The sequence below is a fragment of the Delphinapterus leucas genome, chromosome 1 (genome assembly GCF_059928025.1).
Source record: "Delphinapterus leucas isolate spDelLeu-1000000601 "Yukka" chromosome 1, BTC_Dleu_Yukka2, whole genome shotgun sequence".
NCBI lineage: Eukaryota > Metazoa > Chordata > Mammalia > Artiodactyla > Monodontidae > Delphinapterus > Delphinapterus leucas.
Window position 1 is genome coordinate 163,436,673 of NC_143129.1, and position 72,089 is coordinate 163,508,761.

The 72,089-nt window shown below is 46.5% G+C and overlaps 1 protein-coding gene across 1 annotated transcript; it reads left to right on the forward strand.

The window, feature by feature from the left end:
* Positions 1-5,482: 5,482 nt before the first annotated feature.
* On the forward strand, positions 5,483-59,766 carry LOC149750792 (CUB and sushi domain-containing protein 2-like; the record flags this gene model as incomplete). The annotated part of the gene is made up of 2 exons (XM_089913866.1): positions 5,483-5,766; positions 58,428-59,766. Coding segments are annotated over 2 exons (444 nt in total), but the record flags the coding sequence as incomplete, so codon positions are not given.
* Positions 59,767-72,089: the final 12,323 nt, after the last annotated feature.

A 72,089-nucleotide genomic window follows, 5' to 3' on the forward strand; every position in this document is an offset into this window, starting at 1 on the left:
CCTTCCTGCCTCCTACTCTGTCACCTTTCTTGTCCCTGTACACGGAAAGTGTTCCCAGGGTCTCTGTTTAGAGCCCCCCTGATTTCTTTCTCCGCAGCAAAGGCTGTTCATACCCAGGTTCTGAATCAGAGACTGCAGAGACCCACACAACAGATGGGGTGCTGGGGATGGTGGTGAATGTTGGTATCAGTGGTTGACCAGGACACGAATGAGGGTGGTCCTCAAGGTGTGACCCCTGTTGGGTCTATACTCCGGGATCATTCTGTGCAGCCCTGTAGCACAGTATTGCCATGTGGAAGTATTTGCTTATGTCTGGGTCTATGATCCAGGCCCCAAGGCCCATCACAGGGTCTAACCTAGAGGAATGAATGAATGAGTGAGTGAATGACATAGTGCAATGACATCACCAGACAGATTTCAGAGACATGAGGTGAGTAGATCTGGTGCCAGTGCCAGTGGGGTGAAGTTCAGGAACATGAACCAGGGGGCTCCTTTAAAAGTTGTGGAGATAGGAGCTTTATTTCATTACTACTGTAGTTGAATATTTTTTCTGGGTTCTGAGCCATTTATGTCTTCCTTTAGGAACTAACTTATTCAAGACCCTGTCCAGCTTTTTAATTATAGTGCTTGTTGTTTTCCTACTGGTTACTAATAGCTCTTTCTGTATTAACTGTTTTATTGAGACTTTTCTACCTAACCATTTTGTGTGCCTTTTGATTTTGTTTCTATTTTTGACCTACACATACTTTCTGTATAAACTATCAGTCTTGTAGTATCTTCCACAGCTTTTTTTTTTTTTTTTGCGGTACGCAGGCCTCTCACTGTTGTGGCCTCTCCCGTTGCGGAGCACAGGCTCTGGAAGCGCAGGCTCAGCGGCCATGGCTCACGGGCCCAGCCGCTCCGCGGCATGTGGGATCTTCCCGGACCGGGGTACGAACCCGTGTCCCCCGCATCGGCAGGCGGACTCTCAACCACTGCGCCACCAGGGAAGCCCTCTCCCACAGCTTTTACATTCAGAAAATCACAGTCAGATAATTATTTGTGTATATGTTCTTCTATTTTTTGACTTTTTAAAAAAACTTAGTTTAGTATATGGTGTGAATTGACAAGATAACTTAATTCTTTTCTCACACAGTTAATTAGTTGACCTTGCAAAATGTTTTTCTTTTCTCACTGATTTTTAATGCTTATATATATTTTAATTTTTACGTCTGTTTAAAGCTATTGCTGTAATACTGTGTCATGTTCTGCCTGTCCACCCTTGGGCCACCTCCACACTATTTTCAAAGCATCATTCGGTGATTCTGTTTAGTATCTTGTAGAATGAGAATACTACAGTTTCTACCTTTTCAAAAAATATCCATTGTCTGCGACTGTCTATTTCTTCCAGTTAAACTTAGGCACGCTTTTACTAAATTTAAAACAGGTTATTGGGCTTTTGATCAGAATTGCACTAAGCTTATAAATTAACTTTTCAAAAGGTTAATATTCCAAATTAACCTTTCAGAAGTTAGTCTTCCACTCAAGATTACATATGTCTCTCCAATTACTCAAATATTTTATCCTTCTCTAAATGTTATTTTTATACAGTGACTGCCTGTTTCTTATTAAGTTTCTTTCCACTTATTATACGCATTTTGTAGTTATCATAAATAAGACCTTTTTTCTTTATATTTTTATCTGTCACTTGCATATGGAAAATGTCATTGATTTTGTGTTTGGCTACTTTACTGAAATTTATTAGTTCTAATAGCATCCTAATTGATTCTCCTGGGTTTTCTGGGTATATTACTATATCATTTGCAAGCCATAATTCTGCTTGCTCCTTTCTCCTTTCTTTTTCTTGCATCACATGGATTAGCTCTTCCAATAAAGCATGAAATCTCAGAGGTGATAGTAGCATTTCTATCTCATTCCTGATCTTAATCAGGCATTTCACCGTAAGTAGGATGTAAGTTATTGTTTTAAAATGGATGCTCTATCATGCTAAGGAAATATTCTTTCTCCTACTTCCAAATGCTTATTTTAATCAGGGTTACATGTCTAATTTTATTAAATGCCCATTTAGCATTTATTCATAAGACCTTAGCTTTTTTTTCCTCTTTAAATGGGATACTTTGTGTTATCCCTCTTTTCTGTTAAAAGAGATTTTTCAATATTAAAGTCATTTTAGAGATTAACTGTCCTTGTCAGTTAATCCCTAAAGTGGGCTTTAAAAAAATTAGTGTTGAGTCAGTTTATCAGCATCATAGTTAAGGTGGATCTGAAGTGGACTGCTTACTTTTGAATCCCATCTCTGAGTAACGGGGTGGCTTGGACCCCTTCCTCAATTTCTCTTTGCCTTAGTTCTTCATCTGTAAAATGGAGGTGATACGAATAGTATCCACCTTCTAGGGCTGTTGTGAGGATTAAGCAAATTAATATATGTGAAGTTCTCAGAGGAGTGTCTAGCCAAACACTCACTGAATACAAGCACTATATTAAATTAATGAGAACTTACCATGTGTCTGGTACTGAGCTTGGGCTATGGATTCAAAGACGGGAAAACTCAAGTATGGTCTTTCTTCTCATGGAGCTTACAGCCTGGCAAGAAAACAGATACTCATGAATTAATCACATGGAAGCATGGACATTTGCTTCTGTGATAAGTGCTACCAAGGAGAGGTGATGTATCATGAGAGCATATAACAGGGGGTTTGAACTAGTCAAGGAGAGACAGTTGACTAGACATCTGGAAGAGAGAACAGCACACCCAAAGGCCCTGTGGCTGTGCAGTGAGGGTGTGGCCAGTACAAAGGACTGAGAAGGGCGGGGTGTTTTTTTCTGACAGATATACATCTGTGACACATATCATCGTGTAAATTTAAGACATACAGCATGATGGTTTGATTTATGTACATTGTGAAATGATTACCACAATAGGCTCAGCTAACAACCATTATCTCATATAAAAACAATAAAAAGAAAAGAAGAAAGGAACCAATGTTCTCTTTGTGATGAGAACTCTTAGGAGCTACTCTCCGAACAACTTACCTGGATATCACACAGCAGTGTTAGCGATAGTCGTCATGTTGTGTGTTACATCACTAGTACTTATTTATTTTACAAGTGGAATTTTGTACCTTTTGACCACCTTCCTCCAATTCCCCTTCCCCACCCCCCGCCTCTGATAACTACAAGTCTGATCTGTTTTTCTATGAGTTTGTTTTTTTTGGTTTTTTTTGTTTGTTTGTTCAGGTTCCACATATAAGTGATATCATACAGTTATTTATCTTTTTTTCTCTGACTTATTTCACTTAGCATAATGCCTTCGAGGTCCATTCGTGGTGTTGCAAATGGTAAGATTTCCTTTTTTTTTTTATGGCTGAATAATATTTGTGTGTGTGTGTGTATGTATCTCACAACTAATTTATCCATTCATCTATCGATGCACACTTAGGTTGTTTCCATGTCTTGTTTATTGTAAGTAATGCTTCTATGAATGTGGAGGTGCAGATATCTTTTCGAGTTAGTGTTTTTGTTACATTTGAGTGTATTCCCAGAAGTGGAATGGCTGGATCATGTGATAGTTCTATTCTTAGTTTTTTGAGGAGCCTCCATACTGTTTTCAGCGGTGGCTGCACCAATTTACGATCCCACCAGCAGTGCACAAGAGCTCCATTTTCTCTACATCCCTGCCAGCATTTGTTATCTCTTGTCTTTTTGATGATGGCCATTCTAACAGGCATGAGGTTATATCTCATTGTGTTTTTAATTGGCATTTCCGTAATGACTAGCGATGTTGAGCATCTTTTCATGTACCTGTTGGCCTTTTATATATGTTCTTTGGAAAAATGTCTGTTCAAGTCCTTTAGAAGGGTGGGGTTTGGCTGGAAAGCTAGTGGACACAAGGGTAAGAGGTCACTAAGGGCCAAACCATACAGAGACCCTCATAGGTCTACAAGTGATTTTTCCTTACTGAAGAGCAATGATGAGCTATGGGAGGTTTGATGTCGGTGGAGGAAAGGGGAGGTCACCTGATCAGATTTCTGTTTTGAAAAGACACCCCCAGCTGTAGTGTTGGCAAGGACCAGCGTAAACGCAGTTGACCAGTTAGGAGGTAGTTTTTATGGCAGTCTGGGGGAGAGATGCTGTGGGGTCAAGGGAAGTAGAGACAGAGACAGGGTGATCGGTTGTCCATGGGGTTGTGAAGGAGAGGAAGGTGTCAGGAAAGGGTAGGTGGAGGACATCACGAGCCTGAACATCCCGAAGGAGGTGTCAGGTCTGGAGCTCAGAGAGAGGTCTGGCCTGGACTGTGAAGTTGTGAGTCATCCGTGCACAAGGGGAGGTCCTCTAGACCAGACGGAGAGGAGGAGAGGCCCCAACACTGAGCCTGGAGAGGAGCCAGAGAAAGAGCCATGGGAGGAAGGATGGAGCGTGAGCGGTATGGGAGGAAGCCGGGGACCAGGCTGCTCAAAGCATCATTGCATCTGCAGGGCACCAGGTAAACAAGCAGGCTCTCTGGCCCCTCCCAGGTGCTGTACATCAGAATCTAAAGGTCAGCCAGGTCCCCAGGTGCTGCTCATGTGCAGTGTAGTCTGAGATGCCCTGGCCTGGGAGGGGTGATTCCAGAAGGGAGGCAACAGTGTTAGAGGCAGCTGAGAGGTCTGTTAAAATGAGGACTGAACAGTATCCACTGGACCCATCGGTGACCTTAGACCTGTTTGGGTGGATTGACAGGACCAGGAGGCAGAACTGACGGGCTGGGGGTAAGGAAATAGAGACAGAAAGGACAGACAGGTTGTGTTTTCTAACACTTTGGCTGAGAAGGGGAAAAGAGAGACGAGGCTGGAGGGAGAAGAGAAGTGGAATGGGGAGTTGGTTTTTTAAGGAGAGTCTTGAACACATTTAAAATGGGAAAGTTCCAGTGGAGAGGAAATGATTGAACACTTGGAACGTATATAAGAGAGAAACGTATATAAGGTTCTTGAAGATTAGGCAAGGATGGGATCCAAAGGGCACATAGAAGGGATATGTTTAGATTGCAGGAGGGCTAGTTGATCTGCAACAGGAAGGAAGACCGTGTGGGGCAGGCTAGACAGATTTGGAATTGGGAAGACAACGGAATCCCCACTGATGGCATTTATTCTCTATGGAGATGGGAAGAGGGGGCTGGGGCTGAGAAGAGGAGGCTGGAGGGTCAGGAGGCCGTGGAAAATGGAGAAAATTTGAAATCATCAGTCTGGCATTTAATGTTGTAAAGAGGAAGTTCCACCTGGTCTGCTCGCCTTTTAGTTCAAACTCTGAGCATTGTTTCCTACCTCAAGCGTTGTTCTAAGGCTTGAGTACAACGATGCCCATTTTATCATCTGGACAGCTCACGGCACAAGCAAGCTGGCACTCAGTGTATCAGTCACCCACCTTCCTTCCCTCTGCACTGAGCATGGGCTGGTCCAGAGGAAACACTTGGAAGAGGGGGTTCATGAGCCTCTAACACACTGCTCCCATCTCTCTGGGAGATTCTCAGAGTTCTTCTGGCCGTACTGAACAGCCCCCTTTCTCTCTCCCAGGCCAGAACTGCACGTTCCAACTGCAGGGTCCCAATGGCACCGTTGAGAGCCCAGGGTTCCCGTATGGCTACCCCAATTACGCCAACTGCACGTGGACCATCACAGTGGAGGACCAGCATCGGATCCAGCTTGTGTTCCAGTCCTTCGCCCTGGAGGAGGACTTTGACGTCCTGTCGGTGTTTGATGGGCCACCCCAGCCAGAGAACCTGCGAACCAGGTATCACCCCCTCCTCCCCGTGGCCAACAGCTGGGCCTGAGCCAAGCTTGCTGAGAGGAAGAACCAGGCAGGGTGAATTGTCATCAAGAAAGACCTCTGTTTTTATGAGGTCTGCCCTGAACTCCTCTGCTTTCTTTACGTTTCCCAATTCCTTTCTCCTGCTTAGAAGTTCCCAGCAGACAGGAGGTTTTGTAGGACAATTGGGAAGACTAGATAAAAAACACACGGAGCAATTCAAGTCTTTCTATTACAACTGATTTCGCATGCATATGTGTGTATGTGTGCACACCTGTTGGTGTATATTCTTTGCACACACAGAAATATATCCCTTGGACCCAGCAGATATGAACTGAAGGCTAGTAGCAACTATGTCTTACATCCCCGACTTGAAAACCATCAATACTTTGTTGGATTTTGCCTTGCATTTGCGTGGCTTTGGCTGTGGGTACAGAATTGAGAATTTAGGGAAGTTTCTACTTTTTAAACCGCAGCGCACTCGATAGAAGAGGGAACAATGGAGAGGACAAGATTGCTTTCCCGTGCTTCTGAGCTACCTCCCAAGGGGAGAGTTCACATCAAGGAGGGAGACAGGGAGGAAGGCTCCCACCTCTGCAGGAAGAGCAGACTTTGGGGGGGCAAAGATCAAGGCCCCAGGGTCATAGCTGTCCAGGTTTTGTTGACCTGGTGGCCTGCCGTGCCTCCATTGCAAGACTTGTCCTGGTCCTGCAAGATAACGCTTTGAGCTCCCAGGGAGACAAAGGGTTCATGGCTTACCAGCCAAGCCCTGGGGACCCCGGGGTCCTCAAGGCTTTGTTTAAGATGCTCTTGGATCAGAGTCACAGACAACATTCCCAGGACTGAGCCAGCCCTCTTGTTGCTTGCTCCCTGCCCTCTCAGGGCAGTGCAGAGGTGAGCTGCCATGTCTGCAGCTGGGATGGGCATCTGGGGCTCCCCTGACTAGTGGTTCCTCTTAGACAAGACCAGGCTTGTCCATCTGCCCTTGACATTGCACAGGGATTGGCACACAGTAGGTGTTCAGTGAAACTTGGGTGGAGGGACTGGAGTGCTCTTCACTTACTCATCCCACAAATATTTCATGAGCACCTAGTATGTTCCAGACACTGGCCTGGGTGCTGGGGACGCAGCAGTGAGCAAAACAAAGCTGCTGTCTTCAGGGACGTGACATGCTCATTGGGAAGGGGGCAGGCCTGGACTTGAATATGTGAGTTTAGAGTTCAAGGACATCGGGGCTAGAGATGTGAAGCTGGGAGACTAGGACTGGTTAGTGCTTAAAACCAGGAGGCTGGACGAGGCCACCATCAGATGTCGAGCTCCAGTGACCCCATCGGTGGGGCACCGGCGCAGACCCTTGAGGGATGTTGAAAGACAGAAAGTCAGATCAGGCCAGTGGGGCGGTTAGTCGGGGTGCAGATGACTGGAGGCCTATTCTGCGTCCTGAAGTTCTTCCAGCTCTTTTTTCTCTTTAGGCAGGGTCCACGCACGTGTGGTCAAAGCTCTATCTTCTGCCATTTGAGTTCTCTGGTTCTGAGAGTGCGGTGTGGAAGACCCCCGGAGGTGGGATGGCTCCGGCCGGGAAGGGTGGGAGTTCTGGGACCTAAGGAGGTGGTCCTGGCAGGGGGTCCCTGGATGTATTCCCAGCCAGGGCACAGCCCACTCTGGCCAACCAGCCGTGTTTGAGGAGAAGGCTCCTGGGTTTTGCACCTCCACAAGGTCATCCCTGCTCGGGCTCCTCGTGCCCGTCATCTGCCTGATGTGCCCATTTTGGTTCATTTCAGAATTATATAGTTTTCCCATACAGCATTTCTACCTCCACGCTATCTGGGATCACGTCCGCTTTCATGTATCTGCTCCCGCGCATTTGCATTTTCTTTCTTTTTACTTACTTAGTCTTGCCAGAAGCTTGCCTATTTTATTGGTCTTTTAAGAGTCCCAACTCTAGGGCTATCAGTTTTATCCCTTTCCTATTACCTGACTTGTTGACTTCTGCTTTTATCTTTATTCATTCTTCCCTCCCACTTACCTTGGGCGGGTGGTGTTCTTTTGCTGTTTTCATGAACTGAATTAGTTTCATTACCTCTTGTTGGATGTTAAAATCATTGAGGCATTTTCCCCTAAGTGCAGCCTTGACCATATTGCATACATTTTGATGATAGCCGTTATTTTTAGAATAAATAATTCTAACTGCAGTTTTGTTCCTTCCTTGACTCTAGGGTTTTTTCCCTCAAAATTTCCAAGTAGTATTTTTTTATACGTAAGAAGTTATTATCTAGTTGTACAGCATTATGTTCAGATTCTGATTTCTATTTTGGGGAAGTTGTTGCCTTTTTTTCTCAGTATGAGATCATTTTTGGTGAACGTTCTGAGTATTTGAAAAGAACATGTATTCTGTGGTGGAAGGGTGAACAAATTCATGTTATTAGTATTGTTTAATTTTTCTCATTTCTTATTTATTGTCTAAGTGATTTTTGTCAAGGATAAGCAACTTATTGTTTTCACTATTATTTTTATCATTTTCTCCCTTTATTTCTAAGTTTTTACTTTACATATGTTGATGTTATTTCTTCAGCATGTCAGTATTTGTAAACATCAGATCTTCAGAGTGAATTATAATTCTTCCAATGTAAAAGTTATATTTATCCCCCTTTTTTGCCTTAAATTCTACTTTGATACTAGTTTTACCACTTTTATTATCTTTTAGGTTTGCGTTTATCACCCATCTTTGCTAATTTCTCTATTTTTAATGTTTCTATGTCATTGTTTTCTATGTCTCTTTTAGAGTTTTGTTTTTAAATATTTCATGAGAGTTTTTACTCTTTAACAGAAAGCTTTAATTCACTCACAATTTTTGGTGATAACTGATGTATTTGTTCCTGTATAATATTTAATACGTTCTGTTTTTAAGCTTCCTTACTATGATTTCCGTTTCTCCATCTTTAAGCACAAGTGTTCTTTACCTCGTCTCTGATTTTTATTCTGCTAGTGGTTAAAGTTACTTCTTGAGAACACATTTTAAGCTATATTTCTCTGTCAGCATCCTGTCTAGTGAACCTTTTTCTTAGTCAGGTCTCACCAGCACTGCATCTTTGTAGAAATTCCTTAGTGTTTGTAGCATGTAGGTGTCTGTCTCTTTTTCCTAGTTTCCCACATGGATATATATAGTCTCTCTTTTTATATACCTCAGACTATTTCCATGACAACTTGGGAGGTCAGGTTGAAGGAGAGTATAACATGTTGCCTTGGCTCTCCGTCTTGAACTGGAAATCTCTCTTAAGATTTTTGTTCTTTTTTGATTTGCTGTCATGAATAGAATTATTTTTCATTATATTTTATTTTTGGATGATTCACTGCTAATATGTAGAAATACAATTGATATTTGTATATTGATTCTTGTATCCCATGACCTGGCTGAGCTTCTTATTAATAGTTGATAGTTTTTTAAAAATATCTGGGAATAAAAAAAGTTTTTGTTCTTTTTCAATCTTTTTTTTTTTTTTTGCGGTATGCGGGCCTCTCACTGTTGCGGCCTCTCCCGTTGCGGAGCACAGGCTCTGGATGCACAGGCTCAGTGGCCATGGCTCACGGGCCCAGCCGCTCTGCGGCCTGTGGGATCTTCCCAGACCGGGGCATGAACCCGTGTCCCCTGCATCGGCAGGCGGACTCTCAGCCACTGTGCCACCAGGGAAGCCCCTGTTTCAATCTTGATGCCATTTATTTATTTATGCTTAATTGCAGCAGATAGAATATTGACTATACTCAATATTCAATATAATATTGAATAGAAATGGTGAGGGTGGACATCCTTACCTTGTTCTTAATCTTAAAATACTCAGTCTTTCACCATTAAGTGTGATGTTGGCTGTAGGTGTTTGGTAGATGTCCTTCTAATGAAGTTGTTTAAGCAGAGAATTTTGGCGTGGTCTGGCTGCAGCGTGGAAAATGCGTTAAGGTAGGGGCCAGACTGGTGTCTGCCAGGCCAGGCTAGAGACGGAGGTAACCTGAGCTAGAATAATGAAGAGAGAAGATGGCGTGGGTTTGTATGATGTTATGGGACAGTGCGGTACTTGGAATTAAGGGTGGGTTTATAGGGATTGTAGAGTGCGAGTCTGAAAAAAGGAAGGGGGTGGAGGATGACCCCACACTGTCTGGCTTGGAAGCAGAGAACAAGCTAGGTCAGCCTGACGTGAATTCCAGTCTCCAGGAAAATGTGTTCTCGAGGCATCCCAGGGTATTTTGTGCACTGATGTTTCTCGTCATTTGTCTAGCAGAACAGGTAGGTCACCTCCTCTCACAGTGTTTTCCCGTGAGACAGGAGGGTACGGTGGTGACAGGCCAAGATTTATACCCAGCTGGCTTCTACATTTATTTGCGCCGTGACCTCCGCAAAGTTTGGCTTCTCTGAGACTCATTTATTAAATGGAGGTGATACTGACCCACCTCACAGGGTTGTGTATATGAGCCACCTCCTAGGATCCCCTGCTGCTCCATAAACATTATTTGCATCTTTCCTGGCCTTCTGCTCTTAGGAATTCAGACTGCTCTGGAGCGCTTTTATGCCTGTCTTGACGCTTCCTCTGTGGCCTGCCCATTAGACTTTTTAGATCTGGGAGATGCAGATGTGGAGGACGGACATCCGAGAAGAGACTGGGCTCAGGGGAAGTCATTCGTTGTGGGTGGCATTGCTCATCCCACGGTAGCCCAGCAGTGGGGCCGGACTGACAAGAAGCCTGCAGTGGGGTTCTCTCTGCATCACTTGGGGCTTTCGTCTCAGACTTGACAGGTGTAAGTTTTGTGATTCTGCTCTTTGAGCATTTTAATGCATTTCTCTTTTCTCCCTTTACCTTCAGTCCTTTTCAATTTATTTATGGATGCATTCCAACAAAAGGCTGGAGTCACCTCCCCACCCCAGTCCTCAGCCGTCTTTACACTCATCTTTCTCCAGCTGCTAGCTCATGGGTGGTGCTGTGAGCAGCAAGCTTCCCTCCTAGTTACATTCTAAGCTCCTTGAAGCTGGGAGTCAAGCCTTCTACCACGTTTGGCTGTGCCTGAGCCATGCAGTGAAATATACATCTTGCACCTGCAAGACATGAGTTCCAGCACCTCGCTAGCTGCTTGGCGTAGACAGGTCACTTTGACTCTTATCCTCAGTATCTTCATCCATGAAGTGGATGTATCAGTATCTACCCCATAGGTTGGTTGGTAAGGATTACATTAAATAGTGTGTGTAAACTGCTCTGAACTGTAATGAGATATAAACAAAAGAAATACTTGTATGTTGGTAGAAAGAAAATTAGAAAACACAGTTAAGCAAAAAGACACACACACACCCACACCCACACACACACACACACACAACCAACACATTTATATGACATGAGGTAGAACAGTGGTTTTCAACTGAAGGTGATTTTGACCCCAAGGGGACATTTGGCAATGTCTGGAGACATTTTTGGTTGTCACAACTGGAGAGGGGCCCTGGCATCTAGTGGATCAAGGCCAGGGATGCTGCTAAGTGTCCTGCCATGCACAAGACAGCTGCAACAAATGCCAATGATGCTGAGGCTGAGAAATCCCGAGGCAGGTGATTAAGGAGGAGTGAAGGCCTTTAGCGTCAGACATACCTGTGTGCTAATCCTATTTCTGTGTCAGTGACCTTGGACAAGTGAGTCAACCCATCTGAGCTTCAGTTCCCTCCTCTGCAAAATGGGGAGCTCTCAGTGATGCTAGGTACTGACAGCTGCATCTGGCATCCTTAAAGAAGAGGTACCAGTAGGCACACTGCATACAGCTTGTTCTATATGCAGATGCCATTCATCTCCCAACAACTCCCTTTCTCCACCAGGAGTTCACAGCCACTTTCTCGAGAGCATCTCGCATTTCATCTAGAGCTATTCATAAGCAACAACATCCCAGGGTGCCAGAAGGCAGCGTCTGGCTGCTTGAAATTAAATTTACAAATAGAAGCTGATCAGGTTCTTCCCATAGTGGATCCGGGTGGGAAATGGGAGTAGGAGCTGGTCCTGAAGGCTGGGGAGCCTGTAGGAGTTTGGAAATTAGGCAGAAAAGAACAAAGAGCCTCCCAGATAATGCAGTGTCAGCCCTGCCTGGATGAATTACTGAAACAATCCCCACATCTCTGCTTTTGCACAATTAGGTGGCCTTTCCGTGCTGGCAAACATACTATTGCATTGCACTTTAATGTGGGATGAAGTTTTCTAATGGAACATGAGCAAACATAAGCTATGGCAATGCTGCTAATAAGCGCCATCACTGTGTATTGGAGGGTTTATAGGGCACTGGTGATAACTGCACCAGTTAAGCACAGCTAAGCATCCCTTAATTGAGACATTTGGGCTCAAGTTATGGGAAACACTGCAACTGGTTCCCTCCATTGCTGGCAACACACATTCTGTCATCAGCCTAAGGTGGAATGCAGTTTTAGTCATTTGGGGCTGGTTGCAGATTTCACTCAACTGGCATTAGACACCTGTTTGGAAGCTGTAAAAAATCTACAAATTTGTCAGATTTACTGTCTTCTTTTTTTTTACATCTTTATTGGAGTATAATTGCTTTACAATGGTGTGTTAGTTTCTGCTTTATAACAAAGTGAATCAGTTATACATATACATATGTTCCCATATCTCTTCCCTCTTGCGTCTCCCTCCCTCCCACCCTCCCTATCCCACCCCTCCAGGCGGTCGCAAAGCACCTAGCTGATCTCCCTGTGCTATGCAGCTGCTTCCCACTAGCTATCTACCTTGTTTGGTAGTGTATATATGTCCATGCCTCTCTCTCGTTTTGTCACAGCTTACCCTTCCCCCTCCCCATATCCTCAAGTCCATTCTCTAGTAGGTCTGTGTCCTTATTCCTGTCTTACCCCCAGGTTCTTCATGACATTTATTTTTCTTAAATTCCATATATATGTGTTAGCATACGGTATTTGTCTTTCTCTTTCTGACTTACTTCACTCTGTATGACAGACTCTAGGTCTATCCACCTCATTACAAATAGCTCAATTTTGTTTCTTTTCATGGCTGAGTAATATTCCATTGTATATATGTGCCACATCTTCTTTATCCATTCATCCGATGATGGACACTTAGGTTGTTTCCATCTCCAGGCTATTGTAAATAGAGCTGCAATGAACATTTTGCTACGTGACTCTTTTTGAATTATGGTTTTCTCAGGGTATATGCCCAGTAGTGGGATTGCTGGGTCATATGGTAGCTCTCTTTGTAGATTTTTAAGGAACTTCCATACTGTTCTCCACAGTGGCTGTATCAATATACATTCCCACCAACGGTGCAAGAGTGTTCCCTTTTCTCCACACCCTCTCCAGCATTTATTGTTTCTAGATTTTTTTTTTTTCTCTACGCGGGCCTCTCACTGTTGTGGCCTCTCTCGTTGCGGAGCACAGGCTCCAGACGCGCAGGCTCAGCAGCCATGGCTCACGGGCCCAGCCGCTCCGCGGCATGCAGGATCCCCCCAGACTGGGGCACAAACCTGTGTCCCCTGCATCGGCAGGCGGACCCTCAACCACTGCGCCACCAGGGAAGCCCTAGATTTTTTGATGATGGCCATTCTGACTGGTGTGAGATGATATCTCATTGTAGTTTTGATTTGCATTTCACTAATGATTAATGAAGTTGAGCATTCCTTCATGTGTTTGTTGGCAGTCTGTATATCTTCTTTGGAGAAATGTCAGTTGAGGTCTTCTGCCCATTTTTGGATTGGGTTGTTTGTTTTTTTGTTATTGAGCTGCATGAGCTGCTTGTAAATTTTGGAAATTAATCCTTTGTCAGTTGCTTCATTTGCAAATATTTTCTCCCATTCTGAGGGCTGTCTTTTGGTCTTGTTTATGGTTTCCTTTGATGTGCAAAAGCTTTGAAGTTTCATTAGGTCCCATTTGTTTATTTTTGTTTTTATTTCCATTTCTCTAGGAGGTGGGTCAAAAAGGATCTTGCTGTGATTTATGTCATAGAGTGTTCTGCGTATGTTTTCCTCTAAGAGTTTGATAGTTTCTGGCCTTACATTTAGGTGTTTAATCCATTTTGAGCTTTTTTTTGTGTATGGTGTTAGGGAGTGATCTAATCTCATACTTTTTCATGTACCTGTCCAGTTTTCCCAGCACCACTTATTGAAGAGACTGTCCTTTCTCCACTGTACATTCCTGTCTCCTTTATCAAAGATAAGGTGACCATATGTGGGTTTATCTCTGGGCTTTCTATCCTGTTCCATTGATCTATCTTTCTGTTTTTGTGCCAGTACCATACTGTCTTGATTACTATAGCTTTGTAGTATAGTCTGAAGTCAGGGAGCCTGATTCCTCCAGCTCCGTTTTTCATTCTCAAGATTGCTTTGGATATTCGGGGTCTTTTGTGTTTCCATACAAATTGTGAAATTTTTTGTTCTAGTTCTGTGAAAAATGCCAGTGGTAGTTTGATAGGGATTGCATTGAATCTGTAGATTGCTTTGGGTAGTAGAGTCATTTTCACAATGTTGATTCTTCCAATCCAAGAACATGGTATATCTCTCCATCTATTTGTATCATCTTTAATTTCTTCCACCAGTGACTTATAATTTTCTGCATACAGGTCTTTTGTCTCCTTAGGTAGATTTATTCCCAGATATTTTATTCTTTTTGTTGCAGTGATAAATGGGAGTGTTTTCTTGATTTCACTTTCAGATTTTTTATTATTAGTGTATAGGAATGCCAGAGATTTCTGTGCATTAATTTTGTATCCTGCTACTTTACCAAATTCATTGATTAGCTCTTGTAGTTTTCTGGTAGCATCTTTAGGATTCTCTATGTATAGTATCATGTCATCTGCAAACAGTGACAGCTTTACTTCTTCTTTTCTGATTTGGATTCCTTTTATTTCCTTTTCTTCTCTGATTGCTGTGGCTAAAACTTCCAAAACTACATTGAATAAGAGTGGTGAGAGTGGGCAACCTTGTCTTGTTCCTGATCTTAGTGGAAATGCTTTCAGTTTTTCACCATTGAGGACGATGTTGGCTGTGGGTTTGTCATATATGGCCTTTATTATGTTGAGGAAAGTTCCCTCTATGCCTACTTTCTGCAGGGTTTTTATCATAAACGGGTGTTGAATTTTGTTGAAAGCTTTCTCTGCATCTATTGAGATGATCATATGGTTTTTCTCCTTCAATTTGTTAATATGGTTTATCACATTGATTGATTTGCATATATTGAAGAATCCTTGCATTCCTGTGATAAACCCCACTTGATCATGGTGTATGATCCTTTTAATGTGCTGTTGGATTCTGTTTGCTAGTATTTTGTTGAGGATTTTTGCATCTATGTTCATCAGTGATATTGGCCTGTAGTTTTCTTTCTTTGTGACAGCCTTGTCTGGTTTTGGTATCAAGGTGATGGTTGCTTCGTAGAATGAGTTTGGGAGTGTTCCTCCCTCTGCTATATTTTGGAAGAGTTTGAGAAGGATAATTGTTAGCTCTTCTCTAAATGTTTGAAAGAATTCGCCTGTGAAGCCATCTGGTCCTGGGCTTTTGTTTGTTGGAAGACTTTTAATCACAGTTTCAATTTCAGTGCTTGTGATTGGTCTGTTCATATTTTCTATTTCTTCCTGATTCAGTCTTGGCAGGTTGTGCATTACTAAGAAGTTGTCCATTTCTTCCAGGTTGTCCATTTTATTGGCATAGAGTTGCTTGTAGTAATCTCTCATGATCTTTTGTATTTCTGCAGTGTCAGTTGTTACTTCTCCTTTTTCATTTCTAATTCTATTGATTTGAGTCTTCTCCCTTTTTTTCTTGATGAGTCTGCCTAATGGTTTATCAATTTTGTTTATCTTCTCAAAGAACCAGCTTTTAGTTTTATTGATCTTTGCTATCGTTTCCTTCATTTCTTTTTCATTTATTTCTGTTCTGATTTTTTATGATTTCTTTCCTTCTGCTAACTTTGGGGTTTTTTTTGTTCTTCTCTCTCTAATTGCTTTAGGTGCAAGGTTAGGTTGTTTATTCGAGATGTTTCCTGTTTCTTAAGGTAGGATCGTATTGCTATAAACTTCCCTCTTAGAACTGCTTTTGCTGCATCCCATAGATTTTGGGTCATTATGTCTCCATTGTCATTTGTTTCTATGTATTTTTTATTTCCTTTTTGATTTCTTCAGTGATCACTTCATTATTAAGCAGTGTATTGTTTAGCCTCCATGTGTTTGTATATTTTACAGATCTTTTCCTGTAATTGATATCTAGTCGCATGGCGTTGTGGTTGGAAAAGATACTTGAAACAATTTCAGTTTTCTTAAATTTACCAAGGCTTGACTTTTGACCCAAGATATGATCTATCCTGGAGAATGTTCCATGAGCACTTGTGAAAAATGTGTATTCTGTTCTTTTTGGATGGAACGTCCTATAAATATCAATTAAGTCCATCTTGTTTAATGAGTCATTTAAAGCTTGTGTTTCCTTATTTATTTTCATTTTGGATGATCTGTCCATGGGTGAAAGTGGGGTGTTAAAGTCCCCTACTATGAATGTGTTACTGTCGATTTCCCCTTTTATGGCTGTTAGTATTTGCCTTATGTATTGAGGTGCTCCTATGTTGGGTGCATAAATATTTACAATTGTTATATCTTCTTCTTGGATCGATCCCTTGATCATTATGTAGTGTCCTTCTTTGTCTCTTCTAATAGTCTTTATTTTAAAGTCTATTTTGTCTGATATGAGAATTGCAACTCCAGCTTTCTTTTGGTTTCCATTTGCATGAAATATCTTTTTCCATCCCCTTACTTTCAGTCTGTATGTGTCTCTAGGTCTGAAGTGGGTCTCTTGTAGACAGCATATATAAGGGTCTTGTTTTTGTATCCATTCAGCCAATCTGTGTCTTTTGGTGGGAGCATTTAGTCCATTTAAATTTAAGGGAATTATCAATATGTATGTTCCTATTTCCATTTTCTTAATTGTTTTGGGTTCATTATTGTAGGTCTTTTCCTTCTCTTGTGCTTCTTGCCTAGAGAAGTTCCTTTAGCAGTTGTTGTAGAGCTGGTTTGGTGGTGCTGAACTGTCTCAGCTTTTTCTTGTCTGTAAAGGCTTTAATTTCTCCATCAAATCTGAATGAGATCCTTGCTGGGTAGAGTAATCTTGGTTGCAGGTTTTTCTCCTTCATCACTTTAAATATGTCCTGCCAGTCCCTTCTGGCTTGCAGAGTTTCTGCTGAAAGATCAGCTGTTAACCTTATGGGGATTCCCTTGTGTGTTATTTGTTGTTTTTCCCTTGCTGCTTTTAATATGTTTTCTTTGTATTTAATTCTTGACAGTTTGATTAATATGTGTCTTGGCGCATTTCTCCTTGGATTTTTCCTGTATGGGACTCTCTGTGCTTCCTGAACTTGATTCACTATTTCCTTTCCCATATTAGGGAAGTTTTCAACTATAATCTCTTCAAATATCTTCTCAGTCCCTTTCTTCTCTTCTCCTTCTGGAACCCCTATAATTCGAATGTTGGTGCGTTTAATGTTGTCCCAGCGGTCTGTGAGACTGTCCTGAGTTCTTTTCATTCTTTTTTCTTTATTCTGCTCTGCAGTAGTTATTGCCACTATTTTATCCTCCAGGTCACTTATCCGTTCTTCTGCCTCAGTTATTCTGCTACTGATCCCATCTAGAGTATTTTTCATTTCATTTATTGTGTTGTTCATCATTGCTTGTTTCATCTTTAGTTCTTCTAGGTCCTTGTTAAATGTTTCTTGCATTTTCTCTATTCTGTTTCCAAGATTTTGGATCATCTTTACTATCATTATTCTGAATTCTTTTTCAGGTAGACTGCCTATTTCCTCTTCATTTGTTAGGTCTGGTGGGTTTTTATCTTGCTCCTTCATCTGCCGTGTGTTTTTCTGTCTTCTCATTTTGCTTATCTTACTGTGTTTGGGGTCTCCTTTTTGCAGGCTGCAGGCCCTTAGTTCCCGTTGTTTTTGGTGTCTGTCCTCAGTCGCTAAGGCTGGTTCAGTGGGTTGTGTAGGCTTCCTGGTGGAGGGGACTAGTGCCTGTGTTCTGGTGGATGAGGCTGGATCTTGTCTTTCTGGTGGGAAGGTCCACGTCTGGTGGTGTGTTTTGGGGTGTCTGTGGACTTATTATGATTTTAGGCAGCCTCTCTTCTAATGGGTGGGGCTGTGTTCCTGTCTTGCTAGTTGTTTGGCATAGGGTGTCCAGCACTGTAGCTTGCTGGTGGTTGAGTGAAGCTGGGTGCTGGTGTTGAGATGGAGATCTCTGGGAGATTTTCGCCATTTGATATTTTGTGGATCTGGGAGGTCTCTTGTGGACCAGTGTCCTGAAGTTGGCTCTCCCACCTCAGAGGCACAGCACTGACTCCTGGTTGCAGCACCAAGAGCCTTTCATCCACACGGCTGCTGGTCTTGGACGGTCTCCTGGGGAGGCAGCGGCTGCAGCTGTGCCTCACCTCAGGGTGGGGCGAGGGGGAACACAGACGCTGGCGGCAGCCGTATTGGGGAATATTCAGCTGCGCCAACACTGCTGGTGGCTGATATCTTGGCCCTTTAGCACCCAAACCTGACCCCACCCAACAGCCTCCAGGCGCAGGTGCTGGCCCGAGACGCCTCAGGCCGAACAACCAACTGGGTGGGGACACAGCACCACCCATCAGCAGATAGGCTGCCTAAAGACTCTACTGTCTTCTTAGGACTATGTGTTGCAGCAGAGGCCCCTAAAGGACCTGCTTGTTGGATTCCTTAAAAAGTGTGCCTTACACATCAATAGGATTGTCCTTGGAGGATCCTCTCCCCAGAGCACCTTGAGAATGTGCTGTTGTGGTCAGGAGGTGGCTGGAGGGACTGATGGGGATGAGGGAGCATTCCTGTTTAGGATTGAAACAGAGGCAGGATAGTGGAAAGGAAAAAGAGGTGATGACACCAAGCACCTCTTGTGGGCCAGCCACCATACTAGACATATTCATTCATTCATTAATTCATTCATTCACTCATTGTCATGTATTCAACGTTTATTGAATGCCTAGTGTTGGGGATGCAGCAGTTAACAAGACAGCCTCTGTTTTCAAGGAACTTACAGTCTTTTTAGGGAAACATAAATAAGCAGGTGAAGGTAGTCCAGGAGGCATGACTGAGGAACCTGACGTATTCTTGGGGAGATATTTGTAGATGTGGATCTATGGGCCTGGGATGCTGTCCCTCCACCTGCCCCTTTGCTTAGTTACCGCTCCCTCATTTTTCATATGTCAACTCACTTGCACTTTCTCACCCGGGGAAACCTCTGAGACACCCCTACTTCTCAACCTGGTCACACCCTCCTGTGATACCCCTGAGATTACTGTGCATCTGTCCTTCGTGGCTGTACGTGTGCGTGTGTGTGATTGTTGGATTTCTACCCATCTCCCTCACAAGACTGTAGGCTCCTTGACTGTCTTATTCTCCACTGCATCTCCAGGGCCTGGCCCATAGGAGGCGCTCAACAAAATATTTATGGAATGAATGAATGCTCTCTGGAGGAAGGGATCCCTGATAGGGCGTGGAAGGAGGGGCTGGGAGAGTGTTTCAAGGCAGGAGAATAGTGTGTGCGCAGGTCAGGGCAAAAGGGAGAGAAAGGCGAGGTGCAGAGGGCTCACTGGGGGTGGAGTGCTGTGGGGAGATGGGGGCGTCTGGGCCAGATCACCAGGGGCCCTGTATGCCATGCTGGGGAGCTCGCACGTATCTTAAGGGAAGTGGGGACACACCAAAAGGTCCTAAACAGGCATTAACACGTGTTATGTAATAATTCAACAACAGCCCCGTGAGATGGGTAGGATTAATTTTCTTTGCAGAGGTTCAGTAAGCGGCTGAGGTCTCTTAGATACTAAGTGACTCGTGGAGGAGAAGACCATGGGTCTCCTAGAGCCAGAAACCAGGCTTCCTTCTCCACTCCAAAATGCCTTCGGAATGCTTGGGACTCATTTGCATCCACTCCATTTCCCTTTAAAAAAATTCATGCCATTTTCCTTTTCAAGCTGTTTCTTTAAAACGGTAAAAGTAATGGGAACTCTGTATTTTTTTAAAAAGTCAAGCAGTGCAGCAATGTATAGAGTGAAAAAACACAAGTGCCTCCTTCCCAGGCCCTTGTTCCAATCCCGCTCCCTGGAGGTAACCACTGTTAACGGTTTGGTGTGCGTCCAATTTCTTCCTAAATAAAGATTCATTAAACTGCCCATGAGGCTTATTGGGACATCCATCAGCCCTTTAAAAATTGTTCTGATGAATTAAGTGTAAACTAATTAGAAACATGGATTCAATTACCCTCGAAACACACAAGGGTTTAATAATTAATAGGAAGAGGGCTTGAGGCCAAAGGCATTATGGATTTTATTAAAACCCTAACATCTGAAAAGTAAATACGTTTGATTCATCCTAAATGCAGGCAAATTTGCCATCTGGAGGCAAACCTGTTGGTAGGAGCTTCATATGTAATCGGGAAATTTATCTCTGATTAATAAGGAGTCAGCTGAAGTGTGCAGAGGCCAAGGCCTGCGGATGTAGCTGGACGGGGCTGCAGGGACAGGGCAGCAGCCTGTCTTTCTGGGTTGCCGTAGTCGGCTTTGTTCATGACCTTTCCCCAGGCAAGCTTTGGGAGACCTGCGTAGGTCCCCAGTGAGATCACTGACCCCTACTGTGGGCCCAGAGCATCTGGGGACAATACTGGGCCCAGAAACACTGTGGGACATTTGGGGGAACCATTCTGTTTATCCCCTGAACGATGAGTTCTGATGACTTAAATGGACATAGAGGAGGGTCAGGGGGTTGGAATAAATATTTACCTGTTGTGTGCCAAGAGTTTGATGTCCCACATCTCATTCAGTCTTCACAGTTTTCCCAGACATAAGAATTATCACCTCCATCTTTATCGTGAGAAAATACTGAGTCTCCAAGAGGCTGCGCGCTTTGGGCGAGCTGTATTCAAACGCCCATTTTCACACAGGTCGGCCCAACCACACTAGGTCTGAAGGGGGCTGCAGAAGGGAGGGAGCAGGGTCTGCCCAGCTTGGGGCTCGGGAAGCCAACTGCGGTGACCTGCGGGTGGCCATGTGCTCCATCATCTAATGCCAAAGGGTGGGTTTGGGCAGGCGTGGTGGGGCAGGGGTTGGCAGCCGGTGATATACAAAGCCAGGTGGGCAGCAGTGTCGGGGTCCTGAGCAATCTCTCCCTTCACAGTAGGACCCTGTGGTTCAAGGTCAAAGTGAAATTTTGTGGCAAAGCCTCACATTGCTCATTCGCCAAGTCTGCCATGTAATAGCGGCCAACATGTAAGGCCCCACGGAGCCTGAGTCTTGCGCCAAAAGGCTGTGTTGCCTACATCCCTCCCCATGATCGGTCCTGCCCACCGTGTCACCCGGTGTTGTCAAAGATGCGACATTACCCCAGAATGGAGTTGGCTTCCCCTTGGCTCTCATCTGCCCCTTTCTTGCAGGTGGTGGCCGACAGGTGTGTTGCCGAGATAGGAGTGTATCCCCTTCTTTATCCTCAACTCAATCCCTGAACCTTTGGAGCAGCAGAAATCAAGGTGCAAGGGACCCTGGTAACCCAGGGATGTTGTCCTCAGCGTAGAGGCAGGTTTGGAACCTGTAATTTTAGCATTTACTCCATTTGTCAGCAGAAATGGTACCCAAATAAACACCTCCCAAGCACTGAGCTCCTCGTTCCCTTAGAGTTTAAGTAAGTATAAAAGAAAACCAATCCTCAGCTTTTAAGTGAACAGAGAGCCAAGTTACTGCTTCCTTGGGTGGGTCTGAGCTCCACCAGATGTGGTGCCAGGAAACAGGACTGGGGCATGGAGACCTGGGTTCTGGCCCAGTGTGGCCACTGGTGTACTTGTGACTGTCACCAAGTCCCATCCCTTCTCAGGGCCAGCTGAATTTTCCTGATTTATAAATTGAGGACTTACATCTAGGAGAACTCCAAAGCTTCTTCCGGCTCTGAAATTGTGTGATTAAGTGTTGCTGGAGGTGTATGTAGAAGGGCTATAAAATACTCCTGATCTTCTTGGACTATTTCTGCCATATTCAGGAACCTCTCTTGGCTTTTTCAACAGTTTCCCCATTTGTCTTTGGCATAAGGGTTTACCTCCCAGTGGCATGTTGAGCAGTGTGTCAGAGAAGGCTAACTGTCCACCATCATTCCTGCTTCTCTTCCGCAGGGCAGCGTTGTCTGTGGGAAGCAGCTGCCCAGCCTGGGTTAATATTTCTCAGCCTCCTTTGCATCGAGGTGGAGCTGTGTGACTTAGTGGTCAGTATAAAGTGAATGAAGTAATGTGCACCCCTCCCAGGCATGGCCCAGAAAAGCTCCCTTGCAACCTGCTCCATCTCTTTCCCTGGAAACAGGAGATATAAGAAGCCTGGATGCCTGGTTGGCCATATGAAGCAGAAGCCACCCCCTCCCCTGACTGCTGCAGATTGCCTGGATTTTACATAAGTGAGACCTGAACTTGTATACACACTTGGACCTCTGAGAGTCCAGGGTTTGTCTATCACTGTAGCTAGTGCTTCCTTGGTAATATTGCAAACTCCGAGTCTTGGCATTTAGGACCTAGATGTAGGTGAGGATTCCAGATAGCAGAGTCCATTAGCTTTCCAGACTTGGCGCTTGTTTTTATTTGCTTTTGGGGAGGTGAAGCTCCTGGACAGTCTGGCCCTGGTGCCTAAAAATTAGGCCGTTGACCCATAAAGTACAATATTTTTTAAAGCAACGTTTTTTGTGTGTGTGTGTGTGCTCCTGACTTTTGGTGGATTCTTCTTGGCAACGAAATGTGGTTCTGGTTGTAATCCTTCTCTGTCTCACATCTCCTGCTGCCCCGGCTGAGCACACACGTGGGGTGGTGGTTAAGAGAGGGGCTTTGGAGCCAGCCTGCCTCTGCTTCTTGCTTGCCGTGTGATGCTGAGGAAGTCACTTGTCTCTGAGTCTCAGTTCCTCTGTCAACAAACTTGGGATTAGAGTCGTACCTACCCTGTAGGGAAGTCGTGAAGATTCGCCTACCCTACAAGGCATCAAGTGTGTAGAAGGTGTTGGACACACAGTAAGCACCGGGTAAATGTTAGTCATCTTGTCATTGCTTCCTCTCCAAAGCTCATCCCTTCCAACTCCCTCCGCTGCCACCACTGTGGTCCAGGCTACCATCATCTTTTGCCTTGATTATCACAGCAGCCTCCTTCTTGGTTTCCCTGCTCTTGCCTTTGTCACCTTCAGTCTGTCCTTCATACCAGAGCAAGAGGGATCTGCTCTTTTTTCGTTTTTTTAAAGAATAATCTTTTAAAATAAATAGAACTAGAGGGCTTCCCTGGTGGCGCAGTGGTTGAGAGTCCGCCTGCCGATGCAGGGGATGCGGGTTCGTGCCCCGGTCCGGGAAGATCCCACATGCTGCGGAGTGGCTGGGCCCGTGAGCCATGGCCGCTGAGCCTGCGTGTCCGGAGCCTGTGCTCCGCAACGGGAGAGGCCACAACAGTGAGAGGCCCGCGTACCGAAAAATAAATAAATAAATAGAACTAGTTTGATATTTATAGAAAAGTTATGAAGATGTGACAGAGAATTCCTATATAATACCCCTCACCGAGATTCCCCTATTCTTAACATCTTACATTTGTATGGTTACTTTTGTCACAATTAATGAATGAATATTGATTTATTATTATTAACTGAAGTCCATATTTTATTCAGATTTCCTCATTAGTTAGTTATTAGTTTTTACCTAACATTCTTGTTCTCTTCTAGGATCGCATCCAGGAAACCACATAACGTTTAGTCCTTCTGCCTCCTTAGGCTCTTTTGGCTGTGACAGTTTTGCAGGCTTCCCTTGTTTTGGATGATTGACAGTTTTGAGGAGTACTGGTCAGGTGTTGTGTTGAATGTCCTTCAGTTGGGATTTGTCTGATGTTCTTCTCATGATTAGACTGGAGTCATGTGTTTTTGAAGGAAGGTCACATGTTCGTCACATCGTCTCAAGGTTACATACCATCAACATGACTTGTCTCTGCTGATGTTGGCTTTGAGCACCTGATTGAGTTCATGTATGTCAGGCTTCTCCACTGTAAAGTTACTGCCCACTCCACACTGTCCACTTTGGAAGGAAGTCCCTATGTGTAGCTCACACCTACAGAATAGAGAGTCATGCTTCATCCTGAGGGCAGAGTAGCTACATAAATTATTTGGAATTCTTCTGTAGGAGAGATCTGTTTTCCTCGGCTTATTAATTTATTTATATCAGTGGATTCATGGATATTTATTTTATACTTTGGGTTAAAATTCAATACTAGTTTGTTTATTTTGTTGCTCAGTTGGCCACTGGGGACTCTTAGTTGGCTTCTCCTGTTTCCTTTGACAGTTCCCCGTCACTGTGAACTTTTGTCATTGATGTTATTGTTGTGACTGTTATTGTTTCACCAGAGCTCTTTGGAGAAGTGAGCTTTGCATCCTTTAATTGGGAAATGGTGTTAGAAACCAAGATCTGGCCCTGGGTGTGCTCATTACTATTGAGGTATCATTGCTTCTAGGCCCTCTCAGCTGACAGAGCAAGGAAATATGTGTATGTATACTAACTCATGTGTATACACATATCTATAAATATTTGTATGTGTATCTGTGTTCAGCTAAACACGAGTTCATTCTGAAGTCTCCGACTCTAATCCAGTACCGCATGGATCATTCTAGCCTCCTCCCCGTACTTAGCTGGAAACTCCCACTCCAACAGTGAGACACCTGGCTCCCACCATCTGCCATCCATTGACTGAATTGTTCAATCCCAGGATGTAGAGTGGTATCAGGATTGTTAACCCGTACCCCTTGGAAAATAACTTTTCAACTAGAGTACAGTGATCATGTGCAGTTGTTTTTGCCTTTAGCCTTACAGTTTCCACTCATCCGGAAAGTTACTTAGATAAGCACTATGAAGAAAATACACATCAGGGAAAGAATGAAGGGCAAGGGGTGAGATTTCAATAGGATGGCCAAGGAAACTGTCACTAAGGAGGTGACTTTGGAGTAAAAAACCTGAAACAAGGTGAGTTTGGTGTCTCCACCTATCTTCAGCTGGCTTTATGACACCTGTTGTGTGGGGTTGTGTGCCTTACATGTGTTTCCTTTCTCAGGGCCCAGCAGGCTTTATTATGGAGATTTAAGGGAGTGGAAACATAGATTCATTGGTAGCTTCAGATGACATGATAGACACCCAGGCACACATTGTGGTATCTGTCTCCCAGAGCTGCACTAACTCAGGCTCCCAGGGTAATGTAATGAAGGCAGTGGAGACAGTGTAGACTGGTCTGGCTGGTGATGTCATAGCACTTCACATTGCCCTTGAGCATCATGGAGGATGGCAGGGCAGTGTCTTCAATCGCACCCAAAGGTTTATATCAGCAGGCTCCTCTGCGCCTTGGAAGGTCTTCCCTGTCCCCTCCTGATTTGGTCTTCCCCATGACCATGGCCACTCATCCCTTGAGCAGTGGTGGTCTTATCAAGCAGCCTTATCAAGGAAGGAAGTGTATACCTTTGGCTCCGCCTCTCCAATTTGATTATTTCATCCCAAAGGGCTCTCAATGAGTGATCTGGGGGCTTTGTGATCCCCTGGCCAATCGGCAGAGGCACATTCAACTCCTCTCTTCTTCAAAGTCCTGCAGCCACACATCACAGACAAGGTGGATCTTAGGCTTATGTAACCCCTACACAGCAAAGGGGAAAGGAGTACATCCCTGTCCACAGATAAATGCAGAAAGCCAGAAGGCTGTCAAGGCCCTTAGTAGGTAGAGGAATGAAGACCAGAGGAGTTCTTGCAAACCAAGGCAGCTTTGGAATCATCCACCTTCGAGTGCCTAGTATTGCTTCTCCCAACGCTGGTTGTTTAAACTTCCCAGACACACTGTGTTATTTACTTCTCTCAACAATCACCGAAGTGTCTTTTTTGGCCCCATTTTGCGGAGGAGAAAGCTGAGGTTCCAAATGGCAAATAAGTGCCATGTTAACAAGAAGTGGCCGAGTTCTCAGCTTTTTATCCCTGCTCTTTGTGGGTGTCCTCCAGCCATCTAGACCGCGATGCAATGGGGAATGGGAGAAAGGCAGCCTGAACACAGAGCCATCCATCCTCAAGGGCCTCGATGGAAGAGAGGGAAACCACCAGAGGTGTGATTCCTCTTCCACAGCTCCCTGCCCCCCCACCGATATTAGAATTTACCTGCACTGGGGTAAAAAGGACAGAAGAATGGAATGACTGTCTTCTCTCTGCTGTGCTTCTCTCTCCAGCATAAGCTAGGTGAAGACCTCGACATGACGAATTATTTGTAGAACCCCAAAGGAGCGGGTTCCTTCTATTTTGGAGTATGTAGAAGTGTAAAGATTTTCTTTAATTAGATAGTGCCAGATAGATTTAATTAAAGCTTCAAACCTGCAATTTTCTTTGTTTGATTGATCAGTTGGTGCTGATTGCCTGGAGTAATTATGAAGGGGGAAGTGGAGTTTTCAGTCTGGTGGCAATAAGAAGCAGACTGAGTCGACCCCTGGATACTTGGTTGTCAGAGTGGATTCTGAAAAGATTTAAATTGCACAAATGTCTGCTAGCCAGTTGGATAAAAAATAAGGTCTCTAAATTACATTTTTGTCTAAATCGTGCTCCTGGCTGATGTGCTCCTGTAGAAAAGTTCCCTTTCCCCTCCTTTCTCCAAATGTAATCACGCCCCTGAGATCAGGCAATATTCTGTTATTTTTGTCTTTCTTTTGTCAAATAATTGAAGCACATATTTGGGAGTGGCTCATAATGGCCTTTTGAGATTGCGGGAGCCCAAGGAGGGTCGGGAGAGAAAGACAGTCTCTCATAATCTCAGTGTGAATTTAGGGAACTCAGAAGGGGTTTTGAAGTCAGACAGTCCCTGGGTTTGAATCTAGCCTGTGACCTTGGGTAAGTACCTTTTCTTTCTCCTCATCTGCCAAACGGGAGAGTTGTTGAGAAGAACAGGTGAGCTGACGCATGCGTATCTAGGCCCTGGCCTGTAATGGGCTGTCACTGAATGTCAGACCCTTCCCCTTCCTGTGCTCTGTTGCCTCTTTGAAGTACCACCACGGAAGCTCCGTGAGCTCAGGAGACCAGAGCCGTCTTGCTCACCATTGCAAAATAGCCCCTGGTGCATTGTTTGTATATGGAGGGTGTCAACAAATATCTGTCCAGTGGACAAATGAATGAATGAATACGCTGTGTATTTAAGTCCCCCCCCCAAACAGATGACACCAGTACAGGGTAGAAGCGGGGGCACCATTCATGAAACCCTGAGGAGACTTGGTCCCCATTGGACACAGTATGAAGAGTGAGGTGGGAGCTGCATTTGGAGAGCATCAGTGAGAGAAACTGTTCTCTTTTCTTCTGAACTGGCCAAACCAGGCTGGGAGACCGAGTTTACTTCTCCTTTACACACTGGGAGGGGATGCTAAGGATGATTATCACGATTGTTGCAGCATAAAAAGAAGTTGGAGTTCAAAAAGCGAAGCACGCTCTAGACTTGCTTGTGCATTATATGTATCACTGTGTAAGAACATATACACAGGTGAAAACGATTGGAGGGAAACACAACAGCATGCTAATAATATAGGTATTAGGATGCTTGATTATAGATTATTTTGTAATCTTATTTAATTTTTTTGTAACATAGTGGTGTTATTTTTATAGTAAGAATGCATTTTCAATTAATACAAAGTTCAATGTAGAAGAAAAGGAAACAATTCTATTACTCTCCATGCATACCCACAGAGGGATAGTGACAAACCAAACTAGGTCCGAAGGAGGATGATCAAAGATGAAGAGGGATATCATTTATATTGCAAGATGGAAGCTGAAGGACTCCAAGGTGTTTACTTGGAGGAAGAAGCTCTTAGGGAAATGACGGCTCTTGTCAAAGGCCTGGGGAAAGGAATCAAAAGCTGACACCAGATGGTGGCACTCAGGCTGTGACATGCAAGGGACGGGGGGAGCAAACTTCAGGTCACTTGGAACGCTGGTATCTATCTAGAAGTGGGGTTCCCTGCCTCAAGGGGCACTGAACTTCCAGCTTCTGCAAGAATCAGTGCAGAAGCTGAGGCTTCTAGGGCTGCCTCTCTCTGGGCCACAGATGCCTCACCTGTACAGTGGGGGCCATTGCTCTGTAGATCAGTGATGCTCCACCTGGGGACATGCCTCTCCCCAACCCAGACCCTTAGAGTGGGGGCAATGGTGTTGCATCTAATATTCTAGAGAGGAGACGGAGGGGAGGTATACATGCAGTTTAAAAAGCATCTTCAATAACCATTCCTTTGATTTGCTTGTATTCACTTTATTTTGAAATTTTAAAGCACATTAAAGAAGGAAGTGATCATTTTATGTGGATCACAAGGGGCCCCAAGGTTCTCAAAGACTGACACACAGTGGTTTAGATGGGTGCTTCACAAACTTGAATGTGCATGCAAGTCGCCTGGGGTTTGGGGGAAAGTGCCTGTTCAGTTTCTGCAGGTCTGGGGGGCGGAGAAGGGCAAGATTCTGCATCTCCCAGTGAGGATCCTGGTGATGCCAATGCTCCTGGCTCATGGCCTGTTCAAGAGTGTCTCTGAGCCCTTCCCAGCAGCTCCTGGGGCCCTGGCTCCCTGAAGCGGCAGAATATTGGTTGCTTACATACGAGTCTTTGGCCCATCCCTTACAGAGTCTGTTAAATGGAGAGGAACCGAAAAAGAATGAAGACCCAGGCATGAATGAATCCAGGCAGGACGTAAGAACTGTGTTTCAGCAGCAGTAGAATGAGGCATTCATCGCTCAGATTTACATCTTCCGCACATGTTTACGTCTGTGCCGATGGCTGCTGAGTGTTTGCAAATAATGCTCTGTTGTCTTAATCCTGCCTTTATGGCTAAGGATGTGTGTTTCATTCTGATCCAGTGTAGAATTTGAGTAAACATATATTTCTCAATATTCTCCCCTCTGATGGCAGGCTTGTTTCCGGAGCCCGTCCCCTCACGCCAGCCTTCCCTGGCTGCCCACCATGCGCCCAGTGGGGGTGAGCTTTGCTTATGCTCCAAAGTGCCTTCGTTGCTGGCAGACGGAGCCAGCATGACTTTCTCCGTGAATCTCCATGGGCTTGATGGGCCTGCCAGTACCACTGATCACTGGTCCCTCAGAGCGGAGTCGTTTCACTCTGCTTCCAGGAATTTGTGATGTCTGTAACGTGATCATTCCGTATCATTATCCACGGCCCCATGCCTGCTCAGCTGCAGGTGGTGCTGTTCCCCACACCCCAACCCGTCCTGCCCCAACCTGACTGTGGAGAGACCCCATCCTTACCAGGGGGTGACTCAGGGCTGAGCATCCTGGGCCCAGGATCTGGGGACCCAGACACTCTGGTACCTGCTCTGCTGCGGTGCACCAGGCCCCCTGGCTCGTCCATGCCTGCTGGGCCCCAGCCTGCCTGAGCCCTGGCTCCCTAGGCCGGGGCCGGACTCCACTTGACTCTCACTAGCCCACTTGTCCCAGTAGCTGGACTCTGCTCCGGACTCCTGACTCCACATCAGACAGGGTCCCCAGGGCGCTGCCAGCCCCCAGGTCTCGAGCCTCCAGCCTCACGGCGCTTCCCCCTCTACCAGGCTGGTTGCTGAACCCCAAGCTTTGATTCTCCCCCACCCCCTGCCATCCTCTGTCCCTACCCTCTACTGATTTAGGGCGTATTTTATGATGCCAACAAGAAGGGAATGCGGAGGGAGAGGCAATTCCAAGGCAGAGAGTGGGAAGCAGGAGGGAACAAGCAAGGAAGTGAGTAGGAAAATCAAAAGCAGGCTTTGGGACAGTGGTTCCTGATAGTAAAAAATAACAGTAAAATTATATCTGTATAATTCTGTATAAAACACACACAGATCATGGACATAATGTGCCTGGCATTCTTCTAAGCCTGACAAGCAGCATGTCATTTCGTGCTCTCAACAGCCCCGTGAGGGAGGTATTATTATTATCCCTGTATTATGGATGGAGATTGGAGTGGGGAGTAGTGGAGTAGGTCAGTAAGCGACAGAGCTAGGATTTGGACCCAGGTGGTCAGACTTCAGAGCTCATAGTCTTAACCACTATGCAATATTGTCCCAAGTTCCTACTTTGGCAGGGTGGGGGTCATGGACCCCTCTGAACTCCTGGTGATAGCAATGGATTCTCCTCTCCCTCCAGGTACATACACACTCATTTAACAATGTGCATTTAATTTAATGGATGGACACATAAACCCCTTGGGGCCCACCTTTGAGCCCCAGGCTCAGAACTCCTGCTTTAGAGGCTGTGCACATGAATGTCAATAATAATAACAGAAATTGATACTTTGTGAGCATTTACTATGTTTTGGGCACAGTGCTTAAGGCTTTCTGGGAATTATCTGCTTTATTCTCCATAATAATTCCAGGAAGAATTTTCACCCCTATTATGCAGTAAAGAAAACTGAGATAGAGAGGCTGAGTCACCATCCCAAGCTCCAGCAGCTGGTAAGCCCCAGAGATGGACTTAAACTCAAGTCTGCTGACTCCAAAGCCAGTGCCCTGTACGCCCTGCAGCCGCCCTGCAGAGGGCTGGGCAGTGCCCTTGTACCCAGGCTGACCTAGACCCGCAGGAGAGAAATGGAGATTTGGGGGGATGGTTTCTAACAGGTGCTTCTTGGAGATTTTGACCCCAGCACAGACCTGCTGGGTTCTGTGCACATCCCGCAGAGTGCCCCCATCTTTGAGCGCAGGAAGACGGTGGGAGAAAAAGAAGGAAAGAGTTGGGGGACCCCAAGGCAGAACTGGGCACGGGAGAGAGGAGGGAAGTTTGTTTCAGGAAATCGAGAAGACACTCTCAGAGGAAGGAAATCAGGAGGGAGGAGAGAGGGAGGTCATGGCAAAGGGGAGGGTTTCGGGGAACGTCGTCTTGCAGAGCAGGGCTGGGGAATTGGTTTCTACAGCCAATTTTTTTGCCTTGCTTTTCCACTGGCTGTCAGTTGTGGAGTCAGAGAAGGGTCTTAAAAACCAGCAGAAGCAAGGGTGGGACTGGGGGCCGTCAAGCAGGACAGGCCGCAAGTTCAAAAGCAGAGATTTAGAGGTTGCCCTTGGCTGTCCTCCTGTGCCCACTGCCCCACGCTCTGGGATGGGTCCTGATTCTCTGTTCTCATGCTCATGGTCATGCCACCACCGTCCCTCCCTCTGCCCCCTCCTCCACCTTCCCTGTGCTCTGTGTCCCCTGTCTTCCGCATGGCTAGCTCAGGCCAGCTCAAACATATATCCTGAAACATGGCCCCAGCAGGACTTCCTGGCTTAGACATTTTAAAGCACCCACATTAAGGTGACGGTGTCAGATGTACAGGCCACCCTTTTGTCACCAGGCATGTGTGCCACAGACACCCTTGGTAGATGCCAGTGACACGTATTACTTGTTAATAAAAATAGCTGAAGGGTTTAGGGTGTATTTTTAGGCTGGGTCCAAATGTCGCTGGCTAAAAATGCCACTGCAGAACCTCGGAGGGCCTGGTGGGTGCTTTCTGGGTCAAGTCCTGAGCTACGGCCAACTCCTGGGTCCCGGTGAGGTCAAAGGGCATGCTAGAAGGTGCTCTGGTTGATTTCAGATTCATCAAGGTCAGGAGTCGAGGGTCCTAAGAGGTCCATCTGTCCTGCTTGAGTCCACACTGGAAGGGAGGCCAGCAAATTCTCCAGAAGGGGGTTTTGTCTGATCCTGGCCCCTGCTGTGGGGATCCTACACCCAGATATGGAGAGGCTTAGAGCAAGTCCCCTCACCCAGCTGAGCCAACAATCTCCTACTGGGAAAATGGGGGTAATACTTGGGCTGTGCATATGCATGGCAATCATAGTAACAGGTTATAAGGCCTCCAGGAGGTCTGTGGGAACCAGAGCCGGAGTGTGTGTTCCTGTGTGGGTGATGGGGACGCTCTATGGCTATGGTGAGTTATGGTGCCCAGGGATCAGTTTCACTCACCTGAGTTACACCCCAGGCTGCCCTTCACTGAGCACTTGCTGGGTGCCAGGCGCCGCTGTAAGCGCTCTGCTTGTATTAACTCTACATCTTATAATAACCCTAGGAAGCAGGTGTCCCCATTTTATAGACGAGGAAGCTGGGGCACAGGGACATTAAGTGACTCATAAATGCTGGTGCCGGGAGTTGAACTCAGGCGGCCCCTGAGCCCCACTCTTAACAGTGAGGTGGCACAGAATGTGTGAGTGGTGGCCCTCTGTGCCCGGGAGAGCCCAGGGCCTTGTCTTCCTCTGTGAGAGCCTTGATGTGTGTCTGGATAACCCAAGGATGGGGCAGAGACGGAGGCCGCCTTGCTGCCAGGGTGAGAAGGTGCACAAGAAAGGGCCTTCACGGAGCCTTTCTCCACGGGGTCACCACTGATGTTTGGGGCTGGGTAACTCTTCATTGCGGGGGGTTGTCCTCCACGTGTTAGGGTATTTAGCAGCATCCCTCTCCTGCTAGGAGCACCCCTCCCCCATTAGAGAAGCCAAAAAATGTCTTCAGACATTGCCAGATGTCCCTGGAGGGGACAAAATTGCCCCTGGCTGAGGCCCACTGCTCTAGGGGTCAGAGAAAGTGAGCTCTCTCTCTGTCCCAAGGTCTCTTCCATACCTGTAGGTTATGGTCTCTCGTGCAATTAGCTGCCTGCCGTCGTGGCCAAAAGCCGCTTTTCGGGCCTCTGGGGATGCAGGTGGGTGGGGCCTCTGTGCATCTCAGCTTCGAGGCGGAAGCCGGGGACACGAAGGTGAGGCCTGGCTGAGATGCGGGCCGGACAGTGACTGCTTCCCAAGCCTTCCTGGCCTTCTTTTTCTGTCCCCTTAGCCAGATGCATGGCACTTCTGTTACTCCATTTCTGCAAAGAATCAATTGAAAAGATAAAAAATATGGCATCTGGAGAGTTTAAAATTAGCTTCTTACAAAATACAGAGTGGAAGAGAGAGGAACAAAATAGAAACAGGGAGCCTGTGACTTGCACAAGTCCTACATTCGTTGCCTGGGAGCTGAACAGCGTGTCTTCCCATGAGAAGGAGTTCTGGGGCACCCAGGGGTGGGGTCCGTCCACCGGGGAGCAGGGGACAGGAGCCCCCCATCAGAGCTCCCTCCAGGCCTCCCCATTCTCCGCCTCCCAGCCCTTCTCCTTCCCTTCCTTTGATACATAGGCTTTCATTATATAAATAAATTCTAATTATAGAAAACTTGGAAAATGCAGACTATTATGAAGGAGAATTTTTTAAAAGTCAGCTGTCACGTTGCCACCCCAAAAAGAACCACTGATAACAGCCCCATACACTTAGACGTTGAGTTGACCAAAATTAGATCATACTGTATATCCTATTTTATAACTGCTTTCTTTTTTCCCCATTTAATTTGTCCTAGACCAATGGGAGGAATCCAGCCTCTCTGGGGTCCCCCTGCCCTCATCCTATCAGCGATGAACTCCACGGCGCTCAGTGCTGCAGGGACAGACAGGGATGAGAACGCCCCAGATACCCCCGGCCTCACCCCAACTCCCCTGAGCCCTCCCAGGCTGGAAAGGGACACAGGACCACTGATGGCCTGAGCATTGTCAGAAGGCAGTGTCTTATCTTGAAGACTTCCTGGAGGGACCCAAGCTGGGCTTCGAAGAATCAATGCCGTTTGGCTGGAAGGACGGGACAAGGCAGGGCGTGCCAGGGAGAGGGCACAGTGTGAGCAGTGGCTGGGGGGAGGGACCAGCCCAGTCAGGTTTGCACGGATCTTGAGAAGTGAGGTTCGGAACTTACATGAAATAAGCACTCTGTCCTACTGAGCACGTTGAGGATGAACAGTTCCTGGATAACTCCCACCACCTGCCTCCGGGGTCCTTGGCACATCAGTGTCTGGTCACCTCCATTTCAGTTTGCAGTGGCTACCTGGGTCCTCCCTATGGTCTAGACGGCCTCGGTTATCTCCATCCTGCATCCGGGATCACATGTCTTTGCTGGCCTCCCCAAACCTCCTCTGGTCTCTTGACATCCTCCACCCTTCTCATCTTGGTGCACAGCCAGCGCCCACTCCATGGCGTGTGACCTGGGCTTGGAAAGGGCCCACAGTTGGTTTAACCTTCTGTTGTCACTGTTTTGAAATTCCCAATCAGTTTTGAACCAGGGCCTGCATGTTTATTTTGCTTGGGGCCCCACGTGTTACATGACTGGTCCTGCACTCAGTAGAAGGCGTCACTTCTCATTTTACTGAGGTCCTCTTAGAGGTCCCTCTGCCTCAGAGACCTGCCAGGTTCCCATGGGTCCCTCTTCCTCTGAGGCCACCCTTCTCCCTGGCTCTCAGGGCCAGTCCCGCTTGGACCGTTCCCCACTGATTGTCTCTCTGCACTCCCATTCGCCCCTTTCCCGCTCCTTCACTTCAGCCTGCACAGAGGCTAGGTTATTACCATTCTTCAGAAGCAAATTAAGAAATCCATCTTTTGCACACCTACCTGCCCCTTCCTTCCCCAAGGTCCTCGTTCTCTGCTCCTTCCACTTCTAAACAGCCCCCTAAGAAATCTCCGTTCTCTTTGTCCATGTCTGTGTCATCTCCTGAAGTCTTGTTTCTGAGCCCTGCGCCCCGTCACCTGCACAGCCTCTTTGCAGACCCGGGGCTCTTAGCTCACACTCCCTGCCCTCTGAGGTATCACGTCTGTTGGGCCTGCCTGTCTGGCCCTCACCCTCAGCTCCTGGCACTCTGTGCTCTCCTGCCTTTCTTCTTTCCCTCTCTTCTCCATCTCACAGAGGTGGTGAAGCCCAAGGGGTCCATTCCAGCCATGCCTGTAGCTTCTAGCAGCCCAGAGGTGAAGATGTGAAGATGCCCAATGGTGCAGCACGGTGGAGGGATGGAAGGGTGGGCGTGTGAACTAACACAGTTAAGAGACACCCCCCAGACCTGGGTGTGCTGTGGTAACCACGGTAATGGCTTCCACTGCACCCGCTGCCTGCCTTCACTCATTCATTCATTCATTCATTCCCCAAATAGTCACTGAGCACCTACTGGGGCCAGGCACCGAGTAATGTGTTAATTATCATGGGCCATGAGGTCACCCTGCAGGGGTGAACAAGGCATTGGGAAAACAGTGGGGGAACAAAGCACACAGATTCCCATCTTGCTCAAATTTAGCCTGTAGGAGGAGAGATTATTAAGTAAACAAAGAAACAAACAAAGGGATTACAGCTTTCAGTAAGCTTTCTGGTAGAAATAAATAGGATGCTAGCAGAGAGAGAGTGTGCCTGGGCGGGGGAGGGGCGGCACTGGTGTGAGTTTTCACAGAAGGACCCCCAGGGATCCGAAGGGCAGGGCGGGCAGAGCAGAGGGGAGAGGGTGCGAGGCAGAGGCACACATGGCAAAAGGCCCTGAAAGGCCCACTTGCCCATCCCAGCCACTGGGGCATAGCCATCAATGGTCGTTGGAAGCACCTTGACTCCTGGTGATACTGAAAGCTTCGTCCTTTTTCACGAGTAGCAGCGACCTGATGGCCACAATGTCACCCAGTACTTGAGCCCTCGTGACTCAAGCAGGGCCCAGTCAGGCACATTACTCTGGTTGTCGCTCATTTCTTTGTGTCGTGCCTGACCTTCATGCTTCTGTTCCATGGGACGTAAGCCAGGAGCCCAGTCTCCAGATTTGCAGGAACCTCAAATATGGGATGGGGTGGCAGTGGGGGTGGGGAGCTGGGTTTCCTTGCTTGGGATGTTCACTGACCAGTGCCCAAGAGGCAGAAGGTTCTAAAGCTGGTCCAAGGCTGGGGTGCCCCTCCCAAGGTTCAGAACAAGTCAAGATCTAAGGATGTAGCGTCCAGTTTGTAACACGCTCCCCGTCTGGCAGGGGGTGAAGTAAGAATGCAATTCAGGGCTGGGGCGTGGGGAGCAGGGTCCTGGCTTCCGGGGGAGGGGGCTGATCAGAGCTCAGTACGGCAGGATGAGCAGGGCTGAAGGCCAGTTGTGTGCCTTGGCAACCAGGGCGGAGTGGCCCTGCGGGCATATGTGGCCCCTCAGGGCTGACACCCACCCCGATGCCTGCCGGCCTTCAGTTATAGCCCAAACCCGGCCTCTCCCTGCCCCCTCGGCGGCCTCGGTGGGTAGGGAGTCCCTCTGCTGCTGCGGGCCCTTTACATCTTTCCATCCTGATCCAGACTGTAGCCTGACAGCTAAATCCTTCTCTTTCCTGAGAGTATATCTTGGTTTATTTTTCTTCATAAATTCTGTTTGGTGGCTGTAGGAATGTAGAGGATTTGTTTTTATATCATTATCGTCATCATATCGGCCCCTCCCTCTACGCCAGCGTCCTGCTAGGCACCTTCCCTACATTAACTCGCTGAGTCATCACAAAGATCTTCTGAGGGAAGTGCCACCATTCTCTCCATCTCGCAGGTGAGGAAATGAGGATTCGAGAAGGGATGTGACCTGCCTAGGGTCACACGGTGAGTAGATGACAGAGCCAGGGTCTGATTCAAGCGTGCAAGTGCTCTGCTTGGACCAGCTCCTACGTGATGGAGGACCCTGGGGAGGGGGCGTTTCTGCCCTCAGCACAAAGGCCATCCTTTGCCAAGGGGCACCTTGGAGTTCTCCCTTCCCACTACAGCTGTGCCCACCTCTGCCCCTGACCATGCCTGGTTTCGCCTTCTCCCCCCTCCTCCCACCTCTACACTGGGTCCCCCTCTGCTTTCAGACCAGGAGAAGCCAAGCCTGCTTTACAGTCTGGGTTAAAGGAGGAAGCCAGAGGCCTCTCTGGCCAATGTCACTGCCAACCTAGAGCACGGCTCACCTCCTTGCCCGGCCCCCAGCTTGCCTGCCAGTGTTCAGATGTGTGGTGCTATAAAAAGCCAAGTAGTAATACGCAAATTGCCCTGATTATTTATGGCAAAGTTAGTAAATAAGCCTGAGAGACAAGGTGGGTTGTTGTTTTTACGATCTCTGCAGTCCTAGCAGGAAAATCTACGGTAAACAGAGCTCGGGTGAGCAGAGCCAGAGCCCATGGTTTAATTAACACAGCCTAATTACCAGGCACCAGGGACAAACAAGCGAGGGGGTTATGGAAGGGAGTAATGAGAAGCTGGCAGCCAGGGAGGAGGAGGTGCGGGGGGGGGTGGGGGGGGCGGGAGGCAGGAGGGGGCAGCTGGATCCTCTCTCAGCCCACCTCTCTCAGGCCCAGCCTCTGAGCCACCTGCTGGGAGAGGGCGGGGACCTGGCCACAAATCACCATAATGGGCTGTACGTGTTGCTATGGGTCCTGCCCCAATGCCAGGAGCTGCTACTAAAGCTGCAGAAAAAATTGTCAGAATGGGACTGACGAGGGAAGCCCAGGGATGAGGGGTCCATGAGAGGGAGAAGGGATGCTTTCTGCTAGTCATCAGCCTGGCGCTGAGGATGGCATGGCTCGCTGGCCCATTACGCCGGTCAGTTTTCAGTGCTGTTGCCTCTCTGTGGTGCCAGCCCTTGGGAAGCTGTGATCAGGATGGAGTCAGGGGGAGAGACAGGGCAGGGGGCCAGCAGCACTCAACAGACCTGGGCAGGGCAGGAAGGCAGGCAGCCAGGGGCACAATCAGAAGTCCTTTTCGAGAATTTGCCCCCCACCCTCCCCACAGATCATGTGCTTAAGTATCCAATGGGAGTGGAGGGAGACGCAGCAGAGCCAGTAGAGACCCCGACCATAGCTCAGTGGTTGGAGCTAAAGTCTCCAGGAGCAACCAACAAAGTTGGTGGATCAGTACCCCAGCTTCCTCTCCCTTCAGGTATGACTACTGAGTTGCCTGTTCTACACCTACTCCCAGCATCCCCCAGTGGGACTCACAATGACACCTTGTGTGACTAGCACCCCTTTATGGGATGCATCTCCTTTCCAACTCACTTCCCCTCTCCTTCACTGTGCTTCCTGGAATCACCTCACAAATAAACTCACTTGCACACGAATCCTTAAGCTAGGTCTTGCTTTTGTGGAAACCCGATCCAGGTGACTATAGGTACCAGGTGCTAAAAACTTTGATAGAAATAATTATAATAAGAGCTACTGAGTACTTACAGTGTGCCAAGCACTATTCTAAACACTTTACCTATATTAACTCATTGAATCATCTCAGCACTCTGTGTGAGAGATACCATTATTAATCCCCATTTGGCAAAGGGGAAAATGAGGCACAGAGATGTGAAGACACCTGACCATGATCACACAGCTAGTTAGTCGCAGAGCCAGGATGCAAACCCAAGCACTAGAGATTATTTTCTTAATTATCACACGAAACTGCAAGCCTCTCAAATATTCCCCAAGCACCTCTTTATTTCCAGGCCTTAGGCTTGGATGGTGGGATCTAGAGACGAACCGGACACGGGTCCTGACCTTGGAGAGCTCAAAGCAGAAACATAAAGGAAATAGACAAGTCAGTGCAGTTTGGAGAGATGTGTCCAGAGCGAGGAGAGTTGAGAGGCAGAACACCTGGAAGGATCAGGAAGGCATGACTAAGGAGGTGCCACTTGAGCCAAGTCTTAAAGAAGAACTTGGAATTGGGAAATGGCAGGGGATGAATGTGCGGGAAGGGTCCAGGCAGAGAGGATAGCGGGTACAAAGGGGCCAGCGTGTATACACCACGGCTGTATTTGGGGAATCGCTCGACCTTCTGTATGGCTGGAGTGCTGGGGGTGAGTTGGTACTTTGCATATTTGTTTATTGTTATTGTTCTTTGCGGTGGGGGCCGATGACTGATGGGAAAAGAGGCAGAAGCCAGATTATGGAGGGTCCTGTCGCCATGCCAGGGGCAGGGCGAGCTCCCCGGGGCTACGACTGTGTTTACAGCGCTTCTTTTCCTTAGTGGGTGTTGAACACAAAGGTGCTTATTATATTCTTCTCTGGACTTTCTTGTGTTTCTGAAAGATTCTTACTTTTAAATACGATTTAGAAAAATAAAAGCAGTTAGGAGGTAAACAAACCCACACGGATGGACCAGAATCGGCGCCCTCTCCCTTCCGACACTCTAGCCCTGAGAAGGTATCCCAAGGTCTCATAAGCTTTCTTAGCACCAGAGCGTGCAATCAGAGTCAGCTTCGAGCCCCAGGAATGTTTGGCAACTACTTTTACAGCTTGGGCTAGGGGTCAAGGACAAGAATTTACCCTTACCTGTCTTCAATGCAAGTCCTCTATATTAAGCCTCGGGGGACCTTTTGGATTTGGGTCTCCATCATACCAGTCATAAGTTGACCAGGGTGCCAGCTGTGTTCCCATACAAGACGTTAAAATTGATGGTGCTAAATGCAGTGTAGTACCGTGGATTGGATCTTGGAACAGAAGAAGTGGAAACGCTGGTGAAACCCAAATAAAGGCTGTAGTTTATTCCTAGTAAAATGCCATCGTTCATCTCTTCATTTTGGCCAATTCCATGGTTATGGAAGATGTTAATTTGAGGAGAAAGTGGATAAAAGGTATACGGGAACTCTCTGTATTCTCTTTGCAACTTTTCTATAAACCTCAAATCACTCCAATATAAGGACTTTATTTAAAAATTATTTATGGTGGACAGGGCAGGACCAAGGGCTGGACTCTGTTACAAAGCCCTATTCCCAGCTGACATCTGGGCATGGTGGTTGAGCAGGTAACGAATCTGTATTATTGTGGTGATGTCTAGCCCACCTTTCCTCTTCTTGTGCGTTGATGCCTTATTGAAAGGCAGGTACTCCATACCTGTCACATTCTCCTGAGTGTCCCACCCGGTAATTCTTTTCCAAAGGGAATGAAAGTGATGAGCATGAACTTGGAGAGAGCATGCCACTTGATCAAAAGGTTTATCCAAGGCTGCCTTGAAATGGCATGCTTTCTTGCCACGCTTTGAGAAGTTCATCCACCAAAGCTGTATTTTCATTGGCCTTTTCAGAAATCTCTAGAGCAAGGCAGACCTTTCTTCCCCAAGGAAGAAAGACAGGAAGAGGGCTTCAAGGGTGGCAGAGCCCAGCAATGAAAATGGGCCCATTGTGACCCTACGTGTACCACTACATTTTAACCTTCCTTGGAGATTTCTTGTCTCTGCTTCGCTCAGAGGGACCCAGGAAGGTGGACTAATGAGGGGTGAGTCACCCATGGAAGTGTCCCATTCTTACCTAGAGGTAGTGGGGACCTTTCCGTCTTTCCTAGACAGGCGACATGGCAAATCATCCTCCCCTTAAATGTCGTTCTAATTGTCCCTGCTGATTAATGACGTCACTTAAGGTATCAATTATTATCCTGCCAAGAGAATGACTATTAGACTGAAACGAAGGCCCACGAACTTGCTTATTCTATTAAAAAATAAAGTAATGAAAGGTGATTAATGGTGTGTGCCCAGAGAGGAGCCACAGGAAGGGGTGGGCAGGAGAGGAAGGTGGAAATGACCATTTTCTGATTAGGGGGCAAAAAAAGCTTTTGTTTAAAACTAGCTTCTGATTGACCCTCTTCCTTTCAACCCCACTGCTTGAGAGAGCCGTCTCGATTCAGTGTCCCCACTTCCTCCCTTCCTAGGGGCGGCTTCCCCGCAGTAACCCAGGTGCAGTCTGACCGCTCCACCATACTGCCCTGGGAAAACTCACCACTGCCCTAATTACCACATCCGTCGACCCTCTGATCCTCCCTCATCAGACCCCTCAAAAGTGTTCGCTGCCTGTTGACCTTGTTCTCCTGGGAACACTTTCTTTTTCTAGCTTCTCTGACACCACCAACTCCTCACCCATTCATTGCATTTCACATGGATTTACTGAGCATCTACTCTGAGCCAGGCACTGTGCTGGGCCCTGAACACATAAAGTTAAGCAAGACGGACAAAGTCCTTGCTCTAAATGAAACTTACGTTCAAGCCGAAGAAGATAGGCAATTACCAAATAAATACATTTCAAGAAGCCGTTCAGGGTTATGAGGAGATAGATGGAGTGACTGATGGAGGATGATGATCACATGGGAGGCGAGGCCAGTGGGAACCTCTCTGTGGACGCGGTACCTCCATCACTTTCGCACACCACTCCCTTAAATCCTGCCGCTGTCTCCAGGCTCCCATGCCTTCTTTATTTTTATTTATTTATTTTTTTAACATCTTTATTGGAGTATAATTGCTTTACAATGGTGTGTTAGTTTCTGCTTTATAACAAAGTGAATCAGCTATACATATACATATGTTCCCATATCTCTTCCCTCTTGTGTCTCCCTCCCTCCCACCCTCCCTATCCTACCCCTCCAGGCGGTCACAAAGCACCGAGCTGATCTCCCTGTGCTATGCGGCTGCTTCCCACTAGCTATCTATTTTACGTTTGGTAGTGTATATATGTCCATGCCACTCTCTCACTTCGTCCCAGCTTACCCTTTGCCCTCCCCATGTCATCAAGTCCATTCTCTACGTCTGCGTCTTTATTCCTGCCCTGTCCCTAGGTTCTTCAGAACCTTTTTTTTCTTTTTTAGATTCCATATATATGTGTTAGCATATGGTATTTGTTTTTCTCTTTCTTTCTTTTGTTCCACAAGATAATGAGATTTATTTATTTATTTATTTTGTTACATCTTTATTGGAGTATAATTGCTTTACAATGGTGTGTTAGTTTCTGCTTTATAACAAAGTGAATCAGTTATACATTTACATATGTTCCCATATCTCTTCCCTCTTGCGTCTCCCTCCCTCCCACCCTCCCTATCCCACCCATGCCTTCTTGTGTATCATCTCACTCGCTGTAGACTTGGGCAGAATCTTGGGGATTAAGGGATTGCTCTGGATCAGTCTCTGCTTTGCGAAGTGTGACACCAAAGATGACCAAAATGATGGCATCCAGGGGGTAAAACCCATTTCCAAATTTAGGCTGCCAGTTGAGTAAGTCTGAGCCTCCGGGCAAAGAGACAAAATTCAGGGATAAGGCAACAGTTCCGAATCCAGGGCCATAGACTGTGATATGAATGGCACCCCTTGGAGTTGTGCTCCATGGTGGCCCTGGAAGCCACGTGGAGTTAGAGAATCATACAGACACTGGCAGATAGAGCCTGAGAGATTCCCCGAACCCCCTACAAAAAAATCCCAGGTAACCAAGCTGTCTCACTGCCCCTGTGCCTTCTTCCTCTCAGGTCTCCGGGTAAGGGCACAGGGAAGGGCTCTTTACTATCAACTACACACCTCTCTTGTTCGGATATGATAAGTCAGGTTGACCCCCCACTGTTCATCACCACCATCACCCATCACCTGTGAGCTGGCCTTCGGCGCTGTGCTTCATGTTGCACAGCTGTGGGTCCTGCTTGCCCTGTTTCCACATTCTAGCCTGGCCTAGGAACCCAGACTGAGCAGAACCCCAGTCAGTCATCTTGCTTGGAAGGGAATCTGCACAGTGCCTCCTGAAGGCCATTGTTCTGGAAGCTTCTGTGCATCCTGGTTCCCTGGAGCATGGGAAAACAGTGGGCGTGGTACCCTGTGTGGCCTGGGCCTGGCCCTGGTCCTGCCCTCAACCATGTCCAAGGGGCATTACTGCCCAGGTCACAGGGATGGTGCCTGAGCCCTCGGCTTCCTATCCAGCGGCTGCTGGAGGAGGGTTTGCCGCAGCTGGTGACGATGATGGTTGTCATTCCTGGGCGCCGATGCTGCACACTGGAGGTTCGGTCTCTAACATGGAGACCCTGATGATTCATACCAGGTACCATGCTCAGAACAGGCTCTGGTGGCCAAGAGGAAGGGCATGGTGGTGCAGGGGCAGGTCAGGTGGGCCACCCCGTTCTCTCAGTACAGCCTCCCTGCCCTCTTGTAGATATTTTCAGCATCTTGAGCCATCCAGAGCTCGCAGAGACCCCACCTGCTCTCTTCCCAGAGTGGCGTCAGCTGCTAGAGGCTAGGTGGGCACAAGTCCTTAGGATGGAGAATCTCCAGGGAGAGACACTGCTGACCACTCACTTATATCTGGACCATTGTTTGTATCTCCCTGGTATGTGAGGAACAGGAAATGCAAAGCTCTTCTGCGTAATGCCAATCCTAGGATGGCACCGTCTAAGGGCCTAGGTAGGTCCCAGCTGTTCCATGGAGCCCCTTTAAGGGCAGCCTGGACGGAGAGAGAACAGCCTCCCTTCCCAAATGGGGGATGTCACTGGCCCGATTTGGCGGGGGTTAGCTACAGAAGCAGCAGCCTTCTGGAACACGGTGGCCCCTCTTCCTCAAAGGCCCCCTTCCCCATTGCCATCCCACCACGCCCTCCTGACCCATGGTGCAGGGCGCTTCAGCCTCCGTCACGGAAGACCAAGCTGGGTTAGGGTTTTCCAGGATCCTGTAGGAGCAAATAAAGTCTGCACCTGAGCAGCCTCCAGAAAAATCCCCTCTCTCAGGGAGACTGGTAATTAAGCAGTCATGGCAAACATGTGAAGGAGGAACAGCTGGTGGTCTCCATTTGTTCTCCTGACACTGGTTGGAGAACAATTTCATAAATTACACGTAAAGTTGGGCGTTGTCTTTCCTCCGCTCATGCCATCCCCTTTGCTTCAAATGACCTCCCTGTCCTCCCACTACCCTCTGTGTCCTTTGCATGACTGACTAATAATTTATCTTTTCCATCAGTTCAGGCTGGTGATGTTGAAATCCCCGGGCACATCTCTATCACTGCACTAACTGTGTTGCATTAGCATCGTGTCTTCAGCGATAATAAAATGAGTTATTAACTCCTATTGTGTAGCTGGCTCTGTTCTCTAATGCTGAGCATAGTCCAGGGAATCAAATGAATGAAATTCCCCGCTGTCGTGGAATTCACATGCTGGTGTGGAAAGGTGGACTTAATAAATAAGGCCTCATTAAATATGTAATACGTCAGATGGTGATTCGTGTTATGGAGAAAATGCTGGATGAAGATCAGAAGCCATGAAGTGGTGGCGGGGAGGGTTGCAATTTTAGATGGAGTGTTCAGGGAAAGCCTCAGTGTAAAAGTGCACAAAAACCTGAAGAAGATGAGGGAACCAGCCATGGACATGTCGGGGAAGAGATGGGGTAGTTGGGGAAAGCTGAGGGAACAGCACGCGCAAAGGCCCTGAGGCAGAAACTTACCAGATGGGTTCAAGGAACAGCAAGAGGCCACGATGGCTGGAGCGAGTGAGCAGGGGGAGACAAGTTGGTAATACAGAAAGAGGGAGTGGGTAGTGGTGTCAGAGGATTGCCCAAGGCCTTTAACTTGTTGTGAAATCAACTAGGGCACTTTTAGAAGAGTTCTAAGCAGAGAAGTGACATGATGGGACTTAAAATAATCATGCCGCTGCCTTGTTGAGAATGATCTGTAGGAGGACAAGGGGGAAATGGGGAGACCAGTTGAGGTTATTGCAATAACTGGGGCAAGAGATGGATGTGCCCTAAACAAGGATGGATGGCAGTAATGAAGGTGATGAGAAGTGGCTGAATTTTCAGATAAATTAACGTGAATGCCTCCTTTTGAGGGTGAACTCCTTGAAGGCCAGGTCCATGTCTTATAAATTTTTATCCTTAGAGCCAAGCATAGTACATGATGTATAATAGGGCACACAATTAATATTTCTTAAATGGATGATTGAGGAGAAATAATTTTTAAATGTTAATTGTGGGAATAAGTAAGACTCTAGTCTCTTTTTTGAACCTGTCAGATCATAGAGCAAATCCTGGGTAACATCCACCTAGATTTCCTGAGATGATGTTGTAAAGAAGGCTGTTCATGGGTGTGCTGAACCGAGAAGTGAAGGCTCAAACTCTGTCTTTCTTGCTGAAGGACTTCGCAGAGCCTTTAATACAGTAATACTCAGGATCCCAACATTTCTTAGTTTGAGATACCATTAAGTGCTTCAGTAATATTTCCACCATGCTCCATGGATAAAAGAAATACCTATCAGCTCCATTTATTAAGTAGTAAGGGCTGACTAGCTGAATAAGTACTTATATCATAACAACTTTGTAGCTCTTTGAAAAAATAATATAAATTGAAAGAAAATATCATATTTTTATTTCATCCTTAACTAATCACAAATACTTACTAATGGAATATGTGTACTTGTTGGGCTCTGCACAGCTTCTCAAACCTTGGAATCCGATTGGACACTACTACCCTCACATCCTGTTCTGTACTGATTGTCACACAGCACCTACTTTATTTCACACCAACCACCAAACACCCAGGTCTGAAAAGAAATGATGTCATTTAATGGAATGTAGCTTCAAGTTGAAACTGGAACTACTTCTAGCTAATACTTTGTGTGTCCAGTAGATATTGAATATCACAGTTTCCCTTGAAAATTTAAAATATCCCTCAGTGCTCTTGTAAATTCCCTGCAGCACCCCAGGGTACCTCAGCGCACAGTTTGGGAACTATGGTGCTTCTTTGAGTGTAGCATTTTCCAAAATTATTTAGGCATGTTCTTAGGCAAACCTATTAACATAACACTGGATGGTATTCCATGGATTGTGTTTTGGGAACTGTTGGCAGAGAGCAAAAAGAGGGAATACCCAGAACTCCCTGCTGCAGAACCAGAAGCTACAGTCCTATGGGAAATACTCCTGGGTGTGGACAGAGTGTGTTGAGAGGATTTGCATTTCGAACATACAGTGTTGTTCCCCTATTTTTAGACCTCAGCAGGTGGGCCTGCTGTGACACCAGACCTTGCTTCTAAAGCCTGCATGCATTCTAGAAAGTATATATGGTGATTTGGGGGCCTACCATTGCTCCCATCCAACCAGATACTTAGGAAAGATATCCTGGCCTCCGAAAAATAAATGGACGTGGGCAGCTGAAAGGAGAGGTTTGTACAGCCAGTGAATGTTCTCTGGATAGACTGGAACGTTTGAGAGAAGATCCTTTGGACTTAAGCTGGGGTTTTTCAACAGATATCTGGCTAATGCCAGGTCGCTCTCAGAAATGAGGGTTTATTACAAAGATCCCCAGATCTTGGGGCAGCACAAGAACCATCTCTACAGATTTTTGGTTACCGTGGGTTTCAAGGGCTTCTGAGACCAGGAGCGTCAGTGCTTTTATATCCAGTGTAGCAGCAGCATGATCTCCATGAGCTGCCTGCCATGGGCATTTCATTTCCCAGAGTGTTTCATGGAACCCCAGCCCACAGGATGCTCTGAGCAAAAAAGGGTTTATGATATATATATCATATATACTTAAAAGCATAGAGGGCCTGATTTTTCCAAGTTTCCCAGTTTTTTTAGAAGCTTTTGATTAAATGCAAATGGGAATTACCAAAGAGCACATGTGTCTGTAAGGGTGTCTCTGTGTGTCTGTGTATTGTGCGTGATTATGACCGATGTCCATCGATTACCTGAAAATTACTAGATGACGCCTGTGATGATAGTTCTGTTTTTAGCTTAATGGTTTATGTAACTAACTAGTGGCTGCTGTCTGGAGTAGGGCTGCTGGCAAAGCAAAACACTATTTGCCAAGCCTCTCAGTGTGACAAATGTTGCTTACATATACTCTTTTATTCCCAAGGTCAACTGACATGTCTTTTTTAAATATCACTGTTTGAAGTGCTAAGAGCCTTAGATGAGAGCCACTCAATAAAGGCCCAATTTGCTATATTACTGTTTATTCCTGGATAATTCTATATTTGTTGGGCTTTTTAAGAGCGCAAGCAAGAGGCATGCATGCGTCACCCTCAGAAATGGGGATTTCTTACAAGGATCTCTAGATCTTGGGGCACTCTTCAGCCTTTTGGTGTCACTGTGGGTCTCAGGGCTTCTGACACCCGGATCATCAGCAACGTCCTGGCCAACGTAGCAATAGCCCAAGCTGTGACCTGCCTTCTCTGGGTTCCACAGAGCCCTGGCCTTCTCTGCCTTCTCTGGGTTCCACACAGCTCTGGGTTCCACACAGAGAGGGTTCCACACAGCCCTGGCCCATGTGCTGCTTTAACAATAAAAGTATTTATGATCAGATGTGTCGGGGAACTGTTATATAATCTATTCCTGCCTTGGAAGTTTGCTGTTAGCTTATTAAAAGCTCCCATAAGCACCTTGTTTTTCGTTTATTTTCGAAAAATCCTTGCTTCACTTTGTTTAACCCAGCATTTCCCATTTCTGTTTAACCACTGAACACCTAGAGTATCCTTCGGAGAATAATCTAGTATCTGTACTTTGCAGAAGAATCTGGGTTGTGTTTATTTGTCGCCCTCTGTGTTGGATGTCCCCAAGATCACTCGTAGCTTAGGTTCAATGATTGACTGGAAGACCCACAGGATTCAGCATATAGTCGCACTCCTGGCTATGATTTATTAAAATGAAAGGATACAGGGCAAAACAACAAAGGAAAATTGCGCATGGGATGAAGTCCGGGGGGAGAGACCAGTCACAAGCTTCGAAGAGTCCTCTCCCAGTTGAGGCACACAGAATGCGCTTACTCCCCGCAGCAGTGAACTGTGACAAGTGAAATGTTACCACCCAAGGAAGCTCATTGGAGACTCAGTGCCCAGAGTTTTTCTTGGTGGCAGATTGCATGGGCACCCTCTGCCTGGCCTGTACTAAAGTTCCAGATTCAGAGGGAAAGCAGGTGTTCAGTATAAACCATAGTGTTTATACAAATATTTTAGGACACTCTTATCAGTTCTGGGAATGGTGGGGACCCTCCTGAAATCCATGATCCCAGATTCCAGTCAAGGGCCAACCTGATAAATTGGCCTTTCAAAGGACAACAGTCAAGGCTTTTTCTGTCTTTTGGAAGCTTGTGACTGCTTTCTCCCCCTGGACTTCATCCCATGCACAAGTTTTCTGTCGACTCTCTAATGGTTGAATATTCATTCATTCATTCTCTACATATTTGTCTTAATCAGCTCGGGCTGCTATAAAAAAAATTCCATAGACTGGGTGGCTTATAAACAACAGAGATTTATTTCCCATGTTTGGGTGCTGAAAGTCTAAGATCAGGGTGCCAGCACGGTGAGGATCTGGTGAGAGCTGTCTTCCGGGTCACACACAGACTGCCACCTTCTCATCGTATCCTCATATGGTGGATGGAGAGCAGAGAGAAGAAGCAAGCTTTCTCATGAGTCTCGTAAGGGCACTAATCCCATTCAACAGGGGTCCACCCTCCTGATTCCTCTTTGATTCCTAATTACCTCCCAAAGGCCCCACTTCCTAGTACCATTAACTCTGGGGAGAGTTTGAATTTCAGCATATGAATTTTGGGGGACATATGCAGTCCGTAACAATATTCCATCTTATATGTGCTAGTGATGCAGAGAAGAAGTTAAACGTCCTTACCTTTGAGGGACTTACCATCAAGAAGGAAAGACAGATACATCACAAGTAATTCGATAAGAAAATCAGTTCATTATGATTGGAATGCATATTATAAAGGAGAAATACTCTGTTATTGGAGGAGGTTTTCAGGGATTTCCAAACCCTTTCCCAGAGGAAGTAACGTTCAAACTGAGACCCCAGAAGCTAGTGGTAGATGGATAGGTGAGGTGGTGGCAGCCTGGGTGGCTAAGGGAGAGAGCAGTGCACACAGCCCTGGGGGCAGCATATGAAAAGGCCCTGGGGTGGGAAGAAACATGGCACATTCAAGGGAAGTGTAAAGGCCCATGTGTGTGCAGGGGAGAGAGCAAAGGGGAGAGAGATGTGAGCGGAGGCAGAAAGGCAGGCCAAGTACTGCAAAGGCAAAGCCTTGAGCCACATCACCCAAGGGGTGGTCTGTCTCTGTCATTCCCAGTCATCACGCCCTTAGAGCTGACCAGATCTCTGGTTTCACTTGAGTCCTAGAGCACCAGCCACAGCAGTACTCACGCGGGGACGCCTCATTGTTCTGTCCCTATCTCAGAAGGCCGCCATGTGCCTGGAAGACGCTCGAATAAAGCCTTACTCTTCCGTCTGTCCTATCCTCCTATTTCTCTAGACATCAGGAATCAGGATTTACACACGCTCCAGTAGTGGAGTCACTTTACTGTACTAACGGACTCTAAGGCTCCAGATCAGAGTTCGTGGAGATAAGAGTTTCATTCTGGTCTTTCCCATGGGTCCTCTGATTAGTGGAAACAAAGCCATGTCCCGGTGAGCTCAGCCCACGGCTCTGACCCGTCTCTGAGGTTCAGCAGCTGACACCCATTGGCACTCAATAAGTAACTGAGGAATTCAAATTGGATTGACCTTGAGAGGCAGCCTATTCCCTCCCCAAGCAGGTGTGACTGCCCATGTTCTTCTGTATGTTGATGGACCCAAGTAGCTTCCCCAGAACCTCCGTCCTTGCGGTCCTGGTTCTCGCTCATCATTTCATGAGGACGTTGGCGTGTCAGGCATGGACTTTCAGGGATTTGAAGACAGTTCTCTCCTGACCAATTCTCTTTTACTTTCCATGCCCACTTCCTTCAACTGTTCCTCACCTGACAGGGTTCCTTCAAGGTCTCACCCCAACCCTTGTGCCTCAGAGCCCAGAGGCCCCAGCTTGGGAAGATGGTAGTCAGTCAACTGAGAGCCTTGGAATTCTCAGACATGGGTACTGTCTCCTGGAGTCAGATGACTACCTTTTATTTTTACAGGTAGGAATATGCAAATGCTTCTCTTGGGTGGAAAAAGTGTCACATCATTGCATTTAAAAAATTTTTTGACCTAGAGCCCCCACTCATGAAGGTGAGAAATCTCATTTCAGCTGTTGTTGTGGTTCCCCCAAGCAAGTCTTTCACAGACTTCAACATTTCAGGAGGGTCCCCCCGGTCTTCAGGCCACACTAGCCACTGCTGATATGCTCAAGGCCTCAGTGCTTCTTGCAGGTGGGCAGCACCAACTCAGCTGCATCTGGGCCAAACTTGGGTGGGGACGTACCAGCCCTTTTGTGGACAGTCCAGCCTTGCCAGGTGCCCCATGGAGCAATTCCCCTCTAAGGGTGTCTCCCTTCTTCAGTCTCCACAAAGCAGGGAGGGTGCAGTTCTGAGCCTGGGGCAGTCTCACCTTCCCACCTGGGCTCACTGCTTCCTCTCCACCCTCCCTCCACTTCCCTCTGTCCCTTCTTCCTGATAGCCCCATTAAAAGGCCCTCTTCTTCCTGGAGATGTTCAGAACAGGCTGCTTTTTCCTTGTATCTCACCCTGTTTCGTGGGTGTAGGGAGATGGCCAGAGTCAGTAAGTGTTACTTATACCATGTCCAGCTGTCTCCCCCTCCTGTTGTCTATCCTGGCAGCATCACGATGAACTGTGACACTGTGTGGCTGCCCCTGGAAATGAGAGATAACCCTCCATTCATTCATTCAAAAATAAATACAAGTCCCCTACATACGAACATTCAAGTTGTGAACTTTCAAAGACGCGAATGTGCATTCACATGTCCAATCACGTAAGTTAGTTCATGTGTCTGGTATACATTGTCACGTGCGTGCATCCTCTACAAGTGGCTGCGCTTTTGTGTACCTTACTGTACAGTACTGTATAGAGTACAGTAGTAAAGTGTCTTTATTTCAAGCCCAGGGTGTCTGGAAGCAAGCGTAAAAGCAGTGGTGATGTAGCTGGTACTGCTAAGAAGTGCCAGGAATTGGAGGCCCAGAGAAAGGACGAAGACAGACAAGAGGAAGAAGTAACTGCAGAACCGAAGAGATTCACGATGCAGGAAATGGCAAGGGGATTTTCTTTATTTGGGGAGGCACTGTTAGTTTTTGAGGCACAGTGCCTGAACGTACAACAGTACATGAAGGTTGCAGCAGCCGTTCAGAATGCAATCCAGTGCTACCATGTCATCTATGATGAGAAAAAAAGAACTACTACCCAGACATCACTGGATCGTTTTTTCAAGAGAGTAGATAGAATTGAATCCAGCAAGGAACCAGAACCTGTGCCATCAGCGTCAGGCGTGAGTGAAACTGCAGCTTGCCCTCCGTCTCCTATAGCTGACGATCCTTCAGCTCTACCATCTCCCACCTCCTCTCCCTCCTCCAGTCAGTAACTCTTCTTGCCTGTTCACTCGATGGCAGCCCCTGTACGCCAGCTGTTGGACTGTACCACTGTACTTTTCAAGGTACTGGACTGGAAGATTAAAAACGTTTGCTTTATTTTTTGTGTTTGTTTGTTTTTTATGTATTATTTGTGTGAAAAGTATTATAAACGTATTACAGTACAATACTATATAGCTGATTGTGTTAGTTGGGTACCTAGGCTAACCTTGTTGGACTTAACGTACAAATTGGACTTACGAAAGCGCTCCCCGAACGGAACTTGTTCATATGTAGGGAACTTACTGTATGCAATGAACTGGACAAGGATGGGGAAAGCAAACATATCCACTGCTTTCATGGAGACCTGAACAAAATAATTACAAAAATAATAAAAATATTTACCCCAAAATACATCTTATTAGGAAACGTGATAAATGCTAGCAATGAAAAAAAAAGGGTAATTGTCAGGATGGGCCATGTATGGCTGTGTGTGTTAATCACACAAATAATACAAATATTTTCTGATGCTTTGACATCTTGGGACTTTGCTGACCCAGGAGAGGCAGCCCCTCTCAGGGTTAGCAATTCTAAGACACAGCAAACTAGTCTTCTGGGAGTGAGCCTTTTATATGCAAACCAACCAATTCAGAGCCCACCTACCTCCTTTACTGAGCTCTTAGCTGTTAAGCCACCATCCCCCTGCCCTAAGCACCCCAGGGTCAGATGTCAGACAACTAAGGGCAGTCGGCTGCCCATTCCTTCCCCTACTGCAGCCCCAGTTAGGGCTCTTGCTCACATTTTCCTCCCATCTCTTCTACGTCCTGACCAACCCTGGTGCTTCCCCGTGTGGCCCCGTGTGGCATGGTATGCTCCCTCCCCCACCTTTGGGAACTGTAACAAACTATCTTTTTTTTTTTTTTTTTTTTTGCGGTACGCGGGCCTCTCCCGCTGCGGAGCACAGGCTCCGGACGCGCAGGCTCAGCGGCCATGGCTCACGGGCGCAGCCGCTCCACGGCATGTGGGATCTTCCCGGACCGGGGCACGAACCCGTGTCCCCTGCATCGGCAGGCGGACTCTCAACCACTGCGCCACCAGGGAAGCCCCAAACTATCTTTTCAATGGCAATTGCCTCCTCATCTGTTGCCCTCACCGTACCTGAATAGTAATAAAAATCTACACTTAGAAACATTACGGTAACAAACAACCCTCAAATCTCCAAGGGTTAACTCACTAAAAGTTTCTTTCTTGCCATACTGCATGCTCAAAGGTGGTGTGCAGGGGTTGTCTGCTTAGTGAAATCACTCAGACACCCCCGCTGACAGAGAGCCAGGGTCACTGCAGCAGGGAAAAGGGAAGAGGGGAATTTCGTGAAAGGAACCCAGGGTCCTCGAGGCTCCCGCCTTGAAACAGCACACTTCGCTGCTACCCATCCATCCTCGGCAAAGCCAGTGCCGTGGCCAGGCACGAGCTCAGCAAAGGCGGGGAGGGACCGTTCCACCAGTGTCTGGAAGGAAAGCTGGAGATACGTGAAGAGTAGCAGTGACCTCCACAGGGACCTTCAAGAATGCAAAATAGGGGCTTCCCTGGTGGCGCAGTGGTTGAGAGGCCGTCTGTCGATGCAGGGGACACGGGTTCGTGCCCCGGTCCGGGAGGATCCCTTATGCTGCGGAGCGGCTAGGCCTGTGAGCCATGGCCACTGAGCCTGCGTGTCTGGAGCCTGTGCTCCGCAACGGGAGAGGCCATGGCAGTGAGAGGCCCGCGTACCGCAAAAAAAAGAAGAAAAAAAAAAGAATGCAAAATAGACTAGTCTGGGAGGTCAGGAATGTACCTTTCTGAAAATAATGTTGACATTTGTGAGGAGACTTGAATGATGAGAAGGGGTTAATCAAAGAGGTGGAGGGGATGTGAGAAAATGTTCTGAAGAGGAAACAGCATGTGCAAAGGCCCTGAGGATGGGGGCTTGGCCAATTGAAGGAACTGAAACCAGCAGTGTATCAAAGAGGAGGGTGGGAGAGAGGCGGGGAAGAGGATTTTATCACTGACACTGTTCGGGGTGCAGACTCATGGTGATAATAAGTAGACTTTTCAAGTCTGCTTTATTATTGTTTTCAAGTTCTCCACAGGAAATACACCCCTTATTGCCTGCACTCCGGGCTGACTGCTGCCCCCACCCTTGACCAAAGAAGACTGGAGGGGCTGGAGCCAGGCAGGCTTTGTGGGCCTCCTTAGGGATTTTGGTTTTAATCGTAAGGACAGTTGGAAGCCATTGATGGATTCTGAACTGGGACAGTGAGAAATTTGGGGTCATGAGCATCACCCGTTTCCAAGACTCTGGGCTCCTCTGGGCAGGGAGACAAGCCAGGCTCCTGAGGAAGTGGAAAATCCAAGAAGCCTTGGTGAAGCGAAAGAAGAGTATTAGCTTACATCTGGGACCATGCCATCTGTTTGCAAAAGCTGTTCTCCACACATTTTAGAGTCAACAAGACAGACAACAGCGATAGGAGCCTCTTGCCTTTCCTGCCATCATTTTACCCCATTTCGCTAATAAGTCTGGATTGCACTATTGAACAATGCCTCACTCCTTTCAATATAGTATTTAGACTTGTCAGATAAAAGATGTGAAAATCTGAAAGTTTAATTTGCTTATTCCGACATGCAACGTGATATCTCCTCCTGGCTTGCGGGGTCATCAAGTCGTCTGAAATCAATTCAGCAATAAGGAGTGGGTGAGGGAAGAGCAGGCCGCAGGGCAGAGGAGTGATTCAAGTATCCAGATGGGGGCACTCAAGCTTGCCCACCCCCTCCAGCTTTAGCACCTTTGAGGAACCCTCCATGTTAGAATTTATCTCCCAAGCCTGGGAAAGAGCAGAGCAGTGGTAAGTATCTGGTTAGAGAAAATGCCTAGTAAGATGCAATTCCGTATATTGCAAGTGATAAAGCTGTAATTGTTTGTTGACAGTGTACATTAGCTCTTTGTAGCTTGTGTCAATATAGTACCAGGAAACTAGGGTCTAGGACGCTTTAATGGCAGCTCAAAAATATCGTGGAACTAGCTAGGGGGATAAAATCAACAAATTTTACTCATTGGGAAGAATGTCATTTCCAGAGATGACTTCAGGGGAGAAGTGGTCATGCCTTGGTGAGGTGTGAAACTTCTGCATGAAGCTGTATGTTGTTGAGTGTCTGGGAAGGGCACCAAGGCATAATGCTGGTGCACATGGGTGAGAGGCAAGTTGAAGCTGCTGTGAACTGGGCCCGCTTAGGGGTAGAGACCAAAAGGGGATGGGGCCTGAAGTTCAGGTCCAGATAGAGGTCTGAGCCCTTTGGGGATAATTTGGTATTTTGATATCAGGGTCCACTGGGATCCGCAGTCTGGCATTATCATACATGACTGTCTGGGGGTGGAGAAGGATGTCTGGTGCACGGGCAAGTTGGTGGGAAACCAGTGAACAAGAGAGCGGTGGGCTGGGGGCCAGGGTTGTGGTTCTGGTGGTCAGCCATTTCCAGCAAGGACCCAGCCAAGGATGCACGTGTGTGTGTTTGGTGGTGAGTGGGGACATTGTTGGGGTTGAAATGAACAGGAGGCAGCTGAACAGAGGGACCCACCAAGAACCAAGTAGCAGCTCAAGGCTCAATCTAGGTAGACTGAGTTTATGTCAGATTTAATGGAGGACCGAGGTGCTGTCCAATAAAAATATAATGTGAGCCACATATACGATTTCTCAGAACTTTTAATTTTGAAATAATTATAGATCCACAGGAAGTTGTAAAGATCGTACAGAGACATTCCATGTACCCTTCTCCCAGATTCCCCCAATGGGTACATCTAATGTAAGTACAGTACAACATCAAAACCAGGAAATAGACGTTGGTGCAATGTGTGTGCGTACGTCTATGTCATTTTATCACGTGTGGATTCATGTCACCACCAGTGCAATCAAGATGCAGAATTGTTCCATCACCACAAAGCTCTCCCTTGTGCTACTCCTTTATAATCACCCCACTCCCCTTCCTCTCACCAAACCTAACCCCTGGCAACCACTCATCAGTTTTCCATCTCTTTAATATTGTCATTTCCAGAATGTTACAGAAATGGAACCATCTGCTACGTTATCTTTTGAGATAAGCTTTTTTTTTTCACTAAGCATAATAACCTAGAGATCCATCCCAGTTGTTATATGTATCAGTAGTCCATTCGTTTTTATTAGTGAGTAGTATTCCATGGCATGGATGTACTGCAGTTGGTTTAATCAGTCACCTATTTTAGGACATTTTTGTTGTTTTCAATTTGGGGCTCTTCCACAAACAAACAAGAAAAGCTGCTCTGAACAGTCATGTGCAGATTTTTGTGTGGACACCAGTTTTCATTTCTCTGGGATAAATGCCCAGGCGTGTGATTGCTGAGTTGTATGACTAGTGTATGTGTAGTATTTTTTTAAAAAGAAATTGTCCATTTTCCAGAATGTCTGTACCATTTTACATTCTACCAGCAACGTATGAAAGATCCAGTTGCTCTGCATGGTTGTCAGTCTTTGGTGTCGTCACTATTTTTATTTTTATCTGTTCTAATGGTGTGTAGTAATATCTCATAACGGTCTTAATTTTCCTTTCCCTAATGGCTAATGATGTTGAACATTTTTCTTGTGCTTATTTGCCATCCACATATCCCCTTAGTGAAATGTCTTTTCATGTTTTTTGCCTGTTTTCCAGTTGGATTGTTAGATCCTTGCCTTGTTCTCAGTCTTAGGAGAAAAGCATTCAGTCTTGCGCCATTAAGTGTGAGGTTAGCTGTAGGATTTTTGTAGATTCTCTTTATCAAGTCAGGAAGTTTCCTTCTATTCTTAGTTTTGTGAAAGTTTTATTTTTATTTTACGTTGGAGTATGGTTGATTCACAATGTTGTGTTAGTTTCAGGTGCACAGAAAGGGAATTACTCGTACATATTCATATATTTATCCTTTTTCGGATTCTTTTCCCATACAGGTTATTGCGGTGTTGAGTAGAGTTCCCTGTGCTATACAGCAGGTCCTTGTTAATTACCTGTTTTACATATAGTGGTGTGTATATGCCAATCCCAACCTCCCAATTCACCCCTCCCCCTCACCTTTCCCCCTTGGCAACCACAAGCCCACCCTCTAAGTCTGTGAGTCTGTGAACATTTTTTTGTTTAAATCAGGGATGAGTGTTGAATTTTGTCAAGTGCTTTTTCTGCATCAGTTGATATGGTCACGTGATTTTTCTACTTGTCAATATAGTGAATTACATCGATGGGTTTTCAGATATTGAACCAGCCTTACATCCTTTGAATTAGACCCCACTTGGTTATGGTGTATAATTATTTTTGTGGTGTATGTATTTTTGTGGTGTATATGGTGTATAATTATTCAGCAAAATTATTATTTTGCTGAATTCTCTATGCTAATATTTTGCTAAGGCATTTTGTATCTGTATTCTGTGGGATATTGGTCTTTAGTCTTCTTTATTTGTACTGCCTTTGGTTTTGGTATCAGGGTAATACCTCATAAAGTGAGTTTGGAAGTGCTCCTTCTTTCTCTGTTTTCTGGAAGAGATTGTAAAGAATTGGTGTAAATTCTTTATACATTTGGTAGAATTCTCTATTGAAAACTTCTGGGCCTGGGTATTTCTTTTGGGGGAGTTTTTAAATTATGAATTCAATTTCCTTAATAGCTATACGGCTCTTCAAATGATTTATTTCATATTGGGACATTTATGGTAGTTTGTGTTTTTCGAGGAGCTGGTCCATATCATCTAGTTTGTCAAATGTATGTGTGTCATTTGTGGCATTTCCTTAGTATCATTTTGATAACTACAGGCTTCGTTTTCTCTAACCTTTGCCAGCTCTGGATATTTGCCAGCCTGAAAGATGAAAAATGAGTCTCGTGGGTTGAGTTTTCATGTTTTTGATATTTATTAGGTGGAGCGTCTTTCTGTTTCTGTTCGTATGTATCCTTTGCTCTTTTCCTCCTTCCCTGTTTACCTTTTTCATATTGGTTTGTAAGTGTTCTTTATAGATTATGAATACTAACCCTCTTCCTGTCATATATATTATACATAATCTTCCCAGTTTTCACTTTTCCCTTTATCTTTTTTACAGTTTTTTTAAAATTTAAAAATGGAGGTAAAGGTACACTTAGAATTCCTCCCTGAGCCCTGCCGGGGGTGGGGGATGGTAGATAAGCCTCAGATAGGGGACAAACGGCAAAGGTGGACAGGAGCCTGGCCACCCCGCCACCACCTTTGTGCGCAATCACGTCACCTGCGGGGGCCACCATGTGTGGACACCCAGCAGAGGACAACTCCTTTCCTAAAATATGTTCCCAAGCGTTCAGTGAAAGCTTCATTATTTTATCCTTTTAAAATTAGAAGAATCTTTTAAAAATGCCTCTCTTGTGCTAAAAACATATTATTTCAGGTTCAACAATTCCTTTTGTTTCACCCCTGTTTCTTTTCCTTTACTTAACTCGCAGGAAAAGAGTATAAGCATTTTAATTTTAAAAGCACATACAATATGATCCCATTTGTATGAAATTATTTCACTGAATATGATCTGAACTACTCATCCTTCCATCTCTTTGTATGTCAACTGTCAAGAACAATTATTTCTAGATTGTACTGGGTTTTTATTTTTTGGTTTCATCTTTTAAAAATAATAAGCACTTATCATTTCTATAAAAGCAGTAGACCTATTCCTTTTAAAGAATAAAGTCTATGATAAGAAGCATCCACATTCTGCTACTTAGAGTTGGATATATTTTCCTCTGTGTGTGAATAAATACTGTCTGTTGGTGATTATTCATTGTAAATTTGTGGCAAAGTCTACCCAGAGCCTCAAAGGACCTTAGCCAGAAGGGGAAGAGTCAGTGTTACTGAACGAAATGTGGGTCCGCTTGTCCACACGCAATAAAGGCAATCTACTGACAGCAGGTTGTGGTTTATTGCAGGGTGCCAAGCAAGGAGTCCGGTTGGCTACTGCTTAGAATGCCAAACTCCCTGAAGGCTTTCAGGGAAAGGTTTGTAAAGACAGGGTGAGGGAGGGGGGTTGTGGGGTAAGTGATCGGCTTGTGGACATTCTTCTGATTGTTTGGTGGTGAGGTGATCGGGAGTCAGCATCCTCAACCTTCTGGTTCCAACTGGTCTGGGGATCTACGTGCTGTGGGCAGCATCCAGTTAACTTCTTTCACCTGATGGGATTTTCAGCCTCTGCAAAACAGCTCAAAGGACATGGCTCAGAATATTATCTGTAGCCCCTGAGGAGGAACTAAAGGTCCTTGACTTTGTATAATGGCTAAGCTATTATTATTTTGTCTAGCTTGACTGTTTTCCTTTCTTTCTTCACTTTCTCACTTCTCTGACTAAATTTACTCTTTGGAACTCAGAGAAGGCCTAGGAGGCTACAGTTTTCTACGGACAAGAGGCAGGTGGAGGACATGGGGTGGGGTGAGTCTGTTTGGGGAAGGCCCCATAGGGTCCTGCTTGGATACATCAGGTGAAGAAACTGGAGGAGGAGAAAGAGAAGAGCCATAAATGAGCGAGCCTCCAGGTCGGGGGTAGCCCGTGGCTTCGGGGGAGTAGCCCCCCATATTTCTGTGATTGGTCTCCATCACCTTTGCTGGAAATTAATTTAACTTTGAACACCTTGCATATGCCTAGCGTTCGACTTCTTTCATATCCTTCCCTGTGCCTAGATCAGCACCGTGCATCCAGCAGGTGCTCAATAAATGCTTAAGGCATGTTCAGTTCCCAAGGGGGTCATCCTCCCTCCATCTCACCTCTTTGTCTTTCAGGCTCACAGGCTTTCAGCTGCCAGCCGCTGTCGTCAGCGCGGCCACCACCCTCTCTCTACGTCTCATCAGTGACTACGCAGTCAGCGCACAGGGCTTCCATGCCAGCTATGAAGGTAGGTGCCTCGGCCTGGCCTCGGGAGCCGTGTGTGTGAGGTTGTAATAGCCGCAGGCAGGGCTGCGCTGCTCTTAGCTGCCGGGAAGGGCTTCTTCAGATTCAGAGCTTGTGCCTGTCCTAACAAGGCTGGTTACTAACCAGTAACTCAGTTACTTAAATTGCCCCTGCTGCGTTGTTTCCAGGAAACTGAGACTTGAAATCAGAGCTGAGCTGCAGTCGTTTATCTTGAGGGCCTGGTAACATCTTCTTCTCTCCCCTTAACTGGGTTTTGTTGTGTTTTTATTTTTTCAATTCTGTTTTCTCTTGGGCTTCACTGTATTATAAGGTACCTTGGCTTGGTTTTGGAAATGAGGCAGATATAAACCCTAAGTAAAAGACATAAAATAAGTAGCTGAAAAAATTTTTGGCTCACTGTAGTGACTGCAAATAGTCAGCTTTATATCATTCAGAGAAGAACAATCAATTTTTCCTTGATAGCACAGATTAGGGTTTCTTGGTTTGAGTTATGCAAATAATTGCCGCTTCTCTCAGCCTGTTTAAACATGGTGTTAGCATTCAAATTAACACTAATATCTTCAGATTATACACTATTATTATTATTAACTTTATTATGTTAGTTCAGAAGGTGGTACGTCTAGATCACTGTCATTTTCCTGGGAAATTTACATCTCATTAATAGGTAATTATGCTGCTCTTGGCTAAGACCCACACTGCTATTTTGTGTTGAGATCATTCATAGGCATATTTTAAGACTGTTAATGATAATTAATAACAATAATGACATAACACCCTAGTAAAGCATGCCAGTTATTTGAAAGCTTTCTTCCTCTTGCCTCTAAGAACTTAAAGAATAAGTGATGCTTTCTTGAATGGAGCTATAGCAATATACAAATAGATACCACCTTTGTCTTGGCTAGGAGTATACCACAGAAAGAGGGCAAATCCTAACTCCCTAGGCAAAATTCACGCCTGTTGGTAAGGGGTGTTCGGTGCTTTAACGTAAGCGATTGTGAGTTCCTGAGAAGGTCGCAGTTATTTTTAACTAAAGGTACTAAGAAGGCTCCAGAGAAAGTTTCACATGCCTTTAACTGGGGGCTTCTGACATAACTCCAGATTGCTTTAACTGAGGGCTTCTGAAAAGACCTATTTGTCTTTAAAGTGAAGTCTCCTGGGATAACCCAATTTCTTTGGAAAAAACAATCAGTTCTAGATCAGGGATCCATAAACTATGGCCCACCTGGCCAAATCCAGTTCCTGGCTTGTTTTTATAAATAAAGTTTTATTAGAACACAGCCAAGCCCATTTGCTGACATTGTCTATGACTCTTTACATGCACTACAAATTCAGAGTTGAGTTATTGCCACAGAGACCACATGGTCTGCAAAATCGAAAATACTATCTGGCCTTTTACAGAAAAAGTTTGATGACCCCTGGTCTAGAGCTGTGCTATCCAATAACAGTAGCCTTTAACCACATGCCACTATTTATATTTACATTAATAAAAACTCAGTCAAATTTAAAATTTCATTTCTCACTTGCACCAGCCTCTGTCAAGTGTTCAGTAGCCACCTGTGGCTTGTGGCTACCATACTGGGCAGCACAGACAGAGAACATTTCGTCACTGCAGAAAATCCTTCTAGACAGGGCTGAGCTCGGGCTTCCATCAGATTCACGAAGGGTCTGCGATTCACATGAGGTCACGAATCATTAAGATAAAGTGGACGCCAGTGGGTCCCTCCTCCCCGCTGCTTGGACTGGGGGTGGCAGCCCCAACAGGAGAAGGACCAACGGGACAGAAGGCAGGGCCCACCCTCCGTCAGCCACTTCATGGTGTCAGGTCTCTAAGTCATCGGCACTGAGAAGGGAAAGGCTCCAGGCAAGGCCCAGGCAAGCCCTGCATGGTGCAAACAGGTTGCTATAGCTGAGTGACTCTCTCTGTAGTCACCTGGGCAGGGTTTCCGCCAGCTCCGTGGTCTTCGTGGCTCTTTGTGCTGCCTGGCAGAATGGCTCATGGGAGAGGCAGGTGCGGGGAAGCCAAGGCTGGGGCTCTCACCAAACCCTGACGATCTGGCTCAGGACTGGACCACGGGGCAATCTGCGCATCTGGAAAAGTGTGAGTCGCACTGACTTTTGGGACACGCACAGCGGAGGGGCAAGGAGGGCAGGTGGGGGGATCAGCAGATGCAGCCACTGCTGTGGATGGACCACGTGGTAGACGACACCCACAGCGGTCCTGGGCCCTCTCTCTCGCTGGACTTCTCAACAAGACACAGATGAGCCCACATTTAGGGATTTACTGATAAATACTAGCCTCTTGGGCCTATAACTGAGTAGCTGGGTGACCTTGGGCAGAGTTTTTCAAACTCTCTGGGCCCTCTGTTGGGGGGAAGGGGCGATCCAGTGGTCAAAAAGACCATAAAGATTTGGCTCTCAGCCGCTCCCTCCATTGCAGAGCCCACCTTAGTCACTAGGGCTGGACAGCAAGCAGACAGACAGGCTCTAGAGAACTCCCCTCCCCCCAGCCCCACATCAGCCCAGGCTGACCCCAGTCAGGACAGCCTCCTCGCATCCAGCCTTCTGGGTGTCACAGGACCTGTTTCTAAATGCCATCAGGGTCCCGCTCTTGGTAGCTCCCCTTGGCTGACGTCCCTGAAAATCTGCTATCAAAGGGAGTCTCATCCTCCTCCACCCTCCTCGGGAGAGTGAAAAGTGCAGATAAGGAACTGGACTGCTGCTAGGGATTTTGGAGAAAGGTGAAGTCAGATGAAGGGTGTCAGCTCAGAGCTGCTGCCGCTTCACGGGAAAGATCAAAAAGGCCAATCGTCAAAGCCCGAGATGACAGGAGATGCTTGATTTGTAATCCCCGGGGGCAAGAGTGTGGGCTGCGGCCGTGGACAGGAGAGAAGGGCATCAACTTGTATTAAGCACTGACTGTATGCCAGGCGCTTTACATACATGATCTCATTTAATCCCCGAGACAGCCTGGTGGACAGACGTTGCTATCTCCATCTGACAGATGCTGGAGCTGGAACTCAGGAGTTTTGTGTTCAGCTTTAAGGCTACTTGATGGCCAGGAGTTTTAACGTGACTTTTCTGGCTCTAAAGACTGTACTCTTCTCCTGCAATGCACACCCTGCAGAACTCCTGGAGGAAGGTAGAGACTGGTGACTCCCTCTCATGGGCAGGTAGATTGGAACTAAGTCAGAGGCAGGGTGGACACAGGAAGCCTGCCTTGGCTTCAGCGCCCCTCCCGGATGACTTGGGTCATCTCAGGGAGTCAATAAGAGGTATGCCCACAGCCTCTCAGCTAGGATTGCCAGATAAAATCTAGGATGCCCAGTTAATTTGATTTTTAAATTATTCCAATTTTTTAAAATTTGAACAAAACTTTAGTGTAAGTATAGCCCAAATATTTCATGGGACATACTTTTACTAAAAAAAATTGCCTGTTGTTTGTCTGAAATTCAAATTTAATGGAGCGTCCTGTATTTTTATTGGCTACATCTGGCATCCTCATTCCCAGCACTGAATCCCCAGGAGCTCTAACCCCACTCATTCTTCCTCCTCCTTTTCCTGATGCCCAGATCCGCCCCTGTCCTGCTCTGCCCAGCTCGGGCTGCCCACGCACTACAGAGGATCTAGGCTCACCTCTGCCCTTCCAGTGAGTGTCCATTTGACAGCTCTCTGAACGCCCACACACCTGCAGAGAGACGCAGATCCATGGGCACTTGGGGTTACACTGTGTGTGTAATTCTGTAGTCTGGTTGACGAGGCTGACATTTTTCTGTGTTAATAAAAGCAGCCTGTCTTTGTTCTTCCTAAGGAATATCAGTGAGGGAGCCACTGTGGTTTGCCTATACCACAATTATTTAACCAGTCATGGGGACATTTAAGTGAAGGACATCCCTGTACATACAACTTTAACCCACATCTAATTATCTTAGAATTCTTGGAAGTGCAATTGCTGGGTCAAAGAGTGTGTCGATTTTTCATTTTATTACATAATTCCACGGTGTCTTTAGGAAGATTCTAGTGGGGCACACCTCTACCAGCAGGATGTAAGAGGGCCCATTCCCCTCCTTTACCTACATTGCGTGTTGGGGAGTCTTAAGTCAGTTTCATTGATTAAAATGGGTGAGATGAAATCTCATTTGTGGTTATAATTTGCATCTCTCTGATGATCAGGAAGGTTGAGGACCTGTCACCACTTTCTGGCCTTTAGTAGATCATTTTGTAAGTTGCCTGTCCCTGTCTCTGCCTACTTTTCTTTTGGGGTGTTAGTATTTTTTTCTTATCCCTTTTGTAAGTGATTTTGCATATTAAGGCTATGAATATTACGAGTTTCCTTTTGATGTGCAGTAATTTTAATTTTTATGTCACAAATTTTTTAATACTAATTTTTCTTTGATAATCTACCTTTGGTGTTATGCTTAGAAAGGACTTTTCCATGCCAAGATCAGCTGGTCATTTAGATATTCCTCTCATTCTTTTAGCATTTTATTTTTCCATTTCACTTTTAAATCCCTCTGGAATTCAGCTATGTTTGTCTTGGTTTCAGTGACCCTGTCTCTGATTCTCCAACATTCGCTGTGTCCTTCTGTCTGTCTTTCAATGTGTGGAAGCCTGTTACTTCCCCAGCCCCCGCGCTGTCTCTCCCTGATGTTTCTAGTCTTGCTGTGTTTAGACATTGTTTCTCCCACCCAAGCCCTTGGGCTTCACGCCTTCTCCACACATGACTCTCAGAGATTGTATGGGGTTGTTTCTGTCTCTGACAGGTTGATCAGCAGGTAAACAAGAGTTGTAAGCAGATCAGAAACATCAACTAGAGAAGAGTCTCTGCAGGTTTTAATGCCTAATCCTGGCTGCACCTTTTGCATTTTAGCCGCGTCAATCCTGAGCAGTCACTCTGACACTTTCGTGCAAGAGAGCCCATCTCTGACTGCTGGGTCTCAGTCTGTTAGATCTATTTAATCATCTACATCTAAAAACAGGTATTTCTGTTTAGTTAAATCTAACTATCACCTTGCGTTCTCACTCTCAAAGATATAAGAGGCTTCCTTAAAAATCAAAATCACTTATTATCCCCGCGTGGAATTTAGAAGCATGAGGATCGCTTATTTTTGCAAACGCCCTCATCACCGCAAGGGGAGAGGCTGGACAGTACAATGATTAAGACCTCAGGTTCTGGGTTCCAACGGATCTGGAATCAAATCCCATCTTTGCCACTCACATGCTGTGTGACCTTGGGCAAGTTACTTCATTTCTCTGAGCTCTGGCCTTTGCATCTGTAAAATCAGGGTAAGTATAATACTTCAGAGTTGTGAAGATTAAGGAGAGAACACACCAGTCACATGAGGGACTGGCAGACTGTCAGTGCTTGATAAATGTCAGCTAATGAGTGAAGTCACCCTCCTCCTAACCTCACCAGACTGGGATTATTTCAGGAGACGGAAGAATAGATATGTCTACTCCATAGGTCACAATCCCATCCCCACCCCAGCCCGCTGGCTCCTGAGTCTGCTTAAAATTCTCAACCCAGTTGTTCGTGGTATGTCTGGGCTTACAAACAGACCATAACATCTGTGGGGAAGGAGCAGAGGTCCATATTCGTGAGCTCCAGCACTGCTGGAGAGACTGCCCACCACATGGGGATGAGGTCGTGGGCCCTGTCCCCTGGTGGGTTGGAGGTGATGAGGCCAATGCCGGGAATTTAGCCTTTGCATGTCCTCTTCTCTTTGTATCAGAGATGTTGGCTTTAGGGCTAATGGTGCTAGTGACACGTCCAGCAGACCTTAGACTTTGGGGGTCATGGACTTGAAAGCTGTGACTATCTCCAGACATACACACACACACACACACACACACACACACACACACACACACAAACACTTTTCCATGTTGTTTTTCATGTAATTCAGATGCCCTGAAGCCCACCCATGAACCACTAGTCCACCTGAATAGCTGAGCCCAGAGAGGCAGGGATCACACATTAAGTGGGTGGTAGAGATTCTTTCATGCATTGAGCTGATATAATTGAGAGCCTACTGGGTGCAGTGCCTGATGTTTCAACCAAGTCCCATCCTCACCATCATGATTTCCTCCTCTACCCCTACCCACCTGCCCTCCCAAAGGGAACAGAATGGGGGAGGAAGAGCTCAATTCAGTGCCACATCTTGGTGAGTTTTTGCTCCCAGTGCCAGGTCAGTAATGTCACCTCTGCCTCTGGACCAGAGCATGGTGGAACAGCGTCAGACAGACACATCTGCGAGGGACAGATGGACAGAGATGGAGCTCCCTGTTGTCATTCTATAAGGAGAGGCAGGCTTGGGACAGAGCTTTCCTGGCCTTTGGAGGGGGAAGTAGGGTAGAGGTGATCATGTCATGCAGGGAAATGGAGGTCCAGAAATGGACGCCTCCTGGTTTTATTCCCTCCTGTAATTAGACCTACTGATTTCCCTCTCCCGGCCTCTCAGACAATTTCCTCAATTTGAAAGAGTTCCCCAATTCAGGGACATTCTGCAGACATCTCAAAATTGGACTAATGGAAGCTATTTGACCATATACATATATACACTGAATATGCAATTTGCACCATTCAGGCCACTCAGGCCAGAATGGCAGGCCTGGCGAGGCCCCCTTTGGGGGAGGGGGGAGGTGATGAATGTCCATTTCCTCTGCCTGGGAAGGGATGGTGTGTGCTTCCTGAATCAACCTGCTGCATCTCCGAGGGCTCTGCCTTGGGAGTTGGAGAACATTCCTTTTAATCAGTACAGTGGAGTAGCAAATTAATACACAGAGATGTGACATTTGAGACAAATTGGGCAGCACTTCTCCATAAGTGGGGAATCAGGATGAATTTCATATCACGTCCTCAATAATCCCACAAACAGTTCATCATGCATAGTGATATTTTCCCCCTTTGGGGAAGAATATTAACATAGCTTGAAGGTGATATCATAGCAAATTCTAGTGCCCTGACCCTCCTCACCTCAGGGTGTCAGAAGAAAGGGTGAAGGCAAAGGAGCATTTTCAGGTGGCTGGATGACCTGGGGGTAAGGGGTACCTCTGCTTTACTTCTCTGGCCCTGTTCATTCATTCATTCATTCATTCACTCAATAAATATTTACTGCACACCTGCTCTACTCCAGGTCCCTAGGTAGACTTTGAGGAATATGAGTGTATAAGAAGTGGCTTCCAGCTTCAAGGAGCCTAAAGACCTAAAATTGTTGGAGAGGAGTGCGTAGGAGCAGAGGAATGGGGTCCAGGAAGAGGTAGGTTCAGCGCTGGCTAGCTATGACACCTTTCGCATCTCCCGACCTCCCCGAGCTGATTTTGCGCAAAAGAGGAACTGCAGCACCCACCTCAATGGTTTGTGATGAGGGCTGAAGAGTTAATGGCTGGGAAGTGCCTGGTACAGAGCCTCTGTTCAAGAAGCACCCATTCTTCGACCACGTGGAGAAAATTACTCTCATGCCTGGTTGGGTGTCTGGAGATCAAGTTTGAGCCCTGCCATGTCCCCACTGTGTGACCTTGGACAAGGCACCGAGCCTCTCAGTTCCCTCCTCTGGGACATGGGATAAACATCTCTTCCTTTCAAGGGGGGAGTGAGCATTAGTGGTAAGGGACAGAAAGCACCTAGCATGACATTTGACACATACTAGGCACTCAGTCAAAGGAAGCTCTTATAATAGGTGTGTTTTGTAGGAATGAAAAAAAAAATTCTTTCCTATGACAAAATCTTTGGTCAAGCCTTGTGGGTCTCCAAGAGCAAGGAATGCCACCTAATTTTTGTTTCTTCTGTCAGTGAGGTACCTTAGTCCAGGGCTTGGTACACAGTAGGGACACTGCGATACTAGCCAGTGCTTGCCTCTCCTGACCTGGATCTTTGCTAGTCCATATAGGGCTTTTGTGCAAATTAGCACAAGTGGCCACGCTGAGGGGACACAGCCCTGTGAGCATTTGGCTTAGTGCATGGAGTAGAGGCTGGGTTTTAACCACAGTCACCCACTGTGAGTCATTAGAGGCAGGGTGCAAGGATCTTGGGGTGCTTTCACTTAAAACCCTCTAATTGGAGCTTCCCTGGTGGCGCAGTGTTTAAGAGTCGCCTGCCAATGCAGGGGACATGGGTTCAAGCCCTGGTCCGGGAAGATCCCCACATGCCTCAGAGCAACTAAGCCTGTGCGCTACAACTACTGAGCCTGTGCTCTAGAGCCTGCGAGCCACAACTATTGAGCCCACGTGCCTGGAGCCCGTGCTCTTCAACAAGAGAAGCCACCGCAATGAGAAGCCCACTCACTGCAGTGAAGAGCAGCCCCTGCTCGCTGCAACTAGAGAAAGCCTGTGTGCAGCAGCGAAGACCCAATGCAGCCAAAAATAAATACATAAAAAAATTTATTTAAAAAAAAACCCTCTAATTACTTCCCAGGTGGAGTACAAACTCCTCACCTGGCCATCAAAACTGGGCGTCAGCCTCACCTCCACCCTCTTCCTCCTCCAGCCACACTGGCCTTTATCTGGTCTTCAGATACGCCACACTCTGTCTCCCCACCCATCCTTCAGACACGCTGAGTCCCTTCTTCTGAACCTTCCTCCCCAACCTGGCCACTCTTCTCTGCCTCTTTGTTTCCTTCCAATCTCTGCTTAAACCAAATCCAGAGGCTGCCCCTGGTGCCCAATACTCCCTTTACTTTCCCTCTTAGTTCCCCAGGCATCTCCTCCAATTACATGCATGCCTCGTGTATTTCCTGTTCCTTGTTTGCCTTCTCTCCTCCGGTATGTGCTCCCAGACAGAGGAGAGAACCAAGACGAAAGCTAAGGGTCTGGAGGAAAAATCGACTCTCAGCTTGGCCAGTTAGTAGCCAGTGTGGGACTTTGAGCAGGTCACTTAACCTCCTCTGACCTCCACTGTCACAGGGACAATAATAATAATCCCTGTTCTGTGGGATTATCACCGGGAACAAATGAGGTAACACGTGTCAAGGGTTCCTAACGGTGCCTAGTGTGGAATAAACACTCAGAAAGCAGACGCACGGGCTATTATGATCACTGTTCACAGCTGTGCCTAGCCCGGGATCTGACGCATGGTAGATGCTCAGTAAATAATGATTGAATAAGTGAGTGGATAAGGGATCATTTCACCAGTGTAATGGAAAGACATTTGCTCAAGGTACCTGGGACCATATTCCATTGAATCCAAGATGTCCTCAGTTAAAAGATGCAGCTTTATTGGATGTACCACTAAGAAAAAAAAAAAAAAATGCTGCCGATTAAAGTATGACATGCCGTCGATTTTAAGATACATCCCAATTTCCAAGATATTAAAATATGGAAAAGTGTGCTCCCTAGAACTGACGAAGTGTGGTTACTGCTTAATTGCTTGTGACCACCCCTCACCTTGTTTGGGGTGGGCTTATCGCTCTGACCTCTTCTCCAACCCAGGGCTCTCTGACCGTCAGGGCTCCTTTTCATCATTCAGGTGGTGGCTCTCGCTGGACGTGTGATCACCTCTTAATTCGTTCTCTCGGCTCCAAGTCTTATTACTTTTCAATTTTCTGCATTGAACTCTATTTAACACCTATTAGCACAGGTCTTCAACTGATAAACGACCTTGTCGGGGGAGGCAGCAAGATGCCCCAGTTTTGATTCCGTCTCTCGTATCTGTGCCCCAGGCAGGGGAGCCCATAGAACCCAAATAGGGGTCCCTCAGGACCCCTGCCAGCCCACTGCCAGCCCCTCCTATAATAGCTCCCAAGGCATCAGGAATACCACTGGGTGGGGACCTGAATGTGATCTCTCCCACTTGGATGGGAGATGGGAGAGTCAGCCTTCGGCCACTGCTCTGGTCATGACTGTAGCTGGACACATTCACCTGTCTCCTTCCTGTGGACCTGGGTCAGGTGACCCCATTAGAGCTTCGTCCACTGACCCCCACCCTGGAGGTTCAGGGGACACAAGTCCTTCTACCATCTCTTCCTTGGGGGAAGTTATCTCCCAACCCATGAGCCGAGCATCAGCGGGGAGAGAAAGCTTCCAAGTAGAAGTATCAGATTGAATATTCCCATCCCACCTCTTCCTATTAATTGATAATTTGGGTGTGATTAGCTACTGTTTTGGATTATTCTTTCCAGCCCTTTCCTTCATTGGTGTGGAAAATTGAGGGTTGAACCCATTGCCGTTTCATTGGAACAGCAGGAGAGAAAAGCATTTAGGACGTTGGTGGGTTCTGATTTGGAGATTTGGTGGTGGACAGATCACCTCTACCCTTCCCCTTTCCACTCTGTTGGATGATGGGCACTGTTTCCCAGTTCTGTATCCTCATACACACCCTGGATCCCTGAGCCCAGGGCCTCAGAGATGAAGGAAACAAAGGGACCAGCTCACTGCGTGACATGTCCAGCAATGCAGTGGGAGCTCTGCAGACACTGACATCCCGCCTGGTGAGCAAGGCCTCAAGAATCCCCGCTGTACAGAGAAGGAAGTGGAGGCCCAGAGAGGTTAGTTACCTTGCCTGAGGTTACACAGCACCTAAGGGTCGTGCACAGTTTGAAAATCGGTTTGGTTCCAAAGCCCACCTCTTTCCCCTAGGTGCTGCCTCCCCACATAAGTTACATATAGTTCTCCAAGCCCACAGAAAGGAGGGGCCGTGGAGAGGCGGGGGGTCAGCCCTTGACCCTGGAGCACCTCCCAGATCTGGCCATCCCCAGCCTGGCCTTGCTGAGGACCTTATTGCTGCCCAAGACCCTGTCCTGTGGGTGATGGCTTTCCTTCCCTGCTTTTCAACCTTCCTTCCAGCTCTTCATGTCCTGCCCCTCCCTCAAGACCTTTATCCAGCCACAGTTTAGGAGTAATGCAGACTGGCCTTGGTAATGCATTAAATTACCAGGAGTTAGCCTTGTGAAGTGGAGGCGGGCAGAGGAATGGGCAAGCCAAGCACGTTCCAGCCTCAGGGCCTCCGTACATTCTGTTACCTTTGCCTGTACTGCTCTGCCCTGGTGGCCGCATAGCTCTCCATGTCATGTTGTTCAGTTCTCTGCTTAAACGTTCCGTATCAAAGAGACCTTTCCTGATGACACTGTATGACACAGCCGCCCCACCCATCACTCCCTGTCACCCCCACCCCGACATATAATACAATTATTTGTCTATTTGCTTATTGTCTGTCTCTGCTATCAGAATGTGAGTTTCCTGGGATCAGGGCCTTTGTCTCTTTTGCATTGTTACTGTTTTTCTCTGCTGAATCTTCAGTTCCTAGAACAGGTTCTGACCCATATTAGGTGCTTGATAAATATTTGGTGAACGAATGAATGAATGAAATCAAAGGCCAGAAGAAAGAAAGAATGTATGTATTTGAGCACCTTCAAGAAATCCCAAGGGATGGAAATGTAAAGTACGAGAAGTGGGGACAGCTGGAACAGCTGGAGCTGAGCTGGATGTGGATCGGGGGTCAGCTCATGCGGGGCCTGGGAGACCCCGGAAGGCATCTGGGCTTAATTCACAGAGCCCGCCCATCACCAAAGGGTCTTAGGCAGGGAGGTGATGCAGTGAGATTTCTGCTTTAGAGATGGTGAGGGGGGAAGGGGGGTAGACTGGAAGCAAGGGAGCCGGTCACAGGCGGGGACTGTTGTCCAGCACAGAACGTGCCTGGACCTTTGTCAGCATCGGGGAGGGTGCCAGGACAAGGGGAGAGCTAGCCCAGGCTCACACCACGCTGCCCACATTCCCTGTGGATGGGTATCTAAGCTGCTGGAACAGAAGGAATGCCCCACACGTGGAGCAGCTTGGCTTGCCCAGTGGCTTAAACAAAAATATTTATGATATTCTTTTCTGTTCTACGGACATTTGTGATGTGAGTGTAACCCACTGAACAAGCTCCCCTTAAGAGTCCCGATGAAGAGACGAATGTTCGAGTGCTGGGGTCTCTGGTGATAAGTGATGTGGATGAAGCCCTTGAGATCACACTTGGAAATTTTGCAGAGGATTCAGAGCAGGGAGGAAGGGCAAATGCATTGCACAATGACTGCAAGGATGACAGTGCAAGCTAACATCACTTCAGCTCTTACCAGGTGCCACGTACTCTTATAAGTGCCTTGCATTTTTTTTAAAAAATTACTTATTTTACTTATTTATTTTTGGCTGCGTTGGATCTTTGTTGCTGCACTCAGGCTTTCTCTAGTTGCGGCTAGCGGGGACTACTCTTTGTTGTGGTGCGCGGGCTTCTCATTGCAGTGGCTTCTCTTGTTACAGAGCACGGGCTCTAGGCACGCAGGCTTCAGTAGTTGTGGCACACGGGCTCAGTAGGTGTGGCTCTCGGGCTCTAGAGCGCAGGCTCAGTAGTGTGGCACACGGACTTAGTTGCTCCGCGGCATGTGGGATCTTCCCGGACCAGGGCTCGAACCCGTGTTCCCTGCATTGGCAGGCGGATTCTTTTTTTTTTTTTTTCTATACGCGGGCCTCTCACTGTTGTGGCCTCTCCCATTGCGGAGCACAGGCTCCGGACGCGCAGGCTCAGCGGCCATGGCTCACGGGCCCAGCCGCTCCGCGGCATGTGGGATCTTCCCGGACCGGGGCACGAACCCGTGTCCCCTGCATCGGCAGGCAGACTCTCAACCACTGGACCACCAAGGAAGCCCGGCAGGCAGATTCTTAACCGCTGCGCCACCAAGGAAGTCCCAAGTGCCTTGCTTTTTTTTTTTTCTGGATCTTTAATTATTCCCTTTAATATTAATGGTGGTGATTAATACTTATGTAACAGACTTACTAGTCTGAAAAATAATTCATGTCAGTATTTATTAGATAAAATAACGGTACCAAAGGTTACTTCTAAATAACTTCAAAGAAGTTATTACCTGAAAGTTTAAACAACAAAAGTTATCTTCCACATAAGTTCCACAATAAAATAATTTAAACACATTATTGACTCTGCAAGTTCTTTTTAAAAATTACTTTAGAAGTTAAAAGAGGAAATATGTTTCTTTGTCCTGTGCCACTTCTTTTTCCCTTCCTACTTCTGTCCCCCTCAGTATATAATATTATGGATGCAAACTCAAGAATTCAAGGTGAAAGGGATAATTTTGCTTCACAGATATCACGACCTACACTGTATAGCAAAAACAAGATAAAAATAGAACTGAACTTTAAAAAAAATACAAATTAGGATATATAACAAGATTATCTTTGGAAAAATAGATATTTTCTCTCTACTAGAAATAGCAAAACATTCCACATTATTTTCTTTCCCAATTGCATGGTTAATTAGCATACATTCCAACAATGCACATGAAAAAATTTCTAAGCCAGGGGTACTTGAATGATTTCTTCATCAATGTTTTGGCTAATTCAGTGGGCAAGAAAACATGATGTTTAGTCTCTAATTAGATGCAATCAAGAAACAAAACAGAATTTCTGAGGTTTAAGCTGATATGACCCAGCAAAAATCTGTCATTATATCAGCTACAAGTCTCCCTTCTCCCAAAAAGGAAAAAATTAAGAACTGCTTAAAAGTGTACAAGCTTCCAGGAAACTTCTAACAGCTCAGCTTCGGTGACCTA